Here is a 69,234-nt window from a genome sequence, read left to right as displayed (position 1 = left end):
CTTATCTATCATCGCATGAGCCTTGCCCTGTGATATAGCTTTTGCAGATGTTTATTTAAATTGTTTCAGTCATCGACCGGGTGCATCTTGTCTTGAAAGCTTAAGAAGAAGTCTCGTACCTACTTAAGGTTTGCATCGTGAGTTATGAGAACGCCAAACCTGTGTGGGGACGTTAGAAATTTAGTATTGGCTGGAACAAACAATTCTTAACCTCGATGAGGAAGGATTGTATGTATGCCATGTTGCCATGCACAGACAATATATCCCTTTTGCATGATTTTTTTCATGTTCGTACCGTTGGAAAAGTGCAGTGAAGGTCCGATGCATTAATTATAGGAAGCACGAAGAAGAAGCTGATAATATGAACCCATTTTACTACGACCATTCAATTGGAGCTAGTTACTTGAATGGCAAGAATTAGGTGCTGCTCGAACAATAGCTATTGGCCGTTGATCCCTAGATATCCCCCGTTTATTGGTGCATTCCATTAATGCGCATCTAATCACGCATGATAATTCTGTAAAAAGTATCCTAAGCTTTACTTGTTCCACCAATCTCTCTCTTCCACTTGTAATCGCGGCACGGCTCCATCGCCAACCTCCTTTTCTCATCCCCAGCCCATCCCATCTCTGACCAAATATCACCCAATGGCTCTGGTCTCATGCGCTCTCTCTCTCTCTCTCTTTCTGGTAGGCCCCTAGTGGGCCCACCTCGGGAAATTTGCAAACCCCATATACCGCCCTATATGGAGGAGGGGAGTTTTGAATTTCCCACCTCCACTTTCTTACGCAAAAATGGTGGTGAGATCATCTCGCATCGATTATAGAATGAGTTGATGGTCAATTTATGAGTATGAGAAAAAATCTCACCCTTTAGGCTAACTTTTAGAGTAAAAGAGATCTAAGACCACCTAACACTTGTAATAAAACCTAGATTGTAACAAATCTAGATTCAAAAAAGTTATACGGAAGAGTTACGAGTTGTTGGCCTAGCTTGCCGGCAAGTCTATATCTTTAAAACTTGCATTTGTATATTCTATTGTCCATGGCTATCGAGCTCAAGGACCCTAGGCTTGGTCAGCTAGGACTTGTGGCATGCGTCATCCTAAGCAACCACAACATTGGTCCCGTCATGGTGAGTAAAGGCTGAGCAAGTGTTCCCATGAGCTGGCCAACGCGGTGGAGCTCACTCAACTCTTATTGTGGGTCTATTCGTGTGTGTGTGTGTGTGAGAGAGAGAGAGAGAGAGAGAGAAGGGGTGGGTTAAGGCAAAAGGAGGAAACTAGTGAAAAAGAAGAAGTGGAAATAATGCATGCTAGAGTACAAAGATGCACAATAAGGACATCAACCGACCAACGAGTGCTAGCAGCAACCAATACTCCTCAACCAACCGTTAATTCTTGCCTATAATTAAAAGCTATTAAATGCTCAAAGAAAGCCAAATACCTTCACCAAAAAACTTAAATCAACAAGTTATCAATCTATTGGAAAAATTGTTCAAAAAGTATTAAACCTACCGTATTAAGACTAATTCAGTCCTAAAATTTTCAATTATGCCAATTTAATTCTATTTTTTTGACAATTTAACGATTAGTTGAAAATTACTGACATAGACGTCAAATAACTTACGTGGCATAGTCAGCATTGATGCAGACAATTTTTGCAATTCTATTAAATTTTCTATTTTTTATTTTTATTTTTCTTACTTTTGCTTTACTTTCCTTTTTCTTTTAAATTTTTCCTATATCTATTTGTCGACTAGGGTCGCAGCAATGACCGATGACGTTGCCAGCAACAAGTGAGGGCAAGTGCCACTTGCCTTCACTGGCCACAGCCTAGGGTATCGTAACCTTGCCTAATGGTTGAAGAGGGTCATGAAGCCCTCGCTTTGCCACGATGCCCTCGCCATGGCTAGTAGCGCCCCTTGCCCTTTATTGTGGAAAAAAAAAAAATAATAAAAGATATAAAAAAATTGTCCATAAATTAAGAAAAAAATGTTACAAAAATTGTCCATGCACGTCAATGCCAATCATGCCACGTAAGACATCAGGCATCCACATCGGTGATTTCAATGAAAAATTGGCTAAAATGACTATATTGACAAATCGTCAAAATGTTTAAGATTAAATTGGCACATAAAAAGTTTAGGACTAAATTGGCTATTGAATAATAAGTTTAGTAATTTAAAAAAAAAAAAAATCTCCAACTATGATATGTATCGATTGCTCCACTCCAACTTACATCACATCTTTGATATAAGATTTCTTACACATGACACCCCAACACATGCATCCCAAAAATTCTTCATCTCACCTGTGAGCCTCTTGTGATAAACTCGCTAACATTATGAGTCATCTTCAACGACCTTAGCTCAACTAAGCTCGGCACGAGCATGCCATTTGCCACCTCAATTGGGAGTTACATCCAAGATTACTTCCGGGAAATATTCGCCAAACACGGATCCCCATTGAGAGCCTGCAACTATTCAACCTTAGGTACCAATATCACTTGATGGAACGCACAACAAAAATTTAATACCTTCATTTTGAGGGGATTGCCAAGGGAATCAAAATCCGAACCATCAACTTATCCATCGGATCTATTATAGTTTTAAAAAATTGAGCTAATAAATTATGGACCAATTAAGATATATTAATTAATTCACCTTACAGCATATCTTAGATGTGGAATTTCTTTCACCTGGCACACCCACAAGTTCATCTCAACAAAAACTAAGCACTGAGATTTGACCATGCTCAACCCTTTCTTTTTTACTCCAGCCAGCGGGGACGAGATTATACTTTATTTCACAACTTGTGTGCATGCTTAACGTTCTTTTCTTTACGTCCGAGTTTCTTGTACTCGGTAAGCTTTCCTTAAATCCATAGCTCGGTACTCTTCTGGACCAACAAAACCCAACCCTAAGGATCCGTTTGTTTCGCGGAAAATAAGCTATTTCCGGAAAATATTTTTTCAGAAGTCATTTTCCAGGAAAATGACAATATTTTCTGCTGTTCAGCTAAAACTTGAAAATGTTTCGGAAAATATTTTCCGATGTTCAGTAAGGAAAATATTTTCCGCTCCCCAGATTGGCAAGCGCGAGCGTCAAGCTCGAGGCTCGCTAGATCGATGAGCGCGAGCTTGAGATCAACGACCTTGAGGTTCACCTGGTGACGGCCGATGACTAGCCAAGAAAGAAGAATATGGGAAACAAAGAAAAGAAATAGAAATAGAAAATTAAAAATAATTTGAATAAAAAAGAAAATTACAATTTAAAAATAATTCGAATAAAAAAAATAAGAAGAAGAAAGGGGAGGAGGAAGTGATGATTTGTGGATGTGTGAGATAAGAGAGATCAAGTGAGGAAAATGTTTTCCACTTTTGAAAAGTGGAAAACGTTTTCCCCCAATTTAGAAGACTTTTTCTCTTTCATGGAAAAATTTTCCCCTAGGAATTCATTTTCCGTGAAACGAACGCCAGAAAATCCGGAAAACACTTTCCGTGAAACGAACGGAGCCCAAGTCTCCAATTGGTTGACCTGTAAAAGCGTTCTTCACGTTGTCTTTTCCTCAACCGAAGTAAGGAACATGCATTTGACCAACCACATAAGAGATAACCTGCCTATATAAAATCTTCGAACTAGGAATTGCGTGCGCAACCATTTAATAAATAGAAAAAAAAAACTTTAATTATTAAAGAAATACAAGAAAAATAAAGCTTTGTCAACGACTAATCTCGAAACATTTTATTAGACACACTTTAATAAGAGATGTTTTAGTGACCATGTATGTCGCATAAACATTCTTACTTTCATAAGCTCGGGTTCACTTTGCACCACCTAAGAAGAGGGGTTACTATGGGCTTAAAGTTTAAAAGCCGGCATTTTGTCACGTGATATTGTAAGTTCGTTCCGAGTCGCATCCAGCCAACCATGAAGAGACAAATATCCCTAATTCACACCAATATCATAATGGTCTTTACACATTGACATGCCAGAGGATTTCTCTCATTGCAAGGTGGGAACTTTACATCCATCACTTCTTTGGAACTTCCACGCATCACACCATCAATTATGTCTTGTAGTTTTTGAGAATGAAGGTGAATAGGGATTAGTGGATGGTACAGCAACCATAGCCATAAAAGCGGACCGACAAGTTCAGCTGGCATAGGAAGAAAAAACGGGAGAACTTCATGCATGGGCCAGAAGCGTCTCTTCAAGCTATCGTTCGTGCTTTTCCCAAGAATAGAGTGAAGACAATAGAAGTTGGATCCTAGCCCAAAGCCAGATCAATCTGACGGACCTCCCCGCCTGGTCCATAAAGTTGATGTGCCTCATCTTACCCTATGGGGCACCGCTCGAGTCTAATCGAAATCACTCGCTACCTCCCAATCTTACTAAGCAACCCCAATGACATTGATCTTGAATTTTCGTTAAACAAATCCAATGGATTTCACTTTTGTCATGGGTTTTGTTCGCAAAATACCTGTACTTTTACATAAAATGCATGCACATATGTGATTTTCAATAGAATTTTCATGAGAAAAATTACAAAAAAAAAAAAAGTCTTAAACCTATTGTAATTGTGTATATTTAATCTTCGACCTTCTTTTTTTTTTTTTGTCAATTCAATTCTAAACCTTTTACATTTGTGCAAATTTAGTCCATACAGCCAATTTTGGCTAGACGGCTCTGACGTGTCATTTTTAAAATAATATTTTTTAATTTTTTAATTTTTTTTAAATTTTCTTTCTTTCTTTCTTTTTTCCCTTCCCCTTCCCCTACCCTTAGCACTGGCAACCCTTGCCGACAATTGGCTCACCACAGGCGAAACCCGCTTTCATTTTTACTTATTTATACATTTTTATTAATCAATTGATAAAGTAACATATCTCGTATTATATATATAGTGAAATACAATTATACAATGAGAAGTTCATGACAATTATATGATTCTTTTGATTTATCATTAGATAGCACGAAAGAATCACAAAATTTAACTATCAAAGACGATAATATTACAAGAAATTGCATGAAAATAGGTATATATAGAAAAATTTTATATAATTAAGCATATTCATAATAACAATATTTTCAGGTTTTCTTACAGTAGTAGGGTCGAAATTTTCACATAATTTTAAGGATGATAGATACATGTCCGTAATCGTGTCACATGCCATTTAATTTATCTCCTGTATTACTAAGAGAGTCATAGGTTCTAATTAATCGAACATTGCTAAATAACGGAGAAAATGATCATTAATAAGGGACCGTATGAATAACATCTTCCCCCATGGATCATTTAAATTTACATTGGATTCTCATCATCTTGCAAAATATAGATTTGTATTTTTAAGATATTTCGAATCACACTTCTCTTCGTTTATCTCGGACTTTTTTGAGAATGGTGGATTTTTATCAACTGGCATGCGCTCTCAAAAGTTAAAATCATGGTCTCGATCATAGACTTCCAATGTATTCCTTTTTATTTTGAAAGACTAATTGAACACAGTGAATCATTATTAAGGTTTGACGGATTAAACTTTGTTTAGCCATTAAGTGTTTTGCGAATATAACTAATTTCTCCATTGCTTTAAATAGACTAATGTTTCATTTACATAGTTTACTTATAAAACATCGATAAGATTTAGGCTCCATTTATTTTATAAAAAAATTCACAAAAAAATTTTCCTCATTTTTCTCCGTTAAAATCACTTAAAAAGAAATGAGTCAACAAAAAACTGTGGCATCCCAAAATTCAAAGTCAAGTTATAAGGTGTGTTAAAGCCTCTAATTAGGTAATGAAATTACCTATGGATTATGCTTTAGCCATTAGTCTCTTTTTAAGATTAGGTGATTTGTGCTTGTGTTTATGAGATTCTAAATTAGATAGATTAATGATGATAATCTATGCTTGGCCATGCACCTTATGAATTAAATAAAATGTCACAAGACTTTGGCCATGTGGAAAACTAAAATTTTAAAACTCATAGAAGAAATTAAAAAAAAAAAGAAGGAAAAGTTAATTTTTAATTAGGTTGGGCCTTAGGCCCATTGGCCTAAGCTTTAGTGGGCCAAGCTAGTCAGCCCATTGAAGCCCACAAGTGGGCTGCCGTCGACCAAGAGGAGGCCCAAGAGTGGCCGGCCCAAGCCCAAAAGCCCATTATGAGGACAAGTGGCAAGAGGTCTTCATGCATTGGCTTAGAGAGGGATGGCATGCATTGGCCATTGGTGAGGCAACCTAATCATTGCAAATGATTAGGAAATGGGGGAATAAAAGGGGAGAAGAGAGAGAGAGGTGGCCGGTTAGCCATTCGCCCAAAGAGAGAGAGAGATCATGCGAGAGAGAGGGAGAGTGGCCGAGAGGGAGGAGAAGCCGAGAGGAGGAGCCGCCGTTCACCACCGCTCGTCCGCGGTGTGCCGCCGTGTTCGCCGCCGTGTGCCGCCGTTCGTGTGGTCTAGAGGCAAGTTGGAGTCCTCTAGATGCTCTTGCATGTGTGTGTGTTACATGTATGTCGAATTTTGGGTGATTAGGAGAAGAAAACCGAAGCTCGGATGGCTTGTTCTTGAGTGGTGTTGCTGTTTTCGCTTGAACAGTTTGAGTCAGAATGTTGTGTGAGCTTGCATGCATGTTTAGAGTCAGATTTTGGCTTCGATCTCTTCATGAAAGTTTTAGCTAACATCTTAAAATACAACATACTAAAATTTGGTGGAAAATTATGGATATTTGAGGGGTTAAACTCTCATCCTACGGAGACCTCAGATCTGGAAAGATTTCACTGACCTTTTGATGGATTTGTTGTTGCATGTTGATTTTTGCTAAGAATCTCTCTTAGATTTATTCATGAAAGTTGTAGGGGACATCTTAAAATACAACATACTCAAATTTGAAGTGAAATGAACAAGTATAACCTAGTAAATCGACTAGATCTTGAAGACGATAATTCTGGAGATGTATTACAGGACACCCGAGACTTCATGGACCTAAATGACGACTATACTCTGGATATTTGACTTGGATCTCTTCACGAAAATTGTAGAGAACATCTTTATGTAGAACATATCCAAATTTCAGAGGAAAATAAGAAGAGTAGGTAGGTGAAAACTCAGTATTTCGGAGAAGCATGTACTGGACGATTCGGTGTTGGATCCAGAAGCTTCGTGAGACTGTAGAAAATAATCTAAAAATAATCTGACTTGGAATTCTTCATGAAAAATGTACTTTAGTGTCTTGGCTATAACTCGGTAAAATTTCGTAATTTTTGGAGGTCGTATGGATATTTAAATATAATTTATTCGGAAACTGTGCATTCTGATTTCATCCGAAAATTATATGCTGTTTTGTGTGATTTATGGAATTATGTGAAATTTTATTTGGCCATGTATTTTACATGAAATCATCATCCTATTGTCTTGTTTATCACTTGCCTTAATTTTATGATTTTTGAGATTTTATAAATAATTAAATTTAATATTTTTGAAAATGGCACGAGCTGGAATTTAAATAAAATAAAAATAAAAAGGGCATGATAAATGGATTATTTTAATTGGCATAAATTCCATGAATTTTATTTTATAAATAATTGCACCATGTAGTATGTGTGATGAGGTCTTGATGCATGCATTGAGATGCATGTGTGAACTCAAGTGCTGAACATGATTGTTGATTTCCAATACATCATATGCCATGCTAAATTAAGACCAAAATTGGTGAACATAAATAATGTTAAATGAGGAGATGGTTGTGGTGGATGATGATGCCCGGATTGTATTGAGATACAAGGCCGGATGACCCCGGGAGATCTGGGATGCCGGAATGTGAGGAGCCGGAAGCCCTGTCGGAGGTTTTTGCCCGAGGGGAATGCCTCGCGATGCCAGGATTGGGGTGCGGGATGCCCGGCCAGGGAGTGTAAATGTCGGAAGCCCTGTCGAAGGTCTTTGCTCGAGGGGAATGCCTCGTGATGCCGCTTGGGATGCGAGATGCCCGTAATGTGGGGATCGGATGCCGTGGCCTACGGAATGGCTGAATGCCAGAGGTTTTCTTTCTCGCATGGGATGCAAGTGTAAAATATGAGATGAAATTGATGATCCGAGGAAGGATGATGTGGTAATCAAATTGAAAGTTAAAAGTGGAAATCAAACCATGATGATGATGATGATGATGATATATGATATGGCATGATGATGATATATGATATGACATGATGATGATATATGATATAGCATGATGATATGTCATGATGATGAGGACATGTGTGATGTGATGATGCCATGATGATGACGACATGTGTGATGTGATGATGCCATGACGATAACGACAAGTGTGATGTGATGATGACATGTGATGATGACATGTGTGATATAATAATGGCATGATGACGATGATATGAGTATGACATGATGATACACATGTATATGTTATGATTGTGGTGATGATGCATGATAGTATGCGCATGACTTCAAGGTAAGTAATGCCTGAAATGCATGTATGACTTGCATGATGCATTGAGTGGTTATTGGATTCATTTACCTGCTGAGTGGTTGTACTCACCCCTTTTGGGGACCGACATTTCAGATTAGCAGCATATCGCTCCCTGTCATCACGCGGGGTGTATTTTACGGTCTACCATCCGATGTCGAGGTTGAGTGCGAGGAGTTCGGCTATCCTTCTGTGCCTGGATTGACGTATATGCGAGTGCGCTGTTTTGTTATGTACGACATAGGCCTAGCTGGGGGCCCGATTGTCCAAGAGTTTGTCTCCGTTCACATTCGTCGCGACGGGGTGATGAGAGGGATGTTGCCACCGCCACCGCCTGATGCACTGGATTGGGTGTGAGGCTCGTACGTGACGAGTAGGAGCCGAATCTTTTTGGGATAGTTAGCCGACACTGATGATGGGGGTTGTGCACGTGAGATGTAGAGGATCGAGGGTTCTTTTTGGGGTTTTAGGCCGAACATGGCCGAGTCCCGCTTTTCCTTTTGATGTATCGACCAAAGAAGTCCCATCTTGAAAATATATGTAAATAAAGTGTCATGGCTTGTCTATAAAATTATGATGATTAGTGGTGTGTATTTGTATCATGGTTGGTAGGGGGAGAGATGGTGATGTTTTATTTTGCTTCCGCTAATGAGTTGCGCTGGAACCGTTTTTAAAAAAAAATGTGTCTATGAATTACGACGCTTCTTTTAAGGAGAAAGGTAATAAGGTATAACATTGGCGCCGGTGGCGACCACGAAGGGTTCGGGGGTGCCACAAAAACCAATGATTAAATTCTAGAAAATAATTCTCTTAGAAAAATCAAAAATAAATTTTCAAAATATAACTAGATATCGGGGCTTGGATAAAAGAAAAAAGAAAAAAGTTTATGCTTGAGTAAAGGAACCCCAATACTTGTTCTCAAGCATTTGGCAGCAAAGCCAAACATAGAGGTGAGGGTTGAGTCTAGTAGGGTCCATCGAAGGCAAGCTCAAGTCCATTAAGGCATGACCCAAGACCCCAATGCCCCTACTTGGAACTCTGACACTTGTGCTTAGGACTCCAACGCCCTAGCACGGGTCCATCAAGGTTAATCCCAAGACCTTGGTGCCCCAACCCAAGACCTTGGCTACCAAGTTCGGGTCCATTGAGGCTAGGCCCAATAACATCAAGGCCACTTCCCATACCCCAACACCTATGCCCAAGTCCGAGCTCCTAAGCCCAAGTACATCAAGGCCGTGCTTAGACAACGATGCCCACACTTAGGTCCCCAACACATAGGCCCGAAACTAGCACCTGGACTCAAGACCTCGACCACCCACACCCAAGTTTGTTAAGGCCAAGCCCCATACCCCCATGCTTGGGACCAATTGCCCAACGCTTGAATCAAGGTCCATCAAGGCTAGGCCCTAGACCTCAGTTGCCACACCTACGTCATCGAGGCTAATCCCTAGACCTCGACATAGACATCACGGTCCCTAGTGCTCAAACTCGAGTCTATTAAGGCCATGCCTAGACCTTGGTCATCGTGCCTAAGTCTATCAAGGCTAGAATTGGCTCAATGATGCCCCCACTTGGGGTCCATCGAGGCTGCGCTCGAGTCCTTGAATCGCGCTTGGGTCTATCAAGGTCAAGCTCAAGACCTGAATGCCAATGCCCATGCCCATGCCCAAGATGCCGGACCCAACTACTTAAGATTAGGACCCCGACACCCGAGGTTCAAATTCATATAGGTGAGGCTCCAAATCTTAAAGCCCATGCCCCTACCCAGACCTAGTTGTCAAGGACCTAGGCTTGCACGCCAACTACCTAGGCCTATCCTTGATGGATCCTAGCTTGGCCTCAATGAACTTGAGTACGAACACCGAGGACCTAGCGCACCAGCACAAGGGACCTTATCCTGAGCGCCAAAGTTTTGAGCACAACCTACATGGACCTAGGTGTAGGTGTCAAGGCCCAACCTCAATGAACTTGGATTAGGCATTGGGGTCACAAGCATAGGCTGACCTTGATAGACATGGGCTTGGTCACCGAGGACCAAGGCTTGGCCTTAAAGGACCCAAGTGCAAGCACCAACACCAAGGTCACAAGCCCAACCTCAATGGACCCAAGTGTAGGTGCTAGGGACCAAGGCCTAGCCTTAACTAACCCAGGGGCGGGTGCTGGGGTCCTAGGCCCGACCTCAATGGACCCTAGCGCTAGCACCAAGGATTGAGCTCAACATCGATGGACCCAAGCCCAACCTCTCTAGACCTAGGCTATGGTGCTGGAGAGTCCAGCAAGGACACCAAGTTCTTGAGCTCAACTTTGATGGACCCAAGACCTATTGTCGTGCTCATGCCTAGGAGCCTTGTATTCGAGACCCAATGCCCATGCCAAGTTCCTTAGCTACTTATACACAAGTCATTAGTGTCTAAATAGTGTATGTTTATTTAAGAAAATTAAATAAAATTTTCTTTATCAAATGACATAATATTTTCTAATTCATCTTAAGATTTCAATCAAACAATATTACTACTGACATCCGATTTTTCAAATCGATTTCAAAATAAATGGAGCATTTTATCGAAACGCTAATAGTGCTATTTTTTTTGATCACTCACGAGATAACTGGACTATTTGGGAAAGCAATTAGGGAATCTAAATGCAATTGGACTTGAGAATTCGACCAAGAATCAACTGTTCGACCGTGTTGATCTACAAGGGTCATTACGGCATCGTCAGAGATCGATCAGAAATCAGAGATAGGTCGATTCGACTGAGATATGCGATCAAATTGTGGGTGATTCCACTTGATTGAAAAATTCCCATCGATCGGCACTAAATTGATTTTCTGTCGTTTTGGTACCCGGTGCCCGTAATTGAAACCTCGAGATTTTCACGACAATCTATGGTCGCCAATGGGTCGAAGATGTACTTGGTGACTCGAGATAAATCGATCACAGGTCAATTGCACCAAAAATTCCTAAAAGTTACCCAGTAGATTAGGTCACGCTAAAAGCGCGTCGGATTGAAAATAATCGCGAATTTGAACCCGATTTCAGAAATTGAAAGTTCTGATGTGTCACAAGCTATTTTAGAAATGTCCGGAAGAATTTTCAGAGATTCTGAGATTTTTACGGAAAATCGATTCGGACGTTGCGGAAAATTAGCGGAAATTCGTACGGGCCAAATTAAAGGAAATTTGGACTTCCAAGCCGAGCCTTCGAGTGTCAGAGACTTACAGATAATTGTTCGGGATTTTTCTTCAACAAAATCGGACCTCGATTTGGACAACCGGAGAGGAAATTAAGCATAAAGCTGAAAATTGAGACTTTAAATTGGATTAATTAGTGATTTATGCATTACAAGAAAGTATTAAGGGGGAACATGCTTTTAATAAAGGGGATAAGGATGCTTGATTGGGGACCCTCCACCGGCTGCTTCTCTCGCACGCCACTTCTTTTCTCTCTCTCTCTGACGGATCAACACAGGCCAGCAGCTACTCATTTTTTCTTCTCCTTTGTTTCGGTCTCTGCCTTGCTTTCCTTTTATTTTTCCTTTCACGACAGCTCTCCATCTTCACCCACTGAAACACCAATTTTTCCCCCATCTCCAAGCCACGACACGTCCTTATTTGCTGCATGCTCGGTCAATATTCAAGCGAAGCCCACCTTGTTGACTTCATTCACGCCAACGAAGCCGCGTGTCTGCGGCATCTTCTCCGAAGACCAAGCAGCTCTCTCCACTTCAGTTTGTTCCCCTCCGGTCAACAAACGAGCGTAGAAGACCACCGTTCAACCCCACGCACGCCTCCACGTTTCCAGCAACTCCCAGTGTGTGTTTTCGGCCCAGCTCCCGCCAGTTCGTGCACCCCTTCTCCACCAGCTCTTGTCGTCCACCCACAGTCCACACGTCGGCCATCATCTTCAGCGATTTCATTTTTTGGCCAGCTCGACACCAGCGAATTTCTCAGCTCCGTTTCTGTTTCGGTTGTTCCCGCATCCAGCTGCGCCGAAGCCCGCCGTGGATCAGAGTAACGCACGAAACCCGACTTCATTTCTTCAGCCCGTATCAGCCCAACAGTTTCTTCAAAGCAAGATCAGCCCAGTGATTTTAAGCCCATCTCCAGCAGACTTTGAAGCCCAGCAAGTTATTTCTTTTCAGCAGCCCAAGCCCAGATCAAGCTCAATCCATTAAGTCACCCAGCAAATTCAGCCCATTTGAAGCTTAGTCTAAAGAAGGCCCAGTAGCCCTGTAGAAGCCCAAGACCGAAACTCAGCCTTGCTGAGTGTGTTGGGCCCGTTTTAGGCCCGGTCCGAGAGTTCACCGACACCGCCGAAAATTAAGATTTCGGCCGTCGTCGCGTCGTCGTCGCGGCGAACCGCTTCCGCATTAACCGGTGAGTTTATACTCTAAACTCGCTTAGTAGGTGCAATTTTCTTGTGCCTAATTGGGGTTTAAAGCCATTTAGATATCTCACCCGGGACAAACGTACATTTACCTAAGTTGTTGGATATGAATCTTGACTTTTTACATTTTGGTACTTATATATTTTATTTGCGGTTACCTGCACTCCAATTTTCATTTTGTAGTTTATCACAATATTTGCTTTTGTATTTTAGAGGGAATTCAAATATGAACTTAATTCATATTATAAGCACATCCCATAGCCATGGGTAGGGATATTTACAATTAGCTAAGGCCATTTCATTTAAGGTTAATATCATAGAAAACATAAAATTGATACGCTTATGATAAACTTATTTTCCATTAGTTTTCATTAAATTTTATTTTTAAATTACTAAGTTAGACAACATGTAACAAGTGATAGGTGTATAGTTTGAGATTTCACTCTCTATTTGTCAAAAATATATAAATTTGTAATTTTTCATAGTATCAACCTAATTTAATAGAAATTAAATAAGAGTAAATTTATTATAAATATGCTTTTGGGTTTTTCAGTAGTAAAAAAATTAATTTTGAATAAATTTGCCACAGGACACCAATTCAAGATTTTTCGTAGGATTAACTCCTTCGTTTATTCATTTTTTAATAGATACAAGTAATTATTTTGAGGAAAATATTTTTAAAATTATTTATTTTTCACTAAACGAACGTGCCCTTAAATGAATTACAAAATAGAAAAAGTTTATAAAAAAAAAAAAAAAAAGTTTTAACCATCGGCACCCTTAAATTAGGGGCACGATTTACCATTTTCCCCGATCATGTTCACCTCATCAGCAGGCACTTTTTCCTGGCGAGTGTCCAGCGATCCCCGTCCCGTCGGCTTCCCTCCACGGAGAACCGCCACTTCGGCGGAGGAAAAAGCGCGCGAAACCGCCGTTCCTCCACCAAAGCGATGACGGGCAAGCCAAAGCAGCAGGTGATCTCGCGCTTCTTCGCGCCCAAACCCAAGACGCCGCCGCAGCCGCGCGCAGCGGAGGCGGAGGCGGAGGCGGAGGCGGCGGACCCTTCGCCGCCTTCCCCGTCCCCGTCCACCCCGCCTCCCAAGATCGCCGCCGTCGTCTCCTTCTCGCCCGCCAAGCGCCGCCTTTCCTCCCGGCTCGCCACCCCGCTCAAGAAACCGAAGCTCTCGCCGCACACTCAAAACCCCGTGCCCCCTCCTCCACTCCAGAGACCGCACAAGAAGGAAACAGCGGAGCCCAGCTCCAAGAAGTACACGCCGCTCGAGGAGCAAGTGGTGGAGCTGAAGGAGAGGTACCCGGATGTTCTTTTGATGGTGGAAGTGGGTTACAAGTATAGGTTCTTCGGGGAAGACGCGGAAGTAGCTGCTAGAGTTCTGGGGATTTATGCGCACATGGATCATAGCTTTATGACTGCTAGCATACCAACTTTTCGACTTAATGTCCATGTGAGGAGGCTTGTGAATGCTGGGTACAAGGTCGGTGTGGTTAAGCAGACTGAGACCGCGGCTATTAAGGCCCACGGTTCGAACCGCCTAGGCCCGTTCTGTCGCGGGTTGTCAGCCTTGTATACGAAGGCCACGCTTGAAGCGGCCGAGGATATGGGGGGCAAGGACGAGGGTTTTGGTGGGGAGAGTAATTATCTGGCTTGTGTTGTAGAGGAGAATTTGTTGGTGAAGAATCGGGAATGTGACGTGCAGAGCGGGTTTGATGTGAAGATTGGGGTTGTTGCTATTGAGATTTCGACAGGGGAAGTTGTTTTTGGAGAGTTTAGTGATAATTCGATGAGAAGCGGGCTTGAGGCTATGATTTTAAGTTTGTCACCAGCTGAGTTGCTTCTTGGAGACCCACTTTCGGATCAAACGAAGAAGGTAGCTTTCACTAGTTATAATCGATTATAAGTAATCCTTGAGATATCGTTTGCTTAATTACAATGAACAAGGTTGCATCTTCTCTCTCTTCTGCCTTACCGACTAGGAATTGATATATGTCCGGTTGATGGTATGTGAACATACATTATCTAGTTATGGAAGGGTTAATAGTTTACACCATGGGAGTAGTTAAACCCACTTTGAGGATCCTTTCCTGTTCCACAGGTTCCATATCTGCTGTATGTTCTCTCTCCACTTTGCTGTGATAGGTGTTTTTTTCCATGCAGCGGTTGACCAAGTATATTTTACAATACCCATTGGTGTAACGCGGTTTCATGGACCTCATTTTGCATGAAATATCTTTAGGCTTTTGGTGCAAGATAGGGAAGACTGTATCTTACTTGCAAATATGTTATGCAGAAGTCATAAATATACTAATCTGAATTTTCTTTTTCACCATACATTTCTCAGCTAGCTGAATGGTAGGAGAAACAGACAATTTATCCCTGTGATGTATTATTATCCATCAAAGGTTGCCATCCGTGTTTTTGAGTTAATTTATAATCGCAAAGAAAGCAGAGGAAGTGGAGCAGGTGGTTACACATGGATGGCAAACTAAACGTAGTAGTCATGCACCAGATTAATTGATGATGTGGTGTGTACTGCCCATGGAATATTTTCTCTTGAATTAGATTCCCCATACCAATCATGATGGAGGATCTTCTTCTATTGTCATTTTCATTATTTTCACAAGAATTAAATAGTTCATGTTCTACTTATCCAGAGGAAAGAGACGATTGAAGTTACTTTTTTCCTTGAAAGTTTATCTTTTGATAAGTCCCATGCTAATTTCTTGACTGTCTGGACTTCATATTTTCAGTTGTTACTCTCTTATGCTGGGCCGGCCTCAAATGTTCGTGTGGAGCATGCTTCTCAAGATAGCCTTACGAAGGGAGGTGCACTAGCTGAAGTCATGACTATTTATGAGAGTATGAATAGTGTCAACACATCAGTTACTGAAATGCAAAATGGAGAAGACAACGAGCAGGAGAGTAGAAGCTCAGCAGTGGAGGTACCATATGTGTAAAGCATTTTATCTTATTCATAGGATAAATGGTCACAATTTATTGCTTGTCAATAAATTGGTCTAAATTTGATGACAACAGATTGTTTTAATGAGTCACCACAGCTGAAATTTTGTACCTTTTTAATCTGGGGATTGAACTTCTGTTTTACCTCTTCCTTTTCTTCCCGCTGTTGCTGTCCAACTCATGTGAAAATTATTGATTAGCTTACATTATTCTCAGTTTCTATCACCTATTTTAAGCTTGACATTTTTGGTTCCAAAGGTAATGATGAATATGCCAGATTTGGCTGTCAAAGCATTGGCCTTATCGATACGTCATCTAAAGCAATTTGGTTTTGAAAGGATTCTGAGTCTTGGTGCAGCTTTTCGGCCCTATTCATGCAATATGGAGATGAGCCTTTCTGGCAATGTGATTCAACATCTCGAGGTACTTAGATTTTCTTTTTTAATCATCTCATCAGCCATAAACATTCTGACCACCAATCTGAAACTCCATGGCCCTCCTTTAATAGCAAATTTCGGAAAAAAAGATAAGCCAAAGAGCTGCCATGGCACTTATATATAAACCAAGGCCACTAATTTGACCAGCCAATCACTTGTTGCTGTTCCTAATGGTGTATGCACCTCCTCTGCCACTGTCTGTTTAATTTCATTTTCATTCTTAAGAAATCCATAGGTTGGTTCTCAAAGATGACAAAATGGAAAGAGCATATAAACATATATTTGGCAAATCAAATTTTGGATCTTATGTAGATGCATGGAGCCATGGAGGACAAAGGTTGTGGATAACTTGGTCTGAACTTCAAGAGAATGTCCTGATGAGTTTTGAATAGATTTTCCTTTTGATCATAAACTGTTTCTCCTCCTGATGACCTTATATCTGTCATAAATTATATTTTTCTCGCAGCTACAGCACTTCCTTTCTTAGTTTCCTTGCCCTTGAATGCTGAAGATTGCTCTCTTGATGCCTATAGATCCTGAGGAATAACTCTGATGGCTCTGAAGCTGGCTCTTTGATGAAGATTATGAATAACACTCTCACCATATATGGTTCAAGGCTTCTAAGGCACTGGGTATATACCAAGTGTGATTTTGAACGGAGTGCTTTTGCTGGTTTTGTTTGCTAATCTGTATTTGACTGTTTAAGTTCTTCCGAGATGATTTAGGTGACTCATCCTTTGTGTGATAGAAGCATGATTTCTGCTCGCCTTGATGCTGTTGCTGAGCTTGCAGAATCAATGGGGTCTTACAGAGTAACAGAAGATACTACTGTGCTTGATAATGAAAATTGGAATGTGGAAGTAAAACGAACAGAGCTCAATCATTTGCTTTCCTCAGTTTTGACATATTTGGGAAGATCACCAGATCTTCAACGTGGAATAACTAGAATCTTCTATCGCACTGCCACTGCATCAGAGGTAATAATTCGTCTACCTGTGAACCAGTTGGAGCTTCTGCCAGTAAATCTCCTTTTTCTTTTTGGCCAGTTGTGCAGTAAAACATTGAATTATTTTTTTCCCTCCTGGAAAATTTGTTTTTAAGGACATTCCTCATTCCTTTTGAGGAACTTCTAGACTTTATTTCCCATTTTAGGTAAGAGAATTTTTTAGAATACTTCCGAGCAACCCTTGAGTTCTTTGGAACAATTTCCAAAGTTCTTTAAGCTTGATGTGGCAATTTAAGCATCAATTATCTCCTTGAAAATAATATAAAGGTTTATGATTGTCAAACCTATTTTGATTTAGCTTCCTGTGTGCTGATTGGTTCTAAATAATCTCTGTTATAGTTTATTGCAGTCATGCAAGCTATACTGCATTCTGGGAAACAACTTCAGCGACTTCATGTGGAGGAAGAGTTCAATAAGGATGTGCTACATTCAAAGTCTGTCCGTTCTGTTTTGTTGAGAAAGCTGATTTTGACTGCATCATCATCTAGCATGATTTCCAATGCAGCAAAACTACTTTCAGTTCTAAATAAAGAAGCTGCTGACAAGGGGGACTTGTCCAACTTAATTGTGATATCCAATGGCCAATTTCCTGAGGTCAGTCTACAAAGATTTATATTTTTCTTTTGTTTGCTTGTGTCCCTATTTCCTTATCAATTACCCTTTCGATATCTATTTATCTGAATGTTCATACATTTTAAGGTTACTGCTGCCCAGAAAGCTGTTCAAGAGGCGAAGGAAAGATTGGAGTCCTTGATTGTTATGTACCGGAAGCAACTTCGAATGCGAAATCTAGAGTTCATGAGTGTCTCTGGATCTACACATCTGATAGAGGTGACTGAGTTTGGAATTAATCTTGTATAAATGTTTGAATCTTGGTTTGTTGGTGTTGAAAAGGTAATCCATCTTGAATTGATGAAATTTCCTTTCAGAAACCGGGAGTAAAGCATCCTTTAGCTCATCCTGAATCAGGCATATTAGCCAGACATTTTAGATTTTTGCCTCTTGATTTTAATGTCCTAATTCTGTTGCATGTTAGTTTATTTTGCAGTGAAAGACATGACATTTGAGTGATTCTGTAGCTCTTGCTTGCATATTTAATACGTTATTTTACTGCAGCTTCCTGTAGATGTAAAGGTTCCTTTGAATTGGGTAAAGTAAACAGCACTAAAAACAATACGCTATCATCCGCCTGAAGTCGTGACTGGTTTAGATCAATTGACATTGGCAAATGAAGAGTTGATAGTTGCATGCCGAACTGCTTGGGATGGTTTTCTGCAAGGATTTGGCAAATACTATTCTGAGTTTCAAGCTTCTGTTCAGGCTTTAGCTGCTTTGGATTGCCTACATTCACTGGCTCTCCTTTCAAGAAATAAGGTGAGTCGAACAACACAATTTCATTCCATATCCTATATCCTAAAGCTTCTTTTGTTAGTTTCTGATCTTTGGAGGTTTCTGTTGCAGAATTATGTTCGTCCAATCTTTGTCTATGACGATGATCCTGTCCAGATAGAGATACGTTCCGGTCGTCATCCAGTATGTGTGAAATGATTGTTGATCCCTCACAACTTTTATTTCACCTAAGTAGATGAGTAATTATGTCTGTTTTAAAATAAGCATTGCTGCCTGGTTTGACATACTGAAAATTCATTTAAGTATTTTGTGTGTTTTCTGATATTGCAGTATATGCCATGGATTAAAATTTATTTTCTTTCAAAGATTTTAAAAAGTTTGCCCAAATGTTTTGACTGAAAAAGGCTGCTATGTTGTAGAGATTGTGAAGGTTAACAATCTTCTCGCCATAGTTTGTGCTTGTCGCAAGTTGATTAAGACCCACATGCTTAAGCTGGTCTAGCATTAGTTTGCATTACTGTTTCTGCGCTCCCTTATGTTGCATCAATTATTACTGAATATGAGTCCATACTTCATTAGTGTTGATGCTAAAATCTTATGTATGCATGGCTTTTATTTGGTTTCGGGCCCTTTTCATCTGTTGGGTTGGTTTGACAGGTTTTGGAAACTTCATTACTTGACAATTTTGTTCCAAATGATACCAACTTGCATGGGGATGGAGAATTTTGTCAGATTATAACGGGACCAAATATGGGAGGCAAGAGTTGCTATATCCGCCAAGTTGCCCTCATTGCTATTATGGCTCAGGTATCTCCCTTCCATAATGAGTTAGTGTTGTGCACTAATTCTATGCTCCTTTTTTAAAAGCTCTTGTTTCTCTGTCCTGTTAATTTGATGTAATGCAAGATGAAGTTCCGCCTTCATAATCTAAATAGCTGAATGGAAATATTCCCTTATTGTGTATACCCTCCTTTGCATGCTTTGTCACCAGGAGTTCTTTTAGGGGTTTTTTTTTTTTCTTTTGGTAAAATTCTTTTAGGGGGTTGATGGGCGGTTGCCTCATAAAAGAATGCCTTCTGATGTCTCTAGGTTGGTTCCTTTGTACCAGCATCTTCAGCGAAATTACATGTACTTGATGGCATTTACACCAGAATGGGTGCATCTGATAGTATTCAGAAAGGGAGGAGCACCTTCCTCGAAGAATTGAGCGAGGCTTCTCTTATACTCCACAACTGCACTCCATGTTCACTAGTAATAATTGATGAGTTGGGCAGAGGAACTAGTACACACGATGGCGTTGCCATTGCTTATGCCACATTGCATCATCTTCTAGAGAAGAAAAGGTGCATGACCCTCTTTGTCACACACTATCCGAAAATAGCTGACATCCAAAATCAATTCCCGGGGTCCGTTGCAGCATATCATGTTTCATATCTGACATCAAGCAAAGATGCAAGATCAGGCTCAAGTTCTGATTATGAGGATGTTACCTACCTGTACAAACTTACGCATGGTATTTCAGAAAGAAGCTTCGGATTCAAGGTTGCTCAGCTTGCACAGGTTTAGTGAATTCTCCTGCATTTCTTCTCATCTTACGAATGCCAGTGCACATTCCCACGTGCATTTCTTTTGTTGGTCATGTCATCCATATTCAATACTAAAATTCACATCCATAATATGGTTCATTATTTTCTTGGGTAAATTGAACAAATGGTCACTAAACTAAGTGGACTTTGTTATTGGCCACTATGGTTCCAATCATCCCATGCACCAAATTTACAATTTTTTGAAATTGATGCACTTTGGCTGGAATCTGGCCAATTTGTCCACTGCAGATACCACCTTCTTGTATAAATCGAGCCACTGAAATGGCTTCAAAGCTCGAGGTTGTCATGAGTAATAGGACAGAGAATGGGTTGATGCAGACAATGGCGGAACAAGACGCAGAAAGACAAAAGAAAAAGTCCAAGCCTTGCTTTCTCCAAAGTCGGGAGTATTGGGAAACTGTTTACAAGGAATTCCTCTCAAATTTGAGATCTGCTTTGGAACAGGAGGATGCGGCAAAGATATTTCAGTTCTTAATTCGCGCTAGAACTCTAGCAGAGCAGTTGACACTGGATCCTCATAATTTGATCTCAGATACCCAAGTCCCACGAGATTGATTTGATTCGACTGTACAGTAAGCATACTAAGCCCATGGCAGTGGAGAAATGCGAGAGACGCGAACGGGTTCAAATGTCCATGATTCTGGTAAATAGAATTAAAATGTGTAAAAATTTTGTCAAAGTTTCTCCCCTGCTCCTTGTTACCCTGTCTTTTCCAAGAAACACCCTCACAGATGACTTGGTTTATTCATATGATTTAGTACACAAAGTCTGAGGGGTACTTATTCTGGTGCAGACAAATGCAATTTTGTACATCTACATGCTGTTCTGTATTCGAATACAATGTTCTTTGTTTTATTGCATCTAGTGAAAGAACATCCCCAGCAAAAAGAGCAATCCAGGAACCAGATACTGTCATGGGTTTTGACTTGAAATGTTGAGCCATAGCCATTTTTCCAACCAAGCTGAAGCTTCTCATTACTTCTTCTGCCTAATTGAGCTGACACTTTCAAGAATAATCACCTGCTGCTACTTTCTTGTAATGTGGGGGCTTCAAAGATCACCAAGCTTACAGGTTCCGTTCTTAATGCAAAGCAAAAAGGCTAAAGAATTTTCATTTCATATCCTCATTATTTTGTAGTCAATTCACAAATCAGTTTTAGCATCCCTTGTATAATTCCACTCGCAACAAGGAATTCCATTCGCTAGTATTTTCATAGATCCCAATTAGAAGGGAAAAGGAAATTGAGGGGTGAAATATGCGGAAGTTATAATTGATTCACATTTGAGGGGGAAAATATGACGATGGATAAAATTCGTGAAAGTTATTAGTTATAATTTTATTTTTGGCTAATTAAATAGGTGAGATAATTCAAGAAGTTAATAAGAAGGATTTTGTTAACGGATGCTACGTACATTTATTAGCCACCTATTTTTTAGAAAATAAAAATCCAAATAGGAAAAACTCGTCTAACGTTCTGAAAGTCTCAACATTTTTTTTTTTGTTTCTTTTTTCTTTTCCTCTCTTTTTCACTGTTCATCTTCTTCATTGGAGTGGAGTTGCAGGTCTCCATGGCGAAGACGATGGAAAGAAACGTGGGCGAAGGAGCTCAACACGACCCGCACACAATCTCAGAAGACGAGAGAAATCGTGGGTTGTCTTCCTCCTTCTTCACCCAATAGACATGGCCATTGGGTCTCGAAACACTTGAACGGCACCGAACGCCAAATCTGGATAGGAACGTGGGTAGGTTCTTCGATCAATGCGATGAGGATATTTGATACTATGGGAAGCAAAATGAGGGTTCTTTCCTGGAAATCTCCCTTCGTTGTTTTGTATTTGTTCATTTTCAGGCGTGACTTTGGAGTAGAGGCCAGCAAAGCGAAGATTCATAGGGCAAATGCGTCGTTTCTAGCGAAGGAACTTCGCGATGACGCTCTGTGTTTTCAGCTAATCGGTGGGGTCGATCGAGGATTAGTGCCGGTCTGTCCGAATTTCAGATGGGTCGTGGCCAGAAGAGACTTCCGTGCCTTGGATTCTGCATGAACTGTAAGTGCGCCTAGGGTGTAATGCTTGTAAAAACTGTAGATTGATGATCATCTTGAGATCTTGGATAGATCTTTGATGCGGCAGGGTTAGTTCTTTGCATTTTGCATCTTCATTTAATTGAATTCGATGCAAATTCTTTCATTATCTTGATGGTTTTTTTTTTTTTTCTGGAAATAACCTCTTTTTTTTTTCTTTTTTTCTTTTTTTTTTGTCTGTTGAACGGATCAGACTGAGTTCTTACACCGAGCATTTGTAGAATCTCCCGAATCTGACGCGGTTCTGAGGATTTGGCATGAGAAACTTGATGGGAGACGAGGGCTTAGGAGATGATTCCCCTCCAGTTTCATCTGGGGAAGATTTATGGAATGGAAAGAGGAGATCTTTAGATGCGAAAGATGATTTGGGCATTCAATCACGGAAGAAACACAGGTCTGGTGAAAATTCAAAATCAGAATTGGAATTGGGTTCAGCTGCTTCGGATTGTTGTTGTGAGTCTGGTCTCTCTAAGGCATCAGATGGTGGATGCCATTCTGATAAACGAGATGGCAGTGGAAGTTCTGGAAAGCGGAGGCGGACTAGTGGGGAACTGCAAGTTGGGGATGATGACGATAGTGTAGAAGACGATAGGAACAAGAAACGAAGAAAAACTAGGTGGTCTAGCTTTGATACACGGATAAAATTGTTAGGACCCCTACAGCTTCCTGACTTCATCAAAGAGAGTGTACTAGAATCCGACTCCAACCCAGAAATAGTTAAGCTGAAGGCAGAGCTTGCAGAACTCAACAGTGAATTGCAAAAGCCGGTGCTTCATGACGTCCAACCTGCGGAAAAGCGATCCCCTTCTCCTGAAACTGTGCACAATGATCTTGGCATCATAGTCAACACACATGAAGTAAGGCTGCGGGAGGAACTCGTCAGGAAACGCCAAGGAATTATATTGAAATTGATCCGGAAGCACCCGACTTTCAATACTCCTCCAAGCCGCAAGCCCTCTAAGCTCTTCAAGAAGCTTTACGTGCCAGTGAAGCAGTACCCAGGATACAATTTTGTTGGTCTTATTCTTGGTCCTCGCGGAAATACTCAAAAGAGGATGGAGAAAGAAACTGGAGCAAGGATTTCCTTGAGAGGCGCAGGCTCCTTCGCATGGGGGAAACATGCCTCTGAAAACGATGACTTGCACGTCTACATAGAGGCAGATAATCAAGAATCTCTAGATGCAGCAGCTGGAATGGTTGAGAAACTTCTGATTCCGGTTGACGCGAGAATGAATGATCACAAAAAAGCCCAACTGGAGGAGTTTTCTACATTGAAAAAATTTTATCCCAAGGCAAAAGGTCTGTGCTTTATGTGTGGCATGCAGAGGCATCCAAATCATGCCTGCCCTGACCAGCCATCTACTTCTACTTCCGTATCCTGCAACACATCCAGCAGCAATGGATATCTCCATGTCAGCCATTTGCCTCTAACAGTAGATGATGATCGGTTGAAAGAGTTGTTCTGTCCTTTTGGCAAGCTTGTTGAAGCTAAATTGATTAGGGACAATAACACTGGAGTCAGCAAAGGTTATGGGTTTGTACGATTTGAAAATCCCGCTGATGCAGCTGTAGCTTCATCACATTTACATGGGTTCAAGATGGGGAAGAAGAAATTGACTGTAAAAATGGCAGGAAAAGCAAAAGTTGGTGAATCAGTCTCCCCTAGTGTTGCGAGCCAGACAGCTTGCCCAGATCCACCGGGATTATTGCTTTTGGAGCCTCAGGGCTCCCGTTCACCAAGCATCACAAACCACACAACTCAGCCTGTTCCACGAGAATCACCGCTTGTAGAAGCTTCAATCTGCTCTGCTCCATGTGTTGCAACCCAGGTGGCTTGGCCTGGTCCACCTGGATCACAACTGGAGGAACCCCAGGCTCCCTTTCAGAAGAGTGAAGGGATGTCTGATCTCCCTTCTCAGAATCAGGACTTCATATTCACTCCATCTAGTGTCGGAAGCCTCTCAAATAGTAGTGATACAAGTTCTCTCCGTTCATCTAGCTGTTTTTCAGACTGGTTTCCATCTTCATCACCGTGTTCATCGGTGCAGTTCCCCGGTCATCCCAACTATCCTTACTCATCCGAAACTATCCATGAAAACCCAAAAGATTTCCAGACACCAGAGAGCCTTGTGAAACCAATAAACTGGCCAATGGCTCATCGTCCATCATAGGCTTAGTGTGCTGTTTGGCTATATCAAAGAAATATAGAGTAAATATGAGATGAGTACTTGTATACTTTTTTGTTCTATTTCTAACAACAGCCATTCTAACCATTTAGATCGCGCTTTGCTCTGATGTTGAATTTTCTGTGTTCTTCTCAGATACTGCATGAATTTACTGAGCACTCACATGCATTTGCTTCACTTCTCCTTATAAGCTTTTGGCAGAATGAGTTTGACATACTGAATAGCGACTTGTGCTGCTGCCTGGATACTCATAATGGGGGTTCTTCAAGCAGAGCGTTAATCTTTATCCCCTTTGATGGAATTTATTTGCGAAATCCAATTAAAGTTCTTTGATCTAACAAACTTTTCTTATAATCCAGATTAGGATTCCCTCATTTATGCACTTTGTCTATTTTTGTCAACCCGACATTCCGATGACTAGACATACGACAGGGTAGAAAAACCACCCTGATCTGCATTTTAGGACTTGTATCTTTGAGTAGTTACTATCACGCGTCCAATGGATGGATATCGTTGCTCGTTCATTCATATAAGCTTGATTTGTGCCTTCCAGCTGTGACTAACTCAGTCCAACCGAAATTTTAAGACAAACACCTGAAAGTTTTTCATTTATGCAACTCAAGGAGTGTCATCCCTAACATTGATTATGAACTGTCGTAGTTCTCTCGCTTTCCTCTCATGTTCAGGTGACACCTCAGCATCTGACTCGCTTAAATCGATTACATCAATATGCTGATAATCAAAATGCTTGCATCTAGCAATAGCTGGATGCCGGATTGCTGGCGAGGGGCTTAAGAGATCGATGACCTCCTTTTCTACGACCCTGGAATCAGCTGAAGAAGAGGGCATGGAAGCATTACAACCACGTTCAATGTCCAGCACTTGATCGACTAATGAGCCATCATCCAATAGATCAACTTCAATTCCGACTCTTCCATTTTCTGGAGTTACGGCTCTTGAAGAAAGTGGATTAGTTTTAGGATTTCTACCACTCTCAGAGTTGATTTCGAGCAACAGTTGCTGGAGCTTCAGATCAAGCTCTGCAAGTGATGACTCGCTCTTCAATTTTCTGTGTCTTGGCTTATGACACTTCTGTTTTTTCCGCAGAGCTATTCTCTCCTTGAACTCCAGTATCTTTTCAGGACAAGCACTATAGGACAAATGAAAAATTGAAAATAAAAAAAGGAGAGAGAATTAGAGTAAATGTGAGAGAGAGTTGGTTTAAAAGCATAAGTCAGCAACACAGGTAAAAATAATAGAAAAACATATGTGATCCAGCATTTCAATATGTCACCATGACCATAAGTATGACTAGTAGATGCACAAAGCAGCATGAAGTACCTCACCTTTCCAAAAGATCAGCAGGCACGATGCTAGTTTCAAGTCCGTCCAAGTGCTCCCATGATACCTCAAAACAATCTACACCGAGAACTTTTCTCTGCTTGATGATTTCAGACACAGGACACTTGACAGGAATCTGTAATTCGGAAGTACTTATTTCTTGAAGTGAAAATAAAGTATATGCTTGATGACTCAACAAATAAGGTCCTACCGAATTGATAAGTTTATTAACGTCCAAAAAGGGAAAATTAAGAAGCATGAGGCATTATTGCACAGGGAAAAATCATACTTCATATAGCGGAAGCTCAACCCCAAGTTCTGAAGATGCCAACCGCAATTTGGCAAACCTCCTTAAATCTCTCTCTGCAATCTTTGGTAGGATATACTCATCTGAGGCAAACCATAATGACATGAGCATGCTCTATGGTATATAAGGTCTCATGTGCGCGTGTGTGTCTGTGCACATGCTAGCAGGCGAGCACAAACATACATAGAAAACGTCAGTATTTCTACATGTGAGAGTGGATACGAAACCTGTTTTCTCAGGAGGCCACTCAAACATCTGGGCACATACTTCTTGAAATTTGAAACGTCGAAAAGGATGATTTGCAAGGACCCTACAAAGATTGAACCAGTTAATTGCTAATTGGAAGGATGATCATTGTTACACCAAAATTTGGAAGGAAAAAGAGAGGCAAATCAAGAGCTCAAACGTTTTTCATCTTTGTTGCCTTCTGCTCCATTAATTGATAAAGAGTTGCTTTGGTTCATGATGTTTAACTTTCAGCTAAAAGGTTTCACTCGCCACAAGAGTCCCAAATCATGGTCATGCGCATGCCATGAAATGAATAATTAGGAGCAACTCGGACCATTCGGTAGTTAACTTATAAACCTCGTGATATGCATAGCCAGTTTTGAAGTTCCAGACAAAGCCTACACGGCAGTCCATGAAAAGAAGGCAAAAAAAGTCCAACAGAAGCTAAAAACATGTTTCACCAGATCATGCGAACCTGTCAGTTTATGCAACATGGTGATCCTATAGTCCTGCCATCTCTTTGCATCCTTATTTGCTTAAGTCAAAATTAATCGCAATAGTTTGATAGAGAGAAGAAAGAATAACAATCTCAATCCACTTATGAGATTAAGTGTGCAGTACTGGGAAGGATATTCTCTTGCAACACCCATAGCAGACCTCTCTAACTACTGAAATCTTAGGCGGTCTTTCTGTGAGTCTTCATGGCGAAAAAGCTAAACGGATTCATCATGCAACATTAATCAAGTATTCATTTTCCAACTCACTCTAAGAAAAAGATGCAGAAGAACAAATCTGTGGAAGACGGAAACATGCCTTCTTACCTGTGGACAGCTTCAGAATCTGCAGAGTGACACTTTGGCCTAATATATGCATCAATAACTTGCAAAAATTGTTCATTTCCTTGAGAATTACCCTCACTACCTATCACAGCCATTAAAAAAAAAAATCAATTCTATGTTGAATTGCAAAAACTGAGAGTATATAACAACTGCTGCTTCAGAAACGCACATAGATATTTGAAAATTACTGCAGAATTAGCCTTCAAAAGATCTCTTCATTCTTCAGATTATGGAAACTAGAAATAGGTAAGAACCTAGAATGTGAAAGAACAAATTACCACAATTCACTTAATCTTTTGAGCTATAAGATTTTAAGAAATATTGGCATGCCTGTATATATTAAAGCACTTGAAAGATATACCAGAGGAAAAGCTGAAAGTCCTGTACCAATCACTCATGCATCTTTCCTATATTTAGTCAAGGAAAACTGCAAGTAAAGATTTCTGACTCTTTCATGATCAATCTCAGTTCTTTTTCTGCTAGGACATAATCGATCTCAGTTGAATTTAGGAGCATGAGTTCTGATTTCAAGCAAATATATCACACCATCCCTAGTGAGTCTGCTAGAATTACAAATGCTCAGTAGCATAGTACTGAGTTCCAATGACACACCATTGACATCAAACTCATTAGGCGATGAGTTTTCCTTATTATTTGGCTCATGCAGCTTCTGCTGTTTCTTCGAGCCTTTTGTCTTCTTTAGAATGGGCAATCCCCCATATGCAATCTTTTGAAGGACCCCATCATCTCCAGCTGATTTTACTATCTGACATGCCGACTCCTATATCAAGCAAGAGTAAGCATGTCATGAATGAAGATCCATTGTGACTGTGGTCTCAAAGTTACCATAAAGAGAACCCACGGTAGCAAAGAAGAGCAAATATCTAAAACTCACTGGACCAAAACCACGAACTCCATGGGAGTAGTCACTCCCCAGAAGCAGGGCAAGAGCAATCTGAAAATCATAACTCGCCAAGTTAACCAAAGAGGTAACAAATAGTAATTGAGGGAAGATTGCAACATAATTTATGGCTGCAGGCACATGCAAAATGAAATCGCCACATAGCCTTCACTGTCCATCAAGTGCAAGGTAACAAATGTCTAGGTAATTCAAGAACAATGAAGAGAGTGACATATCTCATGAGCAGATGTGCAGACCAATAAGAGAATTACCAACGAGTTTCTTCCAAATCCAAGCTGTCTCTCTATGTCTGCCATTTCATAACAGATAACATAACCACCGTCACCTGATTCACACAGCAACTTTTATTGTTATTTGACCATAAAAATCCAATAACGAGTCTATTTTTTCACAAGAGAAAAAAGACAAGGATGATTTAAAGATGTCCAATAAAGGCAAGTTAATTTATATACTTACCAAGGCAAATGTCTCTGTAAACTGTCTTTGCTCCAAAGAGGAAAACATCTGAATCGGAGGTGAAGCATCCATCCTAATAATTGCAGCAAAGTCGTGGCGATGACAAATATACTGGCAGGAATATTACTGAAGATTTCTAGTGCAAAATTAGTGATTTAAAGATAAAACAAGATTTGTGCTCACACATAGTGATTCTGAGTTTAACAGTGCACACTGGGCTTCAGCTTCCTCCATCCTGAATAAAAGGCGATGACAAATTAGCAAGTTCCATCGCTATGCTGGAAGTAGTTTCTAGACAACTCATCTATTTTTCCATAAATCTACGATTTCTAATGCTTAGAAGCTAAAACATACTTTCACAAGGAGGTAAGGTGATCAATAGTTGCTAAAAGCACTTTTCTGCCAAAGTGTTTGCATTGGGAAAATTGAAACGAAAAGTTTTCTTAATCATGTTCAAAAATGGAGGGTAAGGCATCAATTTTGCAAAACCAATGTACTGAACACAAATACATATGCAGGTGTATATGTTGCACTTGTTATATCTCAAGGCAAAATAAAAGCCTTCGTTAGGTTTAATCTCCACTTCTCTTATGAATGAACACTTTTTGCCTTACTACTGCAGTGGTTCCTAGCTTCCTAAGAATAATGCTAAGTACTGTGAAAAACCTTACCCATCTAAGCAGGGGATTCCAAGTGCATTACCCAAAACCTTTGCCTCTTTGATCATGCGTGAGAACTCAGAGCCCATGTTTCTTTTCAGTGAAGCTAAGTTTTGTGGATTCGTTTCATCTCGATCAACCTGCCCTCACTGAGATTAGTATGAAAACACAATGCAAAGGATGTCCAAAGATCATACAGTTTGGATCGGTAGACAGTGAACAATACCTCAATTCCTGAATTTAGGCGACGCCTGTAAGTGGATAGTTTGATGGCAGGAATGGATCCATCTGAATAAAAGAAAGACCATGGCTCAAATACTCAGTACATGTCTTCTAGATGAACCTGGTGGAAAATGGCATAATATAACATGCTATGAGATGAAACAAGGACTGACTTTTCCTAGTTAGAAAAAGGAGAGAAGAAAACCATCTTATCTAAACAAAAATCCAGTTTGGTGTGGTCATGAAACGCAGAGTAACGACAAAGAGTGGATCTTTCGCAACAACTCTTATGCCCAAACATTCAATTACGCCCATAAGAGAACCTTCTTCCCGACAAGGGCATCCAGCGATAGTCCGACAACCCGGCAATGGCCAGCCTGGATGCCTTGTTTATTTTAATCTGCCAGTGCCCGCACACCTTGTCCTTCCCAATTGGAGAGAGTTTTCTTCCCTCGCCCCTGGAATCCTCCCGAATTTTACATCCCAGAGTTCACACGAAACAGTTTTAGGACATACTCAAGTCCATTTCACAACAACTTTTATGCTGAAAATTTCAATCACGCACTTAAGAGAACCTTCTTCCCAGCAGATGGAGTCACGGTCCACCATTTATAGTGCAGGCACCAAAATCGACAAACGGTACAAACGTCCGAACCTGTGACGAAGATGAGGCTACAGTTGAGAGCAAGGAGAGCTCGGAGGCGGTGGAAGAGGCCCTTGAGATAGACCTTCTCCTCATGCAATTGTGGGTCCTGCTCACGCTCTGCAGCTGAACCATCCAGCACGAGAGATCGATGCACACCCTCTTGTTCCTGCTCCAAGATTCAAGAAAACGCCCGGTGACCACCATCCTTTGTTTCTACATCAAAAGAACGGAGAAACGAGAAGCAGCCCCAGAGAAGAAGGGGAGGAGGAAGCTCACTGGAGGTGGTGGAGAGGGATGGTCTTCTTGCACGATTCCAGGATGTCCCACAGGTGCTTCACTCCCATGCTTGCTCTCTTGCCGAGACAAGCCAGCGATTTCTTCCGAAAACCTCTCGAGCAGAACGCGAAGCCGGGAGTTTTTCAAATGAACAGAGATGACTGGGGAGCGGTTCATGGGCCGGCTGGACATTTTGGGCCGACCCGGTGGGGGCCGGGCCGAACTGCTGAACCGGCCCGGTCGCTATAGGAGAAGCAAGTAATCGGGCCGGGGGATATGTTTGCAATGGGCAGTAGCCTCAGCTTACTAAAGAAATGTGATTTACTTTAGAGAGAAAAAAAGAAAAAGGAAATGAAAATCTTGTATTGTTATTTGTTTTTAATTGTCATGTGACTGATCATGAGTTTAGTAATGGTTCGAGTTTAGAATTTTGTTGGTTGTTCCACTCGTCCGTCCATAATTTATTGGAAATTTTTTTTTTTTGAAGAATGTTACATTCGCATCTTTAGTTAAAAAGATTGCATAGTATTTAAAATCTTTGGGCAAATTGATGAGAAAAAAGGCTTCTCGCAATTTCTAGATGCTCCTACGCACTAACAGAAAAAGGCCTTTCCCCTTTCTCTAATATTAAGGTAAGCTTCATAGCTCCAACTGATACTAAGGACACTAGCATGCTTCGTTGTTTATAGCACGATTTGTATTCTCCTCTCATTTATTATTGAGTGGAAGATGGGAATTTCTTATGGTTCAACCGAAATAGATTTCATGGAAAACCAGCTACATCCAATCCCGTGGGCTTGGTAAATCTATCCCCGAGATCTCTTATTTAGTTGATTGGTCTGTCTTAGTCCCTTGACATTTCAATTAATAGGTCAATCAATATCAATTTGATAGTTGACAGAGGAGTCAGTCATTCTACTGTCGATTGCAAGCATTCTCATAGATGTGTGTCCTTTTTTTCCTCTCAATGATCACGACTAAACAAAGCGTAATATGAAAAGAAAAAATCTCCATGATGCGGAATCAACAAATATATCTTCTTCTTTTCTTTTTTTTTTTTTTTTTGGCGAAAAAATGGCACAAAGGATCTCTATACTTTGAACTAATATGCAATATCATACAAAAACCTTTTAATTAGTTTGATATAACCCTCAAACTATTATCAAATGTTTAACATATCCCATAGACTATTTTATAATGTGCAGTGTTCTATATTACGGATATTTCAAGTTTACAAAATCTACTATTGTGGATTCCAAGTCATTGAATTTTAAAGGGACGTTAATATAGCGAATGCGGGTTGTCTTGCACTATCGCATAATCAATTTTAATTAGGAAAACATGATATATTAAACATGTAAATAAATGACACTAGTCTCTTTTGCAAAAGAAGGAAAAATAAAAGAAAGAAAAGTGGGGATTCAATTATTAGATGAGATCCGACTCCCATCTCCTTCTTCTCGAAGCACCTCCCATGGCTTTTCCCCCATCTATGCCGACGCCTGCTCATCAAGCATGGCGGACGAGACCTTGATTTCTAAGCATTGGGTTTTTTTATTTTTTTTCCTTCAAACCCTGATTTCACTTTCCAGGAGAATTCTAGAAGGCCGTCCGAAAGAAAAGCATAAGCACGTACGATTACACGCCGACTTGGCATTTAAGACATCTAGCTCAACTTATGATGATTCAACTCGTCGATAATGTTTGTCATCCGTGGCTTGAATACAACGAAGAATTACTTTGCATTTTTTATAATAATTTAATAGTCCCATCAAATTAATTAAAAATTTGGAAATCGTACTTCGCATTGATACAAAATTTATTAATTATTTATATCATTTTCTCTAAATTTTTTTCCTTCTGAAGAGAAAGTCAAGAATTATGTCGATTGAATGAAACTTGTGAAAGGGCCTATCAAGTCTGAAGAGCTTTGGTGGGTGGGAGTCGATCGTGCCCGACATCAAGAAATCTAACATTGACGTTGATATGGTGCCATTATTCCGCCTACTAAAGAGAGAAAAATAGTAATATTATACATTTACAAGAGAGAGAGAGAAATAATAAAATAAAATAAAAAGAAAAAGAGAGAGAGAGAGAAATAATATTTTTGACCAAAAAGAAAGAAAATTAAAATTCGGTGGCCGTTTCTTGCAGATGGAAAATAAATGATTTTCTGCTGTGGGGACCCACCGCCTACCTACCAATTTTAGGGCAGGCCTCAATTATCCGTCTTGATCGAAGCAAAAGTTGTGTTAAAATTGATGACTATTTATTGTCCAAGTAAGTTGTTCGGCTGCATATGCATTCCAAAATTCATGAATCACGTGTCACGTGCTAAGAGAACATGGTGATTCACGTGACTTTAGAGCAGGTTACAAAATCGAACAAGCAATTCTGTTCTTTTTACAGTCTGGGTACTGAAATTAAAAGGCGTTGCCATTTGGTCTGCACAGGAATCTTTTATGTAACAATGTAACATGTCCGAACCAAAGTTTTATGAAATGAAGTTGCGAAAGACTAGAAATGTCGTGAATGCATTTTGGAAAGTAGTAGATCGAATGCTTTAATTGCCCAAAAGGGGAAATCCATATGTGGCTGTCGTGGATTCCTCTATTCCAGTGGAAAAAAGTTAAGGACCGTTTGATTGATCGGATCTAATGAACAAATAACTAGTAAATAATAATTAAGTAGTGGTAAGAAACTATAGAGAGCTCAAAAAAAAATTGAAAATGCTAAATATCATCAAAACAAGCTATGTTATTAGGAAAATCACTTAGTAAAAGAAATGAGTAAATGACAATTATTGATTTACATTGAGAATAACAATCTATGTGGGACTACAAAAAATCAAATAATATATAATTTTAAATTACTGTGGGGTTAACTATTTCAAAAATTTGTGACTCACAAAAAACCGTTATTCTTACAGTAACCTAAAATGAATGATTTAGTGATGATTTTTGATCTATTATGAGGATAACAATCTATTCGGGGCTATAAAAACCAAATAATGAATAATTATAAATTGTTGTAAGGTCCACTCTTCAAGAATTTGTGTCTCATGAAAAATCATTATTCTCACAATAATCTAATGACTGTTATGCTAACAAGGCCATTATTAATAGAGAAATAATTGAATGATAGTCTATTTTGACCATAAAAACTAAGTAATAAATAATTATAAATTTTCGTGAGCTTTACTCCTCTAAAAATTTATGGCTCACGATGGCTCATGATAAATTGTTACTATACATTAGCTCAAGAACTGTTGTACTAATAAAGTCATTACAAACTTCTTTGATTGAACAACCACTGCTCTTTTTTCCTATATGGCATGTCATTGATTACTAATCTCACCTAAAAAGGGTAGGGTAAGTTACTTTTTATCGCAAAAGAAAAAAGTTATTAATCACAGTTATTAATTGGTGATAACTTTTCTAGATACGAAAATTATACAAAATTTAACTTATCTGTAGGTAGTCGTGATGATTGAGCTTCACTATCTCATCACTAAGAGAACGGGTTCGAATCTCCGGAGGTCCGCGACTTAAGTGAAGGTCTAGGTGGTTTACTGATCAGCTTTCGAGGGTCTACATTTAAATAATGACTTGTGGTTGTGTGATTCTGAAGGGTGATTTATGGTCCTTCAGTCATAAAAAAAAAATATAGAAAATTTACTAATATCGATGAGAAAATCAATTGATTAAATAAGACATTAAGGCCAAACCACAACTATAGCATAGCGATATCGAACTTCGCCTATCTTTACTAGCGCTCACCGAATTTCGGACCAAAACCCCCCGTCGACTCCGAATCGTCGACGACGCTCGAGAATTCTCTCTCTCTCTTCTCTCTCTCTTCTTTCTCTCTCTAGCTTTTCCGAAGCTAATTTTCGGCCATGGCGCTGCAGCTGTGGGAGACCCTCAAGGAATCCATCGTCGCCTACACCGGCCTCTCGCCGGCGACCTTCTTCACCGTCCTCGCCCTCGGCCTCGCCGTCTACTACGTCGCCTCCAGCCTCTTCGGCTCGCCGGCCGACCACCACCAGCGGCCGCGGGACTACCAGGAGCAGATGCAGCCCCTGCCCCCTCCCGTCCAGCTCGGCGAGATCTCCGAGGAGGAGCTCAAGCAGTACGACGGCGCCGACCCCAAGAAGCCCCTCCTGATGGCCATCAAGGGTCAGATCTACGACGTGTCCCAGAGCAGGTACGGCCGGATGCGAAGCGGTTTCGATCGATGTTTGCTGTGGCGGTCGTGGGTTTTTGGATCGGATTTTCGGTGTCTCGAGATGAGCTTGCTCGACCGGGTCAAACGATTGAGCAGTCTGATTATTTTGACTTCTGGACTGACGATTTTTTTTTGGCCGATTTCGATGCAATTTTCTTTCTAGGACGGATTGTTGTATTGAAGATCCCCTGCCTGGTGACTGGGAGTTGGTAGAGTTTTGATGGAGTTAGGGTTTATAATTTCGGATGTTGCAGTGGCTTTCGGGACTGTCAGTGTTAGCATCGTGGTTTCTGAAGATTTGCAGCTTCGGTAGTTTTTTCTTTTTCCCCCTTTTTCTCGTGGTCGGTGGTCGACACATGCGTCAAGGTTTGATCTTTCGCGCGTTTGATGCCATTGGGTCCCGGAAAGTCTTCCACTTTCATGCTCATGCTTGGAGATTTAGGGTGTGGGTTGTCCGTTTTATTCGATGTAGTATAGTATAAGACGTCCTTTGAGGCAGATTAGTATGTTTCCTCTATTTAGCTTAGTCCGTATGGAAAATTGTAAGTCGCCTCCTAGACGTGTGATGTTGAGGTTGGAAAGTATATCTCATGTGCAGTGATACCATGTTGAGTGGTATAGCCTTATCCCCTTACGTGGAGAAGTCGCAATAAATGAACATACCTCATTAGTTGTTCATGTCATATCGGTTATGCGACAGTGTTCCTCGTTGTCAAGGATTAAGACATTTTATTGAATGTCTTGGTGATTTCCGCCCATGGGACTTCTTTGGAATTATGTTTGGGGGAATTATGGATATGTCTCTTAAGAGAAGAGCAGGTGCTTTTCTCATGGAAAACGAAGTCTATGATATCATATAGCCACATAGTTGAACATGTGGCGCCAGTGAGCTGCTGCTTGGTATAGTTATATATAACTACACTGCAAATTTGTGTTCCAACAATGGGATGGTGGATGATTGCTTTCAGTTGCTTAACATGAGATAGTGTTGCTTAGTGTCGAGCTCTTTGCTGTAAGCCACAAAAGCTTTGGGCATCATCATTTTGTATATAATCTGCTTCTTTGATTCCAGTACTTCTGCTGGCCTGTCCTCTCACTGAGTTCTAATTTGAGGAAGTTAAGTTCATTGGTTATTGAGTGTAGAATTGGGTGATTTCAATGGAATGGACAGCCGGTGGCATGATTTTAGTTCTGTTGACTGATTCAAATTCATCATGGTTCGTTAAAAGTTCTGATTTCAAAATATGATGTGTTGGTTACTTTCTTAAAACATGAGTTTGATCCAATGGTGGTCAAATATATATAGTCGTACTGATTGGCAAAATGATAACTGTGAAAATCTCCCTGGTGACATAATCACTTTTCCTTTTCTCTTGTTTATTTATAAGTGTCTGATGGTGCATACAATGTAATTCTTATGCAGGATGTTTTATGGGCCAGGAGGTCCCTATGCTCTATTTGCTGGAAAGGATGCAAGCAGAGCTCTTGCAAAGATGTCATTTGAAGAGAAAGATCTGACTGGGGATATATCTGGTCTTGGCCCATTTGAAATTGATGCTTTGCAGGACTGGGAGTACAAGTTCATGAGCAAGTATGTTAAGGTCGGAACCATCAAGAAGACTGTCCCAGTGACAGAAGGAGAGTCCACTGCTGAACCTGCAGAAGTCGCTGATAAAGATGTGCCTAAGACGAGTGAAGATGGCCCATCGGAGAGCACTGAGGCTAAAACTGAAGAAATCCCCTCATCAGTCAAAACTGAGGATGCTGAGTGAGCGAGGTTTGGGGAGTACTGTTGTCCGTGTGCTTCTCCGTTATCATACCCATATTCCAAAAATAACTTACTGTTTCGAGGCCTAGGACACTGTATGTCGACTCTCATGGATATTTAGTTATTCAAATAATGTATTTGGCACCCCATGAACTTACATATGTCAGATTTTGGAGCCGCGACTTGTATTTTGCCTTGTCGTAGTGTGATAATGTAACTGTAAATGAGGATCTGGAAAATATATTTTCTTCTTAAGAATGTTACGGGTGCATGACAGGAGTGGATACGGCCTATCAGCTCGGGTTTCACCTGAATGGCAATGGACTCCATGAGGTCCCGCACCATAACAGTGTCCCGTGTCTGATGTTATCTGGTGCATTTTGTTGTGAGTATCTTAGGTTCAAGAACTTGTCATTTCATAGTTCGTTTTCCTCTCATATTCTCCCTTCTCTGACCGGTTCAGGAGGGTCCATTTTGGATTGCTTCGCAGTGAATCGGGAGGAAAGCCATGGAAGTATGTCTTAGCGTTTTGCATCTTATTGGTGCACACGGCACATATGCTAATTTTTTTTATATCCCTGATTCATACCATCTTCAACTACATTGACATGCAGCTGGTACTTCATGTTCTTTGGATGGGAAAAGAAGGATGTTCAAGGATATGTAGGTGGTGCGTGCTCCGGCCAGAGGAGTTGGGTGAAAAAGAAAGAGAATCATAATACGTATACATCGGTTTTAGTATTCTGGATGAATATTCAGTTCTAAGATGGAGTGGGCAAGTTTCTCTTTTGCCATGGGTGTCATTTTAGATAGTATAAGTCCAGATTTTCTAAAGGAAAGAGTGGCCTTGTGTACTGTGAGTGTACTTTGCTAGAAACACCTGCAGCGTCTGGTGTGTTCAAGGCAAACATAAGACACGTCCCCTACAATTCCACTCTTCTTCTTGCAAGTATTCGTGTATTCAGCAGAGGCCTACATTAAATTAAAGGGCCGGTTTGCCATTATCGTTTTTCAACATGTTCATCGCGTTTTGGAGACCGCTTGATTAGGAGTTAGATTCTCGGCTGTGGTCACTGGTCAACCAACTTGACAGATACTTAATGAGGGATTAAAATCGATCCAACTGGTAGGACGGCATATACGTCATTATTTTAGTCAAACCTCGCAATGAAGACGATTGTATATTTAAATTCTACCTATGATGAAGCCTGACATTACGCCGGTTGAAAATGACCTCCTTAACTAAAGCTACAATTTGTAACTTAAAAGAATTTTTAAGGGTTTGGCTTAGTAAAGAGGCGTGCTTTCCAGCATCTCTGGTTGTAAGCATCGAAAGTGACTTGAAATTGGCATCTAAGACCACGTTCCGTGCAGTGCTTGGAGGATCTTATCCGGACGACACAACAAAACACTCCAACCACCGAATTAATCCATAGAGCACGCCTCGCTCTGCGCAGGGTACTGTCTTATGTCCCTCTTGGAGCCACTTCATACGCTAGTTTTTCATGAAGTATTTGGGTTCTCGTAAATCATATAATACTAGGAGGATGATCCTGCCGATGTCGTCGGTGTGGCTGGCGTGGGACAATAAGGCTATATCACTTTCGTAGGTTGGCAGTGAGTAAGCGAATGCGACATCATGTCAGTCTTTGATGAGTGCATAGATGGGCACAGTACTTGTCCAGGTCCCTTAAAAATTGATTCTTGAAAGTTGAAAGAAGCTGCCTCACCACTGACTTCCAATTAGTTAGTCTTTTAGTGTTTTTGTGAAGTTACACTGGTATTATCGCACTTCAGCGATATGATAATATAATGTGATCCAAACGGCATGTCTCGATAGGAACTCTTAGGTGAATTGCTGTGATGAACATTCGGAAGAAACTGAATTGACAAGGTTTTATCAATGGAGACCCAAGAATGACACGGTACTAGCGTGAGCTACATCTTTTAGGGGCTTAATACTGACAAAGGCGATAGGGTACTATTACAGATCAACTTAGGCAAGGACATCTTTGACATCAGGACTCGAATGACGCAGCATCTTAACCAGGATGGTCAAGCCCACATCTTGTTATATGTCAATGGGATTGTTCTATGGCCCTTTGTGATCATGATCTTTTGAAAGAGAGAGCACACGTTGAATTTTTAGGTCCTTGTATGCAAAAGTCTTGTCTGTCCTGTTACTGATCCTCTATAAGTGTCCTCACCTGCCAGTCTGAAACCCAGCTTTTGCCCTTCTTCAGGTTCCTCTGCTAATACAGGATCCTCAACCATGAGGATTCATGCCGCTTCACTTCTGCTAGCAATCATTGTTATGGCAAACATTCACGTCTCTAGCTCCAGACAACCTCTTGGGTTTACATATGAAGAGTACATCTCTGTCTCTGATTTAGGCACCAAGTCCTCTTCTCCAGGATCAGAGCATTTTCATACCGCCAGTCCCCTCGTTTCGATGTCTGAGAGCTCCAAGGCGGATCAAATATATTTTTCCAATGAAGAAGTTCCGAGTGGACCAAACCCACTTCACAACTGATTGAATTTTCTGTCCTCTCTCTCTCTCTTACTGGGCGTTTGTTGATTTGGTATTGAACTGAGCGATACTTTTGGTTCTCTCACGGAACAAGGAAAAGAATCCTTTCTGAGATCTGTGCATCATGTCAGCTAATTTATTAGCCGCCTTGTTCTAAGAAGAACCAACTTGTTGCTGTAATTGAAGCTTCAAGCTAGCTTCAGGATATATCCCGGATAAATGATGTACTATTTCAATTGTGGATTGTAAGAAGGGAACCGTGTTATTAATCACAGTTTTTGTTGCTGAGACGCTCATTCACTCAGCTCGGTATCGGCAAATCAATAGTATCGGTTTTCCTTCCCTTTTAAGATTATAACAAAGAGTCAATTTCAGTTTCTCTGAGACAACATAATATTGAATTAGATAGCAGATGTTTGTAAATTGTGGAGGGTTGACACTCTTCATTAAGATCAGATGTGTTACTCCTATGTTGGGGAAAGACAGGAATCTCAGAACTGGAAATAGCCTTCTTGTTAGTGTAGCAATTGCTAGATTCCAAATTGCTGCTGAAAGATGGAAAAGAAGAGGAAGGTAGTTCTTTAAACCCCTGTATTAATTTTGTGAATGATTCAACGTAACCTTTCATCATCCTTGTATTGTCTGATGTTGATTGATTTTGGCATGTGCAATCGGTCTTTCAATGAGTATATGATGTATGATCTTCAAGAGGTGATAAATTTTCTATTTAAAAAACAGAGAATGAATCATGCATGAGCAAGAAGATATGAGGCATGCATCACAAGCTAGATCCAATTTGTTTATAATGCAACCTTGGACAATTAGAAGTTAGAAATTCTTTTAATCCAGGCATCAGAGAGATGGTCAAACAGAATAGTTTGACATTAGTAGGTGCTATTGAAAGAATCCTGGGCTTTTAAGTCAAGACAAAATGAGGGGAAATGTGGACTCTGATCATGGTGAGGAAACGGAATCATGAAACACAGAATTTAGCAGAAATGAAGAAGCTGGGATCTCCTGTATTGACATCAGAATGGAGAATTTGGTACTTCTCAGTATAGCATCTTCTCTTCAAAAGTCAACTTCCTTAATTTTTATTCAGCTGATGATGAAAGCATATTTTAGGACCACCAAATTTTAAGGATAAATCATCTTCTCATACATCATACAAACTCCCAAATATTATAGCAGAAGTCAGAATGGGCGATCGAGGTTGGCACACTCTGATTTGCACGCATTAACAATCATGACTTGTCCGGTTTTGCTTGGTCAACGGTTGAACATGCATCAGAGCAACAAATCTCGTGCAGTGCATTTCCGAGTATGACAATTGACAACAAGCAGTGATAAGAATCTGGTCATACACCAGGTTTCATCTCATTTATGTTCTTATATAATAAAGAAGCCACGCACGGTGACAGCATCCTTTCTGACTTTGTGGATTTAGTTAATGAGGAGATTTGTCAACTGTTCATTCATTATTTCTAAATGTAATCATTCTCTTCTGGTAGCCCCCGCGTGTATCTTGGAAGCATGCGTCAAAAGTCATCACGTATTCAGAACAGGAAATGAACGAGAAATATCTAGGGTGAACTTTGCATTATATATGCAGAAATCAAGGCATGAGTTTCAAAGTGTTAGAAAATGCGCTCATCGAGCCAAACAAGCAAGCCGGAAAAAGAGTCACTTTATGATACTTTCTCGCCAAATATGACATCCCAGGAGAACAGAAGAGCCTGCTTTTCTTGACAATATGACATGCACTTTTGTTTTATTTATCTGGAATTTATGGTCGTTGCGTCCCATGAACTCTCTCTGTCTTAATGGTTTGAAAGCTCAGCTTTTGTTTAAGCACATGCTGATTTGAAAAGCATGCCCATTGTCTATAAACGAAGTTCATGTCTCACGTGTGTCATAAGCATGCGAACTAACAAATGTCTTGTGCGAAGTTCACACAGGACATGGCATCAGATCAAACAGCTCGAGAAGTTGGTGAAGATCCGGGAGTTAGATAGAGATGTACTGCCCGCTGTATATGAAGGGCTTGCGATTTTTTTTTGGGGGAAACCGACCATCAAAAAGTCAACTTTTATACTTTTCTAGTGGCATGCGATGTGCTAGCATGAAAGAAAGTCATAGCAACGTGTAGTTTAACTCGGAGAAAAAGAATTAGAATTAGTCTTTCGACAATATTAAACCTGATATCCTGTGGAGTGCTCATTCTTTCACGGCATATAGCTAGGTTGGTCCCTTCTTCTTCTTGGTGCTGAGCCATCTTTGATCACCATCTCTCAATTCTCACCAAATTCATTATTAATTGCAACTGAGATTTGCCTGCACTATATAACTCAACCGAGGCTGGTCCATTGTACATAGACTAGCCTCTTGAAGCTGCCAAAGCATTCAAACTCTACCAACCTATCATTCAATCGGTATACTATTTCCGAGTCTTTCCCAACCTCGAGAACATGAAAGCTTACAATTCCCGTCTTCTGCTTGTCATGATCTTCGTGATATCAGCTCTGTTCCAAGTTACCAGCGCCCGTCAGATTAATGAAGCTGCCGATCGAGTGAGCCAACAAAGATTGTGGGCAAAGTATTCGTCTATCTTCCAGAGCTTCTCTTCGATTCACAACTCTGCCAAATCCGGGGGCGAGAAACATGGCTCGATGCATGTGGTATCGCGCAGACTTGTCCCGTGCGGACCCAATCCACTTCATAATTGATTAGATTGTGCAGAGTGTCATCCGATCCCTGTTCTTTCATTTTCTTTTGCAATAAGCGAGTCTGTACAAAGATCGTTCGGCTCTTGTCGTGTGAAATATTATGTCCAAAGAGGAAGGGAGGGGGATTATCAGCTATTGTTTGAGTGAGCCTTAAAGAGAGTATTACCGAAAGGTTTGTTTCAATCTATATCTCATCTGCATGTGTAGTCAAATTTGAGAAAGTGAAACTGCCCTTCATGGGAACGTGAACACTTGATATATGGTATCAGAGTTGTCATTAGAATACTGCAGCTAATCCGATGGACGGATGATTCAAAAGCGATGCATCCTGCAGTTTGCATCTGCGAAATGAACGAAAGCAATTCCAGTAAAAGGATCCGCATGAGCAGTGATTGACAGGCTTGCCTTGAGATCGAGATCGCATGTTCAAAAGAGCTTGTACATTCGCAGCCTGAAGTCAAAGGAAAAGATTTTCGGGTTGAATCTAACGTCAAAAAGAAAAGATTGCACGGCAGATATTGAGACTCAAGATGTCATGCATTGCATATGCAGTTCCAGCTACTAGCTGCGTGTCTAATCCGTAGACAACCAATCTTTGTCAGAATGGAGAGTGGCAGAAGAGACTGATTCCGCTAACGGTTTAGAGAAAGTGTCCAAAATGTGTAACAACCTTATATCTCAAATCCATCTGTTTTCTCGTACAGATTAGTTGGAATTGATGGACTGATGAACGTGTAACAATCACTTACCGCAAAAACCTTGTAGATTTTCTTGGACCCTAACAAGAACAAGTCCGCAAGTTAATGGAATAGTGGCGAACATGGATGCCCTGACATTTTGTTTATGCCAAAGTCTATAGGTTACTGAAAGATAGCTCATTCTAATTCCATTTCAAATGTAGGAGCATGTTTCCGGCCAGTAAAATTGTCACCAGCTCAGCACAGATGAGGCCCATTGGGCTGGACCTAGCTCATCGTAAAATTATTTTAGGTGGGCAGGTTTGGATAAGCCACGATCCTCAACGCTCGACCTGCCTAAACTCGACTCTTTTGTTTCGATATTCTTTTGGATTAAATACAATTTAGTCCCGTAAGTCTCGGTGTACATGTGATTTGGTTCTCTGACTTTTGTTTTATGCAATCGAGTTCTCTATCATTCTCTATTTGCGTGGTTTGGTCGTCATAATTTTATTTTGTTCATTCAAGACCTCGATGTTCTTGTTTTTTTTGCAATCAACTACTTCATTTATCTGTTGTAATAACATTATCGGTTCTTTTTTTTTTTCATTTTTTTTTTTTTGCAAATTCGGCACCACTTGAGCATTGCGATACATTTTATGCCATAATGACAATGCTATGTCATTAACTAATTTGAGGTTTAGCGACAGCGATTGATCAGAAGGATTTGATTGCACAAATTATAAGAATTAGGGTACGTTTGATAACTATTTTGTTCCTGTAAAAAATTTCTGTTTAGAAATGTTTTTTTATTTTGTTTTTGAGAACAATTTCTAAACATTTAAAAGTATTTGGTAACTGCTTAAAATTTTTGTTCGGAAATAAAAATGCGTTTGGTAAACTCTTAATTTTTTTGTTTATGTTATTTTTTTAATACTTTTATTATATTTTTATTATTTTTCTCTTTTTTCTTTTTCCTTTTCTCTTCTTCTTCCTCCTTCTTTGTGGTTGGTCGTTGGTGGCGACGATGGTTGGCGATTGGCTTGGTGAGGTTTGGCAAACTCACCTAGCCACTGTGAGCCTCCACAAACCTCACCTAGCTAGTTGCTGGAGACTGATGGTGGCAATGGCTAGTGATCGACTAGGAGGAAGAAGAACAAAGAAGAAGAGAGAAGGAGAAAAGAAGAAAAAAAAAGAGAAAAAGAAAAATAAGTTGGGTTTAGTTTTGGAATTTTTCCTAATAAAAAGTAAGCTTTTTTTTTTTTTTTAACTATTATCATGCTCCAACTCTACTCTTGAGAATAAAAAAATTTACCAAACGGATTTTGTTTTTTTTTGTTTTGTTTCTAGAAACAAAAAAATAGAATCATTCACTGTTGGGCAAGTTAACTAATAGACCCTTAGAGGACTTGATTGTACAAAACAGAACTTAGGAAAATCAAAGAAGTTAGAGAACTTGATTAAATAAAACAAAAGTGGACTGAATTGCACGAATGCAGAATGAGGTTTGCACTCGACCGTATCCTTCTCAAGTCATGGATTGGTATGGGCCTAACCTTTATGGCCCAAACTTCATCTGTTCCGTCCTGTCTCCCGACCCAACGCATAGGAAAACCTCAAAAAGATTCACTAGGCCCGACCCGAGCTCGGATCGTGGGCCGGTGGTAACGGGAAGCTACAGACAGGCCCATAGCAAGTAAAACTCCCAAGGCCCAAGCCCAAATCCCAAACCAGGTACGGCCGAACCATTATTATAAACAGCAAGCACGCACGCGCGCACGCACGCGCACGCAACCTCCCCCAGGCCCCCCACTAGCAGCAGTGGTCAGTTGCTGCCCGTAACCGAGCCCCCCAGGGGCACTTCCGGAAAATCGCCCACCGAACAATACAGCCGTCCACCCTGAAATGCCCAATCTACCCCTCTTATCCAAAAGCGAAGATCTCCCCCGCCCTCTCTCTTTCTCTCTCGCTCCTCTGCTCGTGGAGGAAAAAGCTCTTCCCTTTCGTGGGATCGAGAAGTTCTGCTCAGTTCTGCTCCCCGCTTCGACTCCCGATGCTTCCCCTGAAACTTCGCCGGCGGCGATCGACGTCGCCGGCGGGGGGTCGAGCTCGAGGCGGAGGCGGAGGAGGAGGCGGGGGGTGACGATGTGGAGATGGAGGGGGAGGGCAAAACCGTCCCGGGGGAGGGAGCGGCAGTGGAGGTGGGAGTAACGGGACCCCATCTCGACGTCAGAGCAAAAAGCACTAGGCATGGGGGAGGGAGGATTGCTCTTTCGTTGCGCGATTCGCAGCAATTCCGAGTTCGGCAACACGTGGCCTTCGAAGTGACGCTTTTGTCCCTCCCCTGCGACCCCTGCCTAACGCTCGCAATCCCCCTCTCTCTCCTCTGTGGGGAGTGTCTTTGTGCGGTGTCTCCCTGTATTTTAACTCTCTTTTTACTCTGGGTCTTAACGTGCGCTTAGAGAGAGAGAGAGAGAGAGAGAGAGGTGGGGAGGGGAGGGACTAGGGGAGTGAGAGTGATTTCCAGAAGCGGGGTCGAGGTGGGGCTGGTGATCGTCGGCGCCGGAGAGGCTCGGCGGGGCCCGGGGAGAAATGGCGGACGAGAGCTCCGATGAGTGGCTTCCCTCCGGCTGGACTGTGACTGTCAGAGTGAAGCGGAGCGGCCGGAAGGATAGGGTAACTTTGATTACTCCCGCTTTCTTCCAGGGAACGGCAGAAAGCTCCGGTTTTTTTTCTTTTTCTGTTGCCCTGTTGGCTTTAATTCGTTCTGCTCCGGATTGATGCTCGGTTATCTTTTTGCCTTCTGCGCTCGGGTGTTCGTTAGCCGGGAGATTTTTTAGCTTGGGTTGCTTTCAATTTGCAATTTTGAGGCTGTTGTTACTGGTCATGTCGTTGGCTGGCCATTGAAATTGGCATTATTAACGTGGGTTTGGAGGTGCTTTGTTTATTAGAGATGCCTATGCTGCAGTTGGAGCGGCAAGAGATGTATGCTTGTGTCTCTCATGATCGTGTAAATTGCTGGGTTGCATGTAGTGTTTAGGGCTTTGTGGTAAAAAAAGGAAAAGGCTTGATAGGTCGATAGCTTTCGATGTCTCCGTTTTTGTTAGTTGAATTAGTTCCTGGTGTTTGGATGGAGTGAATCGTGGGGAATAGAGGGGGAACTAGTAAGATACTTTTGGCGGGATGGCGGATTTACGGCGAGAAAGAGGGAAGTTGGGGTAAGTTAGAGGAAAGGAGTTCATCTTCCTCAAAACTAGTTCCATATTTCTTTCCATAAGTGATGGAGATATGAATCGAATCGGAATCTAATCCCCTCAAAGCATAATTTGACTTCCAAAGATATCGGAGCAAACGCTGCTCATTTCAAGAGCATGGCATGATACCGGTGGGTTCGTTTCCGTTTCTTTAGATGTCAGTTTATGCTTCGAGGACATTAGATTTCCATTTCTGTTCATATTCCCATTACTTTTGGGAGGAAATATGGAACTTTTTATGCGGAAGATCAAATCCTTTCCTCTTACTCACCCCAACTTCCTGCTTTCTTACCATAAAACCGCTCTCCCACCAAAAGAATCGTACTTCCCTTTCTCTTGAACTTGTTCTCTTCTTTCAAGGCCACCTTGTCGATACATAGTTGTGATCTAAGCACCGATCAAGATATGGGGGTTTTCACTTCAAGGCTCTTATATTAAAAGAACATCCATTTTCCTTTCCTCTGCCACTCGAACTCTTAAGGTTTTCCGGAACAAATGTGTATGTGCTGTGACTGTGCTAGTTCTATGACTGCTTATAACTTTCCTTTTTCCATTGGGTAAGGAAGGATAGAGTGGGTGATATTTGCTCCCTTCTCTTATCTAATTTAATGAATTTCAGCACAGAACCAAGATGAAAGCATTCTGTAATAAATTCGTGTGTGGTAATCTGGGAATGGTTTGGCTTCAACACGTTCCTGTGTTCACGAGATCTAATGTCTCAATTTATTTTGGAAATTTTTGGTAGTTGCGACTTTTACAAGGTTTCATGTCTGTGCAGCTTTACACCTCTCCTGATGGAATCAGATACTCTACCAAGGTGGAGGTGTTGCGCTATCTGAAAACTGTACCATGTAATTCTCCTCAACCAAAAGAGGAGAAAAATGTCCTCCTTGAGCAATCTGTGGGCAGTTCTTGTGATGGCATTGTACACACCGACTCTTTTCCATCAAAAGAGGATAGAAAGATCAACCCTGATCAATATGACAAGAATCGCTATGATCACACTGCACGAAACAGCCCTCCTCCATTCAAGGAGGAGCATAAGATTGGCCTTGAGCATTGTTCAAAAGATTTTTCGTGCAATGCTATAGAGAGTGGCTCTCCTACTTTCAAAGGGAAGAAAATCGTTTGTGGCGATGCTGTAGACAGCTGTACTCTTCTTCCCGTAGGACAGGAGGTTGATCTTGATCGACTTGTGAAAATGGTTTGTAGTGAAAGTGCAGAAAACCACTCTACTCTAACCAGAGAGGAGGACAAGAGCAGCCATCAGCAATCCCCAAAAGATGTTTGCAGTGACACTGCATGGATCTCCTCTTCTACTTTTAAAGAGGAGAAAATATTCAGCCTTGACGATTCTGCAAAAGAAGCTCATGAAAACAAGACAGAAAGTACCTCTCCTAGTTTGAAGCAGAACAACAAAGCACGGCGTCAGCAGCCTACTGTAAATGTTCGTCAAAAAGTTGTTTCCATTGTCTTGTTTTGATAATTGCGCTGTATTATCATCATTCTCTTCTAATTTAAGATTTTGCTGTTTTAAGCAATCTAGGTTGTAGTTGAAAAGGTTGTGGCAGAAGGGTTACCCGAGGGATGGACCAAAGAAATTAAAGTGAAAAGGAAGAATGGTACCATCATCAGGAGAGATCCGGTATTTGATCTCATCTCTTGTTGTGCTCATAATTAAGTGGTAGTAGTTTCCAATCTTTTGTATGTCTCTTCCATCGCCTTTCATATTTTGAATTCAGTATTCTTCTATCATGGCCTTGCATCATAGCTTAATCTTCCTTTATGTCTAGCTCAGACTTGATGCAATCCAAGCAGGCAATGCGTGAACTATCCTTCATGCTTTTCTTTTAGACCTAAAAACCATCTCAGATATTTATTTCTGAAGTGGCATCCAATTTTTGCAGTACTACACTGACCCTGTGAGTGGATATGTCTTCCGCTCGATGAAAGATGTCCGTCGATATCTTGACACTGGAGACATTGGGAGGCTTGCATATAAGCCGCCAGACAAAGATGAGATTGATGCTGAATTAGAAGACAGCAAAATCACTGTGAGTGAGTATGAAGTTTTTGTTTTGCGATCAGTCAACTTTTAATTTCCCTTCGCTTTACATGAATACCTCAGTTCTCAGATGGCACATTGTTTGCATGTGATCTACTCTATTTAGAAATTGTAATGTTGTCGCCCTTTATAGCTAAGATTTTAGTAACTGCTGGTGAAACTATGGGAGCACTCATAAAAATGTCAAGTTCTACGTGATCTGATTTAGTATTTCCTACTCCATCTGGCTACCACTACTAAATACATATGTCTTTTTTTTTTTTAAATGTTTCGGCTGATGGAATAGATTGAGATTAGACTTAAACATAGAAATGTATCTTCATGGCATTGCTTCTTTGGCAATCCTGGCATTATGAGATATGGTGGTCATAAGGAGTAAAAAAATGTTACTACTTTACCTGCAGATGTGGATATTTATTGGAGATAGAGAGTTTTAAGGATATTGTACATGAAACCTATGTAACTGAAATCCTGATAAATTTACCAGACTAGATGGGAAGATTTGGTTTAGTCGGGTTTGGGTTGAGGACCAGTTCAGGTTCGTCAGACGTGTTTGGGTTTGGGTTGGTTTCTAGATATGTTGTTTGTCACTTGACCATACATTTTAAAGCAGATAATAAGAATGACGAAAAGAACTAGAGAGTTATAATTGAGTAACCACCTGAGACTGGCTGGATCAACCTGTTGTCCAGTCCAGGTTGGTTGGATTGGTTTCTTTCTTCCAAACAATTGTTGGTACTATGGTTGTCAATTTTGTTCAATTTGATATTTTACCAATTGAATCTCTTAGAAAAATAAAGAACGAATTCAAGTCTAACGTCAATTGATCAGAAGGATGTGAATCTTGCTATCAAGTTCAACATTCATATGTAAGATCCATGGAGCACCTGATTTGACCAAAAGATGGAAATGGAAAGAAATGTCTTGTAATGGTTTATTGCATAGACTGTCACTTATTCATCTATTTGCTTTCAAAACCCTACCTTAGTACCTTCGTCATATTTCAAACAAATTATTCTACTCACAGGTGCCAAAGTTATGCTGGGAACAAATTTAGACAGGTGGTGTTGAGTTGATGGCCATGACCTATGGTTCTTTGATTCAGCTCAATTGGTGTAATGCATGCTTATGTTGACAGTGTGGATGTCAATTCTTAGCCTTGCATATCTTATTTACTCCACTTTACTGATATTAGTTCTTGTTGTCAGGTTGCAAGTTGAGATTTTTGTAAGATTTGGACTTATCTGTTGTATTGTCTTTTTGTTTCTGCCTTAGTTGCCCGTTGTTACCAAGAAGCAGAAATTATCGGTTGTTGAAACTGAAGGTACAGATGATCAGGGATTGCAACAGAGTGAATGTGTGACAGATAAACATATGCCTACATCTGACCAACCTGAAGAAGTCATACCTGTACTTGGAGGTAAGCCTAATCACCATTGTACTTGGAGCATCTTATTCCCTATCTTTATATGTTATAAACAAGATGACCATCTTGCAGTTTGTGGAAGTTCTGTAGATGCTGTGGGCAGGGAGGGAACTGATTTCAGCTGCTCAAGAGTTTCTGATGCTGAAGGTCTAGAGCAGAAGCAAGAGAAGAGCAACTGCAGTGAAAAGGATCTTCCAGTTCCTGAAGGCAGAACCCTCTTTGAGGAGCATTCGCAGAATTTGGTGGTGGCAGAAGGAAACAAAGAGATCGAAACTTCCATCCAAAAATCCCAGGAGAAGAAGAAGAAGAAGAAAGGGCTTGCCGTTCCTCAGCGAGCTTCAAAACGACTTGCTGGCATTGCCGTTGATCCCACAGTGGAAATAACAACAGTTCGAGCAAATAGAGGCCCGGCAAAGCATGTTAATCAGGAGGAAGTTAGTCAGGCTAAAGATACCACAAGTGGTAGTGGTGTTGCTCCTGAACCCCAAAGTATGGAACAGCTTGGGCTGCAACAAGACACAAAATGCACTGGCGAAGCAGAGGAAGCTAAAGAAACTTCTGAGGTGGTGGCTGCGTGCAAAGAAGATTTTGAAGACTTAGAAGACGATAGAAAGAAACAAGGAGGCGCAAAACCATTGCAACGGGAGAGCTTATCTATTGCAAGTGAACATCCTGGAAATGTTGAATCTGTTCATAAATCTGAAGAGAAGCCAGTACTGCCTTTTGATCTGCCTTCTGAGGATATACTTTCTGATCCATGCATCGAATTTGCTATAAAAACCCTCACTGGTATAAGTTTTGATACTTCCACTGAGAGTGCACTTGAATTCAGCAATAGCAGGAACTCTTTAGGGGACTTGGCTCATCTTAATGTGCATGGTGAAAACATGGAAACTGAGAAAGAGGAGAATGAAAAGCAGGGGTGTGGTGTTGTTTTGCCTCTTCAAAAACTAGCTCAGCCAGAAAAACATGTGGGGAAAGTTAGTGCTGAAGAAACTGCTGGTGATGTGCCGGGCTCCTCTCTGAACTTACCTTTTGGGGATTCATGGGCGGATCCGTGCATTGAATTTGCTATAAAAACTCTCACGGGTGCGATTCCTGTGGAGTATGGTTTGGACGTACATGACTTGATTCAGCAACAGATGCGTTCATCACAAATGCAAGAAGCTAGCGACTTGAATTTGTCCAATGCTGGTCTAGATAACTTTTGCCGAACTGATTTGTTGTGGCAGCATTCTGCCGACACGGCAGTTAAGCCTGTCTGTAGACCTCAAGCAGGATTAGTGCCCACGGCACCACATACTGGCAATGTAGATTTCCAAAGATCAAGTGGAAGTGTTCGACGCCAACACCGTCAGGACAGAAGCAACAAATGCCAGAGATAGGGTGAAACCACTATCTCATTTTAATCAAATGACTCTGTACAGGTAGGAGAAACATTCAGAGCATAAACTTTCAAGCTTTGATTCACTGTGCATTTCTGAGCCAGATTGGTGAGCTTTTAGTTTGGTTTCATAAACTCTCTCCATCTTTTCTGCTGCAGGTCCATCATAAGCTCTCTTCTGGATGCAAATGCTTCCTGAAAGGAAAGTATTTTGTATTGATTTCTCTAGCTAGTCTGACATGTCACCTTTATTGTAATCTGTAATCTCTTGTTGCCATGGAACGGTGTATTGGGCGTTTCCCATTGTGGCTTTTTTTCTTCCGCAGTCGCTGCCCTCATAGATACACCTTTTGTTTGTTGAACCAAAAAATCATTATTCATTTAGCTTAGCATTGACTAATAGATAAGGAGGGTAGTGGGGGTTCTCCAAGAAGTGCCTGTCGTTGCTCCTTTGAGGCATTTTGTTTGATAGGCTCATGAGGATGCTGGCTCTGTATTATGACAATAGATTCTGGATATTCGAAGAGGTCCCAAGCTGTAACTTCTAGTTTCTTTATTCGGGCATTATGTCCTCTTGCTGCCGGGTAGGCTTTACCCTTTTGGGAGATGAAGCTGTGGCTGAACTTGCAAGTGCCCGTTTGATTTGGTACCGAGGTTCACTTGATTTTACACCATGGATGTCTGATCAGCTGCATTGCACCAAGGTTATGCTGTCTTCTCTTTTTAAGGCCACCAAGGTTAGTCCATCTTTGTTCTTCTTTTTCCTTTTCGCGGGTCTAAAGGAAAACTTACCTAAGGGTGTCGAAGGGCAAAGATTGGTTTGGGTCGCCCCGTGATGCCCGACCCATTATTTCTCGTAGAAAATGTAACCCGGCGGGTCGCGATCAGCATGCCGGCAGAGAAAATGTGGAAGACATCCATTGCCCTGTCATTTCAGGAAAGAGGAGTCGCGAACGTTTTTGTCATTTCTTATTTCTAAAACGTTCCGTATGGCCGGCAAACGATTCCGGTGCAGAAAATGGTTCAATGCTAGCAACAAAGAGGTGAAGGGCCGACAAGTGGATCGGGCCACCGAAAGCATTAGGGTTTCCTTTTCTGTGTTTCATGGATGGTTTCGGGTCGTTTCTGGCTTATGACTCAAAACCAAACTAAAACCATTAACAGGTCTTTTTACTTAGGGTGCGTTTAGTAACTTACCATATAGTGATCAATTCTATTTTATTTTTTTTTATCTCCGAGAATAGATTTGAAATATAATAAATCTTTTGTTTTCGGAAATAAATTTGGTTCCAAAAGAACAGATTTCGAATGGAATTAAGGAGTAAAAAAAAGTTGTATTTTGTTCTCGAAAATAATTTTGGAAGCAAATCAATCCAAATTTTCTTTTTGTCTTTTCTCTTCCTCTTTTATTCTTGTTTTTTTTCCTTCTCTCTTCTTTTTCTACCGTCGCTATCGCTGTCCACCGTTGCCAATCGTTAGCAACTGGTTGGGTGAGATTTGATGAGCTCATTGGAGGCTCCCTCGAACCTTCTTTGGGTACTAGTTGTCGATGAGGCTCAATTGACGGGGCACTGCATCCCTAGGGCCTGACGACTCTCCAGCAAGATTGTCAACTCTTGTTTGACTGGTTGCCGGCGACCATCCAATGCTTGAGGAAGAAAACAAATAAAAGGAAAAAGAAATAAAAAAAGAAAAAAAGAAAAAAAGTAATAAAAGTAATAAAATTATTAAAATATTAAAAGAAAATGGTTTGGATTAGAAATTTTAAGGATAGTGCTAAACGCAATTCTATTATAGAAGTAGAAATTTTAGACAATTATCAAGCGCCTTTAAAAATATAAAACTTGTTCTTGGAAACATAATGATTATCAAATATACCCTTACCGTCCGAATCAAAAGAAAATTCATGTCAGAAAGAATTAAATTTTTTTCAATTGAATTGGTTTGGTTTGAATTCAACAATTTTGCTTACACACATTAACTTGGAAATCAAATATCCGTGGCAGGTGCCCACTAGCTTATTCATAAGGGTACAAAAAAATAGCATCACGTAAAAGTTTCGAATGGGTCAGGACAAATCTTTTTCTTTTTGTACTCTAATTTTTCAAGTCAAAAGACTCAAAACTTATATTAAACTCAATAGATGTGTCGATTCTGATTAAGATCTGAATAAAAAGTTACGGCAGTTTAGTATTTGTTTGAGAAATTAAAAGTTGAGGAGACAAAATAAATTCCTAAGTTGCAATTTTACTCGATTAGATTTATGTTGGAAAAATTTCTCAGTGCTCAAAATGAACAAGGAGGATCGAAATTTCCAGTTAATTTGGCGGGGGGCCCAGAAACGAAAAAGAAAGCCCCTTTTCACTCCCATTCCCGCGCTCTTCAGATTTCTCCATCACAATCGACCCGCGTCGACGGAGGAAACCTTGCCGCCGCATCTCCGGCTCCGGCGGCGCTCGCTGAGTCCCATCCTTTCTCAGGTCCTTTCTCAACCCTACTCGCGAGCAATAAAAATCGTTTCTTTCTTGCTTTCTTGCGCTTTTCTTCTCGCTTTTTCAATTCTTGTATGCTTATATGGCGGGAGATGTTCTACTGGTTGCTCCCCAAGCTCTCGATTTTCGTCGAAGAAACAAGAATCGAAACTGGGTTTTCTTCTATTTTGGCGGGTGGGTTGACTAGGAGTGTTCCGTTTTGGGATTGCAGAATTTTGAAGTAGTGTAATTGAAATGAGATTGCTGTATGCTTTATTGGACTCGAAAATCTCGAGGTGTCGAGTCACGGAGCAAGTGGGTTGATGTCTAACGAGTTTGGTCTTGGTCTATCTTGGTGGCTTATCGTTGCCTACCGATGTGATCTCTCTGGTACCGTTCAAAATGCTTGCTTGCTGTAGGGGGCAGGTTGTGCCGAATGAAATGGGTTCGCGAGCTGGCGTTGGATAATGCTCTTGGTCCATTGGTTTCTGAATGTTCTGCTTCATTATAGAGCTGATATAAGCATTTCTGGGGTTTGCAGGGAGGATACAGCGCAAATGCAGATTCAATTGAAGTGTAGCTGTGGGGATGGAAGCTGCCCTGAGTGGGCCATCGTCGAATTGCAAGGCGTGGTTGAGGTTCAACCGTCGTTCCAAGGTCAGCTGCAAAACCTTGAAATTGGAAAGCTTTGCCGTCCTTCGTCACAGGTTCGTGTAAATGTCATCTCTATCCATGTGTCTTAGAGATGGTCGCTTGTTGAAATAGGCTTTGCTTCTTTCTATCCGAGGATGTAGTACTCAACACCAACTTCCCCGTCCCCCAGGAAAAAAAGATACTGCATTTTTCCGGGTACATGCTGTTTTTATATGTATGTAGCTCTATTTCCTTCAGTACTTTCTAGCTCTGTCTGGTCTTGCTTTCGCTTCTGACTGTCGTAAGAGAGTAACTGGAAAACTATCTGTGGCTTTTCAGTGTTTTTCTTCTTCAAGATTTCAGTCCTCTCCTGATTCTTTTGTCTTCACATACCAAAATTTAAGTTTTTTCATGTTGGCGTTTTTCAGGAAGTCTACACTTTTACTGTTGGCTATCATGAATTAACGGGTTCAAAAGTGCTGCTAAAGAAACCATTTCTGGTTTTGAAGAAAGTAAAACTCATGGATGCAGAGCAAAGCTCCAATACTGATTCAGCCAATTCACCGAAGGTTGAGCTAGAAGTTGTTGGCATCATCAGGCATCGGATATTGTTCAAGACCAGGCCAAAGGCCCTCATTTCCCGTAAGCCCTCATATGCTGCTTCTTTGAGTGATGACATTGATTGCAAGGCTCTTTCTTTGGACTGAAGTGCCTGTTGAATTGGGGATGAGATTTCTTGTGACTTTGCTTTGTGGGATATATGATAGTCTTGGATTTCTCTTTTAACTTTGTACAACCTAAGAGAGATTCCTTTTAAGCTCTTAGCATTATGTGCTTCTTAGTTGGTTCTTCTTCTTTGACTCTGGAGCTGGCTGTGTTTCTGTGGTTGAAAACAATCAGCTCTTATGGATGGAAGGCTGTTTGGCATGATAAGCTCTTCCCATCCTTGAGTTCTGGAACACTACCTGCATGTTTGCTGACAGAATTTTGTGCGGTGCCATTTGTTTTTCCAGATTGCTTTTGGCTATTCTCTGAATCTGTAACCTTAGTTTAAGCTTGACGTGACTTTGACTTAGTGGGTACTCATACAAAAAACACTCATTCTCGTGTGACTTCCCGAGATAATTTTGCAAAACTAATGATTTGTCTGGACGGAAGTACTACAACTCATATAGGCAGTTGACAAATTCCAGGTCTCCTTGCATTTGGTGTTTTGACCACCAGTGTCTACTCGTTGGTTATGTGGTCAAACAATATACGATATAGGCAGTTCTCCTGATATATGAACTGTTGAAGAACCCGCATTCATCTATCCCGTTATCTTAGGTCTCTGTCTCTACCTTGCAGTTTCTTTTTACCTCCTCTTTTCCTCTTTCCTTCTTTAAATTTTAGTTATTTGGGTGAACACTGTTTGTTTCATCCTTTCCTGGTGGGTCAGTTGTAGGTTGCACAGTTATGCTAGTTTTTCGTACTGATTGTTTGTCTGATGATGTTCTCCTGACTCTCATATTCCTCAGGACCAGAGCCGGTTGTCAAGGCAACAGCACATGCATCGGGTTCAATTGCGTCAAACTCATCTCAATGATCTCAATGATATGAGCAAGGGTGTTGGAGGACCTGGAGCTGGTACTTTATTAAAAAGAGGACTTTCCAGGCTAATTGTGGCAACAACTCTATGCTCCCATTGGTCTACCTGATCTGTTTTTGGCAAAAGTTGCCAAAGTCTTTTTGAATGTGGAAACTCTGAAACCTTTCAAACGATGAAAGAATGCCTTTCTACTTGTACTTGTGTTTATGCAAGCGCTCTACTTAAGATATGTGTAATTCTGGCTCTTCCATGTTTAAAATAACGAACTTCGGCACTTCTGGCTTCGTTGAAAGCTCTACTGGCCACTAAATTCATTTTGCTGGCTGACATATTCTTTTTGTTTATTGGTGCTTGTGTTGATTCTGTGTTCATCCTCTCTTTTATTTCTCTTCCATGGTTTTCTTTCTCCTTGTCCTTCCAATCAATTAGATTTGTCAGGTACTCAAGAGCATAAGAACTATAGTCTTCCTTTCTGTGTTCATCCTCTCTTTTATTTCTCTTCCATGGTTTTCTGTCTCCTTGTCCTTCCAATCAATTAGATTCGTCAGATACTCAAGAGCATAAGAGCTATAGTCTTCCTCTCTATGTACCGTTAACAAATTGAAATTAGGCATATGATTTAGAATCATTTGATGACAAATGCAACATGTGAAGCCTTTCAATCCAACCTTTCCAAGTATAGGGGAGCAAAGATGCAGCAAGTAAATCTGATTCTAGAGACATATCAATGCCAAAAATATGATCAACTAAGGGGAATATGACCCTCGCAAGGTGTAGAAGCTTTCCATCGAAACTGAAGGAATGACAAGAAACCTTGAAAAAGGGCCTTCTAATCTTGAAGCTGGAAGGATCCGGCATCATTATTTGGAAAACCCTACGGAAGAAATAGCGAAAGTGAAGCAGTAGATTGCTGAACTTAAGGAGCACGGTCTTCCCACCCAACATTCGAGACAACTAGCTGATCCCTTTGATTGCTGAGCTTGAAGAGCATAGTCTTCCCCAGCAACCGAGGCAACTGGCTGATCCTTTTGCCCCAGCTACTACTCCAACTCTGTAGCTTAATAGTTCTCTAAGCTTTACTAGAAATATTTTTGCAGAAATCTCAGCTAGGCAAGACTTGGTGCCTCGACGCCGTAGTCAAAACCCTACAAGAGTTGTAATATAAGGACCCATCACCTTACCATAATGAGTAAATTAAACACGAACGAAAAGTTTAAGGATGATATCGCATATTGACCCAAACTTTGAGGACTATTTATAAAAAGGAATGACCTCCTTATTTCATGAGCAATCCCAAAAGCTATTTATGCAATTTGATTTCAAAGGAAATGTAACCCAGAAGACCAAAATGTGTTTTGATTACATTGGATGCATCAATTATGCTCATGTCTTGTCAAATAGGTATTTTTCTTAGCACTTCTTTAATTTTGCTTTGCATTTTTATCATGTCCAACCTTAAAATTAAATATCGTAGTACATCCGAGAATTATGTGCTTGATTTGACAAAAAGAACTTTAAGCAAATGCTTTGTTGATCCTCTATGAAACTATATAAAGAAAAATCAATGCTTGTGACATGATACGTTACTTTTTTCATCTCATAATTATATTAGTAAATGAAATTTAGATAAGTAAATTCTAGCCTAACAGTTTTCTTTTTTCTTTTTCTTTTTTTCTCTTTTAGCTTCCGCGATAAATAGAAAAGAACAAGGCTCACGTTCCTCGTGAAAAACTCAAAAGGGGCCCGGCATTTTCCGATAAAACGAAGAAAGCCAATTTTTCCTTTAAAAAGTCCGAAAAACGAAAGCGGCGCGAGGCTGTCTTCCTCGTCCTCTTCCTCCAGCTAGGGTTTCGATTCAATCTCCCCTGCCGGATCGCCGTTCGCCGGCCGGACGAGGGATTGCGGTAACCCTTTATTCCTTCATCATCGAATGCGATGCGATGTCCGATCGGGTCGAAATCGGGTGTATACCGTGGGGCCAATTGGCTGTTGTGTACGGATTGAGATGGGAGAAGCATTTCCGGCACCGCCTTGGATGCGTTCCCGCTTTTAGAACCTTCAATGATTGAGCAATGAATGAGGAAGAGTTTGGATCGTAGCGGCGTTTCATTTCTCTGTCGATTATGATTTCGCGTAGTGATTTCGCTGCTTTTTTTTTTTTTAATCTAAAGATTCTGGCTTTGCAATATTATGGCTGTGTGGCGGCGTCGTGGGATCGGTAATCCGGTGATGAAATAGAGAATCAGTCATGGCGGATTATGATTGCCGATTTTTTTATTTTTTTATTTTTTGGTTTTGTGTGTGTTTAATCCTGCTGTAGCATGTCAAAGTACCATCTCTCTGTTGAATTACTGAAACTGTTACATTTTCCGGGTGGTTGCAGCGGGAAGGCAAGTCAGTGAAGGGACTCCCGATACTTCTGCGATTGAGAGGACCGGCAGTTTGACGAGATGAAGTAATTATATCTCATGCTGGATCTCTCTCAGTACATAATTGCTTTTCCAACTTTGTTATCAATTTCAAAGGCTTTAGTTGGCGATATAAAGGTCTGGGAATTGTCCCCGATGAAGGATCAATATCAGTGAGATGTAAATTGCGTCATAACACACGACACGATAATGTCTTGGCTTTAGTGTGTTCCATGTGATTTTTTAGCTTGCAAATCTAACAAAGATCGCTCTTTTTTATTTTCTGAATTATGGCGGATTCAATGGATTAAATTCTGAATCAGCTGTGTCATCCTAAGCACCTCTATTGCTATCCTTGCTAACTTCTAGTTAAAGAGACCATGGAATTAATATGCAATCCTGAGGCTGCTTTTCTCATAGATCAGAGTTGTTTTTCCGATAGTCAGAGCATTAATGTACATCACGTGCTACCGAGTATTGAGACGTTAATTGTCATCATGGTCATCACATAATCCTCTAATTGTCCTGCATTGCTTCAATGGACTAACGTGTTTCACAGTCTCAAACTTCTACTCTGTAATTTGGAATAGTTTCTAAGCTGGAAGGATGGAAAAATATTATTCACTAATGTTGCTATTGAAGGATGGGGCTGCTTTTCTCATAGATTAGAGTTGATTTTCGGATATTCGGAACATTAATGTGCATTGCGTGCTACTGAGTAGTGAGACGTCAATTGTCATCAAATATTATTCACTAATGTTGCTATTGAAGGATGGGGCTGCTTTTCTCATAAATTAGAGTTGATTTTTGGATATTTTTGGAACATTAATGTGCATTATGTGCTACCGAGTAGTGAGATGTCACTTGTCATCATGATCATCACATAGTCCTTTAATTGTATTGTGACACTCTACTGAACTAACGTGTTTCAGTCCCAAACTTCTACTCTGTAGTTTGGAATAGTTTCTCAGCTGGAATGATGTAAAATATTATTCGCTAAAGTTGCTATTGAAGGATGGCCTCTGTATTTGCTTGATGATTAGATTGGATTAAGTTTCCAGAAAAAAAAAAAAAAAAAAAAAAGTATGGGATTAAGAACCTGGTTGAAGGACCGCTGGGAATCTCCAGGAGGAGTTCAGGTTAGGGGATACTAGACAAATAGTTTCATTAGGATTTCTTGGTCATTAATATGAACATGCATTGTATTGATGACAAGTTTTTTAATTTTTATTTTTACGTGCATTTAAAGTGATACAATTGGAAAGTGACGTATACATGTTTTCTGGACCTTCAATATGTTGGCACATTGTCATCTATGGTGTTGCCATCAAGGATGTACTTATCTCAGCTTTTTTTCAGGGGTAACAAGAGCCGTGTGCAGTGGGATGAGAATAATTTGGGTGAGATAGAAGCGAATAAACCCGTTAGGCAGAAAATTACAGAACCCAAGACGCCGTATCATCCCATGATTGATGATGATGGTAGGCTGTTATGTATCTCTGCTCCACTTGAAAGTGCCGTGAATGGTTGGCTTCCTCTTCTTAGTTTGATAATAAGATGATGGATGGCCCTTGATCTCCCTGACTGATGATAACATGCCCTCAGAGCTTTAAAGAGTTAAAACTTTCCTGACATATTTTTTAGGACTAGATCTCCATTGAGGTTTTAATATTTCTGTTACAATCAGTGCAGGATTCAGACTTACTCCCGCTTAAAAGTTGTTTTCTGTAGGTTCGCTATCTCCAATGCGGGGTCCTTTTGATGAGTGCGTCGATGATCACGCAGAAGCTATACTTACTGCTCTAAATGATGTGGCTTCTTCGAGTACAAAATCTAATAGACGATCTGGCTGGACATCATCTGAGGATGAGGGAGATGCTATGGAACCAGATGATGAAGGTTTGCAAATTTAGCTATGGCTTCTAGATTTCCCACCTTGCCTTTTATAGAGCCGTCATGTCTTATAAGCTGAGAAATATCTAGTTACCTAAGAATTGCTGCGAATATTTGGTATTCTAGCATGAGGAGAATACGTTTGGGAATAAGTCGATGCGTTGTTAAATTCCGTACCTTATTTGATTATCTCTGTTATCTTTTGTTAGATTTTTTTTCTTTTGTACTCTTTTGTTTGGAGACAGCACGAGATATTTTCCTTGACGACTTTAGTGATTGTGAAGATAGATACGCATTATCTACGTGTGGTATTCTTTCTTCTTTTGACTTGCTTTGCTTGTGCTTTTCACGTTGCTACTTTTTCTCCTTTCCATTGGGTCTGAAACTGTTCTCCATCACATGTTGTCGGAAGTTGAATAGCTTTGTTTTTGGCTTTTGTATGTTCAGATTCAGAAACTGACAAGAGCGGGATGACCTTCAGGGAGCACAGACGAGCGCACTACGACGAGTTCTTGAAAGTGAGAGAACTCCGGAAGCAAGGGTCTGTGCTCGAGGAAGTGGAGGAGGACCCTGAAGAGATGGAGAAGGCCAACGGCGCGCACGATTCCTCGTCATCTTTAAGCGCCGGCGTGAAGGACATTGAGATCGACGACAGCACGGTCTCTTCGGCAGGGCTGCCAGCTAACACAGCTTAAAAAGGCTGTACGAGATCGAGCCAAGACTCAAAGCTGACTGTTTTATTGTTCTCTTGTTGTATGCTGGTTATATATTTGGCGCAATTTTCCTTTGTTGTGTACAGGCAAGTGACCTTTCGCCCACCTTGTGTGGTGCTCTTGCTCTGGCAATTTCCATCGAGTCGTCTTCTCGGCACGACCCGAAAACACTTCTCAAGGTTTTTTCCGACATCGAACTACAAATATCTGTGTAATCTCCTCGCACCCTATGCGGCGATATCCATTCCATTTGATTAGCTCCTCAAACCGATGGCGATGGAGTGCGATATTCGCGGCTTTCGCGACCGACCCCCGAACCAAGCCCTGCTGCTAAACTCCAAATTGCAATTCGGCAGTCGCGGAACACATCAGTTCTTGCTTGCATCGTGCGTTGGGCCATCTCCTCGAGCGTTCTTGGTGACTTTTTCGCGCGTGTCGAGCCTCTTGTCCATCTCTGCATGGCGAAAGTACCCTCCCCTTTTGACTCTGACCACGTCGATGGGATACATCTGGAATTCGGGGACCACTTACATACATGGTCATTGGCCAGAACGGACCGAGATTTATATAAGCAAAAGACAGAAAAAGGGACAAAAGGAGGAGGGAAAAAGAGCGATAAAGTTGTCACTTTTATATGTGAGGATAACGATCGCAATCTGCGCAGAGCAACTGCAGCACCAGATTCTGACTCTGTGTCTTCTTGTGGGCCGCTGGCTGCTGCTGCTGCTGCTGCTGCTGTGCTGTGCTGAGATGAGATGATGGATACTTTGTCTTCGATTCTCCTTCCGAAAAATATCTCACCGAGTTTTCCCTTATTTATATCTTCCGGGGGCCCTCGAAGATATTTCTGTCCTCTCGCCCTCACCCTTTTTTCCGACGTGGTCCAGACTCCATACCCGCCTTCTAGAGTACGCCAATGCCTAGCCTACTCGCCCTCCCGTCCACTTTCAGCGTGTCTACACTCCATGCACTACGGAACCATCCGGCCCTTTTGCACTTTTTAGGGACCTTTTGGTGGTGCCAAGGGCACGAGCCGGCAGTTTGTGGTTCGAATCCCGGCCACGGCATGTGGTCTCTAGTAATCGAATGTGTCGTGATTCTTTAGCGGGATAAGTAGATTAATCCCCTCGCGAAATTACAAAATTCTCTAGTTCCATCGAATGAAAGTAGCTTTGACCAAGACGATTTCTTATTATTACTAATGGTAATTTTGATGTCAGACGTGGTTATCTTAAAGGAGTCTCTAATTTTACTGGCACATTATTGGAGGAAGAGCCTATCAAAAGACGACACGCGGGCAAGTTTCTTCTCCTCCACCCGTCGTACCATTAAATGTGTAGAGTCCCATCTGTAAAATTTATAGTCCGGGCGACTATTTTACATACGATAAGACATAGCGAAAGTCAATAGATATTTCAATAATCAAGTCCACATTCTAGACATTTTATGATTTTGATTACTTTATTAAAAGCTGGAAGATTAATTTCACAAAACCTCTTAAGAATCTTTCCTAGTCCCAAAGTAGGGACTCCAAAAACAGCCCTCCCTACACTCATATAAAGCGCAAAGCTTATACAATCTGTCTGCAGAGAGCTCCTGGAACATACGACCCAGAAAAACCTTAACCCCGACCGAACCCCATCTCTCTCTTTTTTTCTTCTGACTTCCTGCACGAAACTCGGCCGGCTGGCGATGGCGTCGCGGGCGCCGTCGGAGGCGTGGAGGGACGAGAAGCATTTCCGCTTCTTGAACTCGGTGGAGGCTTCCTTCGTGCGCACTGTCTTCGGAAACAAGAACGCCGACGGCAGCGGCGGCAGCGACGACGGCGGTCTCCGCCTTGATCGGTATCTTCCCGACAGCTCCGAGTCCACCCAGGATTTGCAGTCCCAAAGGAGGAAGAAGACCGCAACCTCGTCATCGTCATCGTCTTCAGGTGAAATTGAAAAAAAAAAAAACAGAAAAAATAGAAGGAAAAATCCCCCTCCCTTTTCTTGCCAGTTTTGGTAGCATTTTTTTTTTTTTTTAAAATTTTAAATTTTTAATTTTTTTGCTTGAATTCACTCTGAATCATTCATTCTTCCAATAAGAGGGTCGAAAATTCGGATTTTCCACCTTTCTTTGAAGCGTTAGATAACTTAGTTGAAGCTCCTTCATCTAATCAAATAAATCGATTAATTTCTATAATTAAAATATCCTCTCAAAGAGCGAAGTTTCCAATTACGCATTACCTTCAATTTGTGACTTTAATGCATGGTAATCTCTTAACTTTGTATTAGGGAGAAACTAATCGTCGAATCAATTTCTTCAATTAAAATGCGATTTTCTGAATGCATTGCTCGATTACTCCAGGGAACAAAAAAAAATGCAATATAATTAGTCAATGCGACAATTTTTATTAATTCATTTAAACTAGATCTTTTTTAATTAACCCTTTTTTAGCAAGTAATTAACCCTTTGACGGGCTTGATTTTTCTTTTTCTCTTTTTTGTCCTATTTAATTTCCGACAAAATTACATGAATTTTTTTGTTGTCTCGTATACCGAGAATCGATCGCTGCCCCGGAAGAATCTACGGAAAATGTCGAATATGCCACGGGGGCAGGCAGATATTTGTGCCTTTTCCTGTTCCTCCGCTTTTACGTTCCTTTTTTCCCCGCCTTCTTTACTATTTATTTTGCTTTTTTACTGTTTTACTCATCTGGGTTTTTTTTTTTTTTTTTTTCGAGCATCAGACGGGATGGGGCCAGGTCGAGGGCGAGATCGGACGGTAGGCAGGACAGGAGATCGAGGAAGGTTTCATCGCAATCGAAGAAAAATTCCTCTCACGATCAGGTCGGTGCTCATCAAAAGATCCGCCCTTATTTTAAGTGCTCACCATCAGATATTTTACAATGGGAGCTGAGAATATCGCGAAAAATCATAAATTTTAAAAAATATTATTTTAAAAAATAATTACATGTATTTTTTGTAAAAATGAATAAATAAAAATATTATTTAGTAATTATTTTAAATGATATAAATAATTATTTTTTGGGAAAATAAATAAAATTTGAGAAGTCATGACTCCAAATATCTGATTAAGCTGGTAATGTTTTTGCTTAGTTATGATGAATTTCTGTAATTAGGATGATTGATGTAGCGTACCTGACCCGATGCAGGTGGTCCCACAGCTTGCTGATATCAAAGGTTGAGAGGGGACCCATCAAGTGCAATGCCCCGTTCTGGAGGCGACACGTGGCACCTTCCAACCAATGAGATTTGGGATGAAATTCTAATTTTCCGAATTTAAGGGTTTGTTTCTTAGATTTGGTTGAAGTGCATGTGAATGGTTTAGCAAGTAATTTGGAGGGAATAGTGAGTTTATTATTTAGCGGGTGGGCTTGACAACGTATGATATTTAAAAAATAATTTTTTTCTTTTCACCAAACCGTGTAGTAATGGGCATTATTGGAATGTTTTGATGACATATATGATCATAAGATTTGACTTTCTACTGCGCATAACATCACTTAACTTTTGATTTGTCGGAATTTGATTCGACCACGAAGTATCTCTCATCAAAAGTGAATTTTCAATTTTTTTATAAGAGAAGACATATTCTATGATGATTGCGTACAAGATATGGCACTAGAGCACAAAGAAACCAATAGATGCGTTTCAATGGAATTCAATCGATGTTAAAGTACATAGGACTTTGCCAAAATTTCATTGACGAAGTGAGATGATGGAATTAATCAGCGGCGAAGATACAACTAAAATACACATCCGAATTTAATTATCAAATATAACGTGATTGCCCATAAGTAATTTTTTAGCACTTTCAACCATGCCTTCATATCTCCAAAGCTTTCGGCTTCACATCTTCACATTGCCACGATATCTTACTTTTCAGCAGTTACATTTTCAAAAATTGTACTTTGATTCTCCATATTTATTTGTCACCACCTTAATGGTCATTCAAGTCATTACTTCTTATCACGATCGGTTGTGCTCCATTGTCTTGTCCACAAACAATTTTCACCTTGAATGCCATTATGCTTGAACTTTGCACCCACTTTATTAAAAAAAACAGTTAGTTTTCATGTAATTTCTTTCATCCAAGTGGGAGTCGACATCTCTGCCCTTTTCTAACCTTTTAACAATTTTATCATGATAATTGTCGATCAACAGTTGTATCATATATTAATAGTTAATAATGGTCATCAATAAGTATAACCATCAACAAAAATTCCAATGACTAGTATCTCCATCGTAATCAGCATCTTGTTGATGGCCACCTCACTTGGTCTCAAGTCATATGCTTACTAGAATTGATACCACGCCGACTACAGTGTCAGTGACTCAGTTGATTTTATCGGTGTAAACAACTTATCTACCACATTAAGTGATTTTTTAACTTAAATTAGTCAATTAAGTCGTGTATAATTAGTGGTTACAAAGCTCACTGATTGGCTTTAGATTTTTCGGTACTTGATAATGGCTATCAAACAAATTCTCTGCGTCAAATCAAAGCGGTTGGAACAAGTAATGTGATATCTATTGGTAAGTTTACTTTAGAGGATTTAGAAGGTTAATCCATCAATCAAGAAGAAAAGGATGCCTCACCTAATCCGGACATCATTAATTTGAACTCCATATTTGCTAAGATTGTCCTCCTTTCTTTTTTTTTGGCTTTTCCAAAGTCATCAGCATCGACTGGTGCCCATCGCTCATTCACGCACGTCGCGAAACTTTATGTCCGTTTTGATTTAGTGGTATTTTGGGCTAGCTTTGTCTCCTAAATGTCCACCTAAGTCACATTAAAAGGTGGAGCCAAGCTATCCATACTACGCTATTTTTGATTCACCTTGATTTGCCAGGATTATAATTGGATTCGAGTTTCTATCTCCTTCACGAACCAATTATCCTGTCCTTTTCACCGTTTAGTTAAACAGCAATAATACTCCACAAATGCATTTTGTTCGGCCATGCGAAAATGTCTACTACAACAATGGATGTGGCCGAGAAAGGGTAGTCTCGAGGAATATTGTTAACACCTAATCATATCTTTGGGATTGAGTAGGTTTGACTCCAAGCATTGCTTAATCTATTTCCACCTCTGAAAAAGTCATAAACTTATTTTATGGCAATAAATTCAATATTAATTTTTTTTTAATTTGACCAATTTAGTTTTAAACTTTTAGTTGATGTTTTGATGTAGTTCTTTTGGCCAATTTTAACTTGAAAATTCTAATTTGAATATTTGTGCAATTTTTTTTTTTTTAAATTCTAAAATTTTCCCCTTTTTCCCTTTTAATTTATTTCATTCTTCTATTTTTTACTATTTCCCTCTTCTAGCCACGTGCGAGGACCACAATGCCCTTGTTGGCCCTCACCTGGCCTAGATCAGGCAAGGGCATTGCAACTCTTGTTGAGGCCTTGACAATCGGTGGAGAGGAATTAGAAAAAAATGAAAAATAAGAAGAAAAGTGTACAAACTTCTTTTTTTAAAATTACAAAAATTATCCATATCAATATTTATCGCGCCATATAGGACAATTGGTATCTATCTTCTGATCATAATTGGTCTAAAAGATTACATTAAAAAATCGTTAAAAGATTTAAGGCTAATTAAATTGGAAAGTCGATTGAATTAGTCACCACACAATAAGTTTATTACTTTTTTGGATAATTATCCCAGCCGAATATTAGAACCGGGACTTCATTTGAACTATGTGTGAAAATAATAAACTTGTTTTCTAATGCAGTCACCGATGGTATACGGGAAGAATTACGACTTTGTTTTTATTTTAGTGTTGTCCATTTGTGCTACCATGTCTTTGCTCGGGAATAATGCGATGTCCTCAAAATAACCATCCAATCCCATTCTTCCACACAATCGATTGCAATTTTTAAACCTTTTCGTTGACCTTATCTCATTTTGGGTTATGCTCATCATCATTGGAAATACCTTTTACACTCGCATTACGTTTAACGGCGACTTTTGCAATGAAAATCGTCAGAATTCGCTCAATTAGATTGTTGCATATCTTGAGTTCGATACTTCCGTAGGGAAAGTGGGAAACTATAGTCATTTTCGCCGGTGACATAAACAAACATGGAACTGCAACTTGTCCAAATTCGAAGAGTCAGAGTAATATATCTACCGTTTCATCCAACATGAAAAACATCATTGGTTCTAATTCTTTCGAGAGATCAAATTTATATAAAACTGCCATGAGATAATTATATTAAGAGTTCAAATTTAACACAAAAAGTGTAGATTGTTAGAATTTTTCAATGAAAATTTCAAATCCATTCTATATTTTAAATAAGTCATTTCATCAACTCCATAAAATATATTCATACACGTGATTTTTGTCGAAACATATTCAGTTTTAAGACTATAAAATTTAAAAATTATGACCAGACATAGGTTTCGCTGGTCTCTACTCCATCAAGAGATTCTAGGAGTCAAATTTCACGAAGAAGCTGGATCCTCGTAGAACACCAGCATCCTAGACGACAGTTTTCTCCGGCAAGCAGGCAGACATCGGGATCCCCTTCCCAGGGTTTTCCTCCTCACAGCAACCTCGAAATTCCAGAAGAAGAAGAAGACGACGACGACGACGACGACGATGCTGCAACCGCTCCTGGCGACGTACAAGAACGTCGCCCTCTACGCCTCCCTCGCCCTCTCCCTCTCCCTCCTCCTCTCCTTCCTCCGCCTCCCCGTCCTCCTCCTCCGCGGCCTCTTCACCTACATCCAGCCCGAGAACCTCGGCGGCGGCGGCGGCGGCGCCTCCTCCCCCTCCGGCCTCCGCGCCGCCATCCGGAGGCCCGGCTCCGATCCCGCCCCCTCCGCCGGCGGCCTCAATGGGTTCCAGACCCTGTCCTCCTCCACCAGTGCCGAGCTCAGGAAGCGGGGCAGATCCAAGGAAAAGTTCGAGTTCGACGAGAACAACGCCCAGATCTTCCGGCTCAAGCTCGACGAGGCCCACCTCGAGTCCAGGATCTATTTCCGTGAGTACGGCGGCGTCTTCGCCTTGTCCCTCGTCGGCGCTTCCTGCGCCGCGCTTAATCTATACTTGGACGGCGGGGCCGGGGTGGCGGGGATGGGGTCTTGGCGGACGGGTCTCTGATTCCGGTCCTGTTCGGATTCGTTGCGGTGTCCAAGTGGTTCTTGGCGCTGGCCAAGGTTTCCTTCGAGCGGTCGGCCTCGAGGAGGTCAGAGAAGCAGCTCAGCTTGTGCTTCGGGGTCCTGGGGTTTATCGCGGGGCTCTTGATTTGTTCGTCGCTTGCTCGGTCAAGTCTGGATTTTGATCTCGGCGCGGTTGATGGGTTCTGCGCGATTCTAATCGCGGGCTCGATGGGTTGCCTTGCCGGTTATCTTTATATGCCCGCCGCGAAGAGTGCCCGGGCGTTTTGGCTCGGAACTGATCAGATTCGATCCAACTTGTCCATAATATCTTGCGGATGGTTTGCGAGGATGGTGCTCTTTGCGACCTATCTGTTGAGTATTTTCACGGCATTGCTTTGGATCAATCCATTATCTAAAATGCTTATTAATGAAAGACTCGGCGATGGTAAGGTGGGGAGTTTGTCTGGTGATGGTGGAGATGCGGACAGATTACTTGGAAATGTGGGGATGTCGAGATCGGATTTTACCAAGTTTAGGCTTTGGTGCTTGCTGATATCGAGTGTCTTGCAAATCGCGGCATTTCGTTCGGTCTTTCAAATGTATCTGAACGAAGCCGTACTGTCGTGGTACCAGAGGTTGCACTCTAGCAGAGTTCCAGATTTAGATTTTAGCAGGGCCAAGGTTTTTCTCCACAATCACTACCTATGCCTGACTATCTTGCAGTTCCTGGCCCCCCCGAGCTTGGCACTTCTCTTTCTTGGCTTATCTCAGATCGAAGGTAACCCCTTTGGAAAGTTAAATTTGCAATGTGGCCAGCTACCTTGCTCGGCTGTTCTCAAGCAGGTGGCTCTGCTCATGGCTTGGTGGGTGGTCTTTGTTTGGACCGTGTTCACTTCTGTAACCTTGGTGCTATACCGTCGCGGTTTTTTGTATGTTTCCTGAGGACTCTTTCCACTTTCCTGATGACTCATTCCTCAGTAGGAAGGGCTACGCACACCAGCCCCGGTTGAGGCCTTTATCTTTTGGCCTTAGGGTGACAATTTTGACTAATTTTGAGTGGAGTGTCGCGCTTGTGAGACCCTTTGAAATGTTGATTTGATAGCTTCAATACATGGGACCACCCCAGCTCATTTCATTGCTGGATAGACTATATAATGACCTTTGTTGGCCACTGACTGACAACTGCTGGAGCTCTTGCAAGTTCTCTATTAGTTTGTTGCTGCTGGAGCCGGTAACTTCTGCATTGTCTGTTTCATGTTCAGTTCCATGCTTCTGTCAGTTCGTTTTGATTCTCTATCGTATGAATCTATAATTCAAACTGCTTCATGCCATATGGTTGCTACCTCACTGGTCTGGCTGTTCAATGCCTATCTAAGGGCCTGCCTAGTGGGTACCTGATATGGACTCAGCGACTGCTTCATGTCATGCGTGGTGTTTGATGCTAGTATTGGCCCTCAGAGGCAAAGTATAGTGAATTAAAGAACCCAATTAGTGGAGTCACTTAATTAGGTGCTATATCCTCTCTGTGCCTCTATCGTGCTATATGGAATGTTGTTTATAGGGTTTAAAAGGATTCTGTGATTGAAGTGAATGTGGAATTGTCAAAGAAGGGCATCATAAACTGCATTGTCAATTAATGCAATGCTAGAGAAGTTTGGTTCGATGGGCTGGAAGTCCATCCTTTGATGAACTTACATGCTCCTGGAACTTCTTCAACAGAACCATGCACTAATAATTTCAACATTGATTTCTTTTTATTTGTTGTATTTTTTTCCACTCTAGCAAACGAATTCCTTTAAATGGCCAGAGAACAGCTGAAGAACCCAAAATTTCCATCTAAGATATTCCCTATGCCATCGGCACCACTTTGTTTCTTGAAGTACAAGTTGTTTGTTTCAAGATATTGGTCGGTCACTTTGCGTTTGCCTTTTATTGTTCTAAGGATCG

General features: G+C 40.9%; 9 protein-coding genes across 11 annotated transcripts; 8 read left to right on the top strand and 1 right to left on the bottom strand.

The window, feature by feature from the left end:
- Positions 1-13,688: 13,688 nt before the first annotated feature.
- On the top strand, positions 13,689-21,105 carry LOC104424409 (DNA mismatch repair protein MSH3). The gene is given in 12 exon segments (XM_010036821.3): positions 13,689-14,750; positions 15,631-15,822; positions 16,100-16,264; positions 16,812-16,910; positions 17,004-17,255; positions 17,624-17,878; positions 17,984-18,115; positions 18,401-18,658; positions 18,746-18,817; positions 19,292-19,441; positions 19,724-20,194; positions 20,470-21,105. Coding segments are annotated over 12 exon segments (3,309 nt in total). The 5' UTR covers positions 13,689-13,814; the 3' UTR covers positions 20,797-21,105.
- A 601-nt stretch (positions 21,106-21,706) lies between these two features.
- On the top strand, positions 21,707-24,667 carry LOC104426964 (splicing factor-like protein 1). 2 transcript variants are annotated; one of them, XM_039304334.1, is made up of 2 exons: positions 21,707-22,288; positions 22,545-24,667. In XM_039304334.1, the coding sequence occupies exon 2, from the start codon at positions 22,581-22,583 to the stop codon at positions 24,492-24,494; it is 1,914 nt and encodes a 637-aa protein (XP_039160268.1). In that variant the 5' UTR covers positions 21,707-22,288; positions 22,545-22,580; the 3' UTR covers positions 24,495-24,667. The 2 variants fall into 2 exon arrangements, with proteins under 2 accessions (XP_039160268.1, XP_010038431.2); XM_010040129.3 differs by having other exon boundaries at positions 22,517-24,667.
- Positions 24,668-25,088: 421 nt separating this feature from the next.
- LOC104424408 (single-strand DNA endonuclease 1) lies at positions 25,089-30,510 on the bottom strand. The gene is given in 15 exon segments (XM_010036819.3): positions 25,089-25,659; positions 25,856-25,986; positions 26,140-26,240; positions 26,385-26,467; positions 27,207-27,306; positions 27,837-28,005; positions 28,120-28,179; positions 28,398-28,471; positions 28,603-28,675; positions 28,786-28,837; positions 29,274-29,401; positions 29,488-29,549; positions 30,139-30,228; positions 30,231-30,295; positions 30,406-30,510. Coding segments are annotated over 15 exon segments (1,788 nt in total). The 5' UTR covers positions 30,474-30,510; the 3' UTR covers positions 25,089-25,127.
- Positions 30,511-34,144: 3,634 nt separating this feature from the next.
- LOC104424407 (membrane steroid-binding protein 1) lies at positions 34,145-36,671 on the top strand. Its single transcript, XM_010036818.3, has 2 exons — positions 34,145-34,611; positions 36,056-36,671. Exons 1-2 carry the CDS (start codon positions 34,304-34,306, stop codon positions 36,402-36,404), a joined length of 657 nt encoding a protein of 218 aa, XP_010035120.2. The 5' UTR covers positions 34,145-34,303; the 3' UTR covers positions 36,405-36,671.
- A 7,862-nt stretch (positions 36,672-44,533) lies between these two features.
- On the top strand, positions 44,534-51,026 carry LOC104424406 (methyl-CpG-binding domain-containing protein 13). 2 transcript variants are annotated; one of them, XM_010036816.3, is made up of 7 exons: positions 44,534-45,009; positions 46,366-47,034; positions 47,134-47,232; positions 47,495-47,641; positions 48,928-49,072; positions 49,169-50,505; positions 50,622-51,026. In XM_010036816.3, exons 1-6 carry the CDS (start codon positions 44,926-44,928, stop codon positions 50,461-50,463), a joined length of 2,439 nt encoding a protein of 812 aa, XP_010035118.2. In that variant the 5' UTR covers positions 44,534-44,925; the 3' UTR covers positions 50,464-50,505; positions 50,622-51,026. The 2 variants fall into 2 exon arrangements, with proteins under 2 accessions (XP_010035118.2, XP_010035117.2); XM_010036815.3 differs by having other exon boundaries at positions 44,535-45,009; positions 49,151-50,505.
- A 1,279-nt stretch (positions 51,027-52,305) lies between these two features.
- LOC104424405 (putative uncharacterized protein DDB_G0287975) lies at positions 52,306-55,446 on the top strand. Its single transcript, XM_010036814.3, has 4 exons — positions 52,306-52,942; positions 53,475-53,640; positions 53,995-54,208; positions 55,084-55,446. Exons 2-4 carry the CDS (start codon positions 53,491-53,493, stop codon positions 55,149-55,151), a joined length of 432 nt encoding a protein of 143 aa, XP_010035116.1. The 5' UTR covers positions 52,306-52,942; positions 53,475-53,490; the 3' UTR covers positions 55,152-55,446.
- A 1,453-nt stretch (positions 55,447-56,899) lies between these two features.
- Positions 56,900-60,383, top strand: LOC104424404 (protein phosphatase inhibitor 2). The gene is made up of 5 exons (XM_010036813.3): positions 56,900-57,058; positions 57,538-57,609; positions 58,922-59,043; positions 59,294-59,461; positions 59,903-60,383. The coding sequence occupies exons 2-5, from the start codon at positions 57,605-57,607 to the stop codon at positions 60,148-60,150; spliced, it is 543 nt and encodes a 180-aa protein (XP_010035115.1). The 5' UTR covers positions 56,900-57,058; positions 57,538-57,604; the 3' UTR covers positions 60,151-60,383.
- Positions 60,384-61,687: 1,304 nt separating this feature from the next.
- Positions 61,688-63,663, top strand: LOC104424403. The gene is made up of 3 exons (XM_010036811.3): positions 61,688-62,101; positions 62,900-62,999; positions 63,326-63,663. The coding sequence occupies exons 1-3, from the start codon at positions 61,861-61,863 to the stop codon at positions 63,420-63,422; spliced, it is 438 nt and encodes a 145-aa protein (XP_010035113.2). The 5' UTR covers positions 61,688-61,860; the 3' UTR covers positions 63,423-63,663.
- A 2,904-nt stretch (positions 63,664-66,567) lies between these two features.
- LOC104424402 lies at positions 66,568-68,792 on the top strand. The gene is given in 2 exon segments (XM_010036810.3): positions 66,568-67,244; positions 67,247-68,792. Coding segments are annotated over 2 exon segments (1,443 nt in total). The 5' UTR covers positions 66,568-66,784; the 3' UTR covers positions 68,230-68,792.
- Positions 68,793-69,234: the final 442 nt, after the last annotated feature.

This window comes from Eucalyptus grandis, chromosome 11 (genome assembly GCF_016545825.1).
Source record: "Eucalyptus grandis isolate ANBG69807.140 chromosome 11, ASM1654582v1, whole genome shotgun sequence".
In the NCBI taxonomy this organism is placed as follows: Eukaryota; Viridiplantae; Streptophyta; class Magnoliopsida; order Myrtales; family Myrtaceae; genus Eucalyptus; species Eucalyptus grandis.
Note: the sequence above shows the minus strand (reverse complement) of the source record. Positions and strands in the feature narration are given on the sequence as shown.

Coding starts and splice junctions, on each gene's coding strand:
- LOC104426964 (XM_039304334.1), top strand. CDS start 22,581: ATGAGAAACTTGATGGGAGACGAGGGCTTAGGAGATGATTCCCCTCCA.
- LOC104424407 (XM_010036818.3), top strand. CDS start 34,304: ATGGCGCTGCAGCTGTGGGAGACCCTCAAGGAATCCATCGTCGCCTAC. Junction 34,612..36,055: donor TACGACGTGTCCCAGAGCAG/GTACGGCCGGAT, acceptor ATTCTTATGCAG/GATGTTTTATGGGCCAGGAG.
- LOC104424406 (XM_010036815.3), top strand. CDS start 44,926: ATGGCGGACGAGAGCTCCGATGAGTGGCTTCCCTCCGGCTGGACTGTG. Junction 47,035..47,133: donor GTCAGCAGCCTACTGTAAAT/GTTCGTCAAAAA, acceptor TAAGCAATCTAG/GTTGTAGTTGAAAAGGTTGT. Junction 49,073..49,150: donor AGTCATACCTGTACTTGGAG/GTAAGCCTAATC, acceptor ACCATCTTGCAG/TTTGTGGAAGTTCTGTAGAT.
- LOC104424405 (XM_010036814.3), top strand. CDS start 53,491: ATGCAGATTCAATTGAAGTGTAGCTGTGGGGATGGAAGCTGCCCTGAG. Junction 53,641..53,994: donor TTTGCCGTCCTTCGTCACAG/GTTCGTGTAAAT, acceptor GGCGTTTTTCAG/GAAGTCTACACTTTTACTGT. Junction 54,209..55,083: donor GCCAAAGGCCCTCATTTCCC/GTAAGCCCTCAT, acceptor CATATTCCTCAG/GACCAGAGCCGGTTGTCAAG.
- LOC104424404 (XM_010036813.3), top strand. Junction 59,044..59,293: donor TCCCATGATTGATGATGATG/GTAGGCTGTTAT, acceptor TGTTTTCTGTAG/GTTCGCTATCTCCAATGCGG. Junction 59,462..59,902: donor TATGGAACCAGATGATGAAG/GTTTGCAAATTT, acceptor TTGTATGTTCAG/ATTCAGAAACTGACAAGAGC.
- LOC104424403 (XM_010036811.3), top strand. CDS start 61,861: ATGGCGTCGCGGGCGCCGTCGGAGGCGTGGAGGGACGAGAAGCATTTC. Junction 62,102..62,899: donor GTCATCGTCATCGTCTTCAG/GTGAAATTGAAA, acceptor TTCGAGCATCAG/ACGGGATGGGGCCAGGTCGA. Junction 63,000..63,325: donor AAAATTCCTCTCACGATCAG/GTCGGTGCTCAT, acceptor GACCCGATGCAG/GTGGTCCCACAGCTTGCTGA.